This window comes from Arvicola amphibius, chromosome 2 (genome assembly GCF_903992535.2).
Source record: "Arvicola amphibius chromosome 2, mArvAmp1.2, whole genome shotgun sequence".
NCBI classification, from domain to species: Eukaryota; Metazoa; Chordata; class Mammalia; order Rodentia; family Cricetidae; genus Arvicola; species Arvicola amphibius.
The window spans coordinates 191,295,965-191,368,053 of record NC_052048.2 but is presented as its reverse complement, the minus strand read 5'-3'; the positions used below and the strand labels follow the sequence as shown (position 1 = coordinate 191,368,053).

General features: G+C 36.7%; 1 pseudogene; it reads left to right on the top strand.

Moving 5' to 3' along the window:
• The first annotated feature begins 28,363 nt into the window (after positions 1-28,363).
• On the top strand, positions 28,364-35,636 carry LOC119807359 (annotated as a pseudogene).
• The last annotated feature ends 36,453 nt before the right edge of the window (positions 35,637-72,089 follow it).

Genomic DNA, 72,089 nt, shown 5'->3' with positions numbered 1-72,089 from the left:
CATAGATACACAAATCTAACACTTATGATACAGTTAATCAATTGTTTATTATACTTTGATAAACAAGGACTTCAGTATATTAAAATGAGTGTATTCTAAAATATAATGAAAAGCTTTATTTGCTTTAAAACTTGCCTTCTCATTATTTCTTTATTTAACTTTCAGTTGAAAATGAATGTTCACTAGCTGTGATCCCAGCACTTGCCAGAATGACACAGAATTACAAGTTTGAGATCAGTCTAGGTCATACATGAATTTCTATGCAGCTATTGCAAAACAATGAAGCCATGAATATAAACAAAAGTAAAATAATAAAATATAATTTTGTTGGGTTATTTATTCTGCCAAGTGATGGACTTCATATTGATACTTCATTAAAACATGTAAAGTTCTTTGATTATATTCCTTGACTGTCCCTCCTCTTGACCAGAATAGGAGATTTTTAGGAAGAGGAAAGGATCAGACTACAGTCGTCACCCAGACACAGAGGAAGCAAGATGAGAATGCCCCACTAACAAAAGGTATCAAGAGACATGGATGACACAGACAAAAATTATGGGTTAATTTAAGATGTAAGAGTTAGTTATAAATATGCCCAAGCTATTGGCCAAACAGTATTGTAGTTAATACAGTTTTTGTGTTATTATTCAGGTACAGGTGACCAGGATATGAACAGTCTCTACTTACATGGTTCCATTCTTTTGACAGATAGGTTATGTTCATGCCATATGTACAAATAATTTAAGCCACATATTTGCAATATATGACCCATAGATGAGGCACAATAGGCAATCCATCTTTTTAGTCCCAATTTATATAATATGATGATTTTACTTGTATCTGCTTCCTGAACATAAGAGTTCCAATTTTCTTTCTGTTTGATAAGCATGAACATGCAAATTTCTGTGCTTTGATAGCTGAAATTTCTTTGGGTATACCTAGTTTTATATTTTTATTTTAGATTTTAACTTTGTGAAGAAACTCTATACTGATAACCTGAGTGGCTTCACTAATTGATATTATCATTGTAAGCACATTCCCCCTACATGCACACAAACACATATACACACAAACACACACAATTACACACACACACATATACACACAAACACACACATTCACACATACACATTAACACAAACACACATACTACTAGTGTTTGTTATTAATTGCTTTTAGTTACTAACATCCCATTTCATATGAGAAAAAAAAATGTCATCATTGTTTTCATTGCTAAGAATGTTGAACATTATTTGATTATTAACCATTGGTATCTTATCTTTTGAGAGCTGACAGTTTCATTTGTTCATCTGTATACTGATAGAGTGATTTGACCTTAATGTTTTTGACAAATGTTCTCTGTGATTTGTAAGTATTAATTCTTTGTCATGTTTTCAAAGGCAGAGCTTTTCTCCCTTTCAGAACCCAGGCTCTTTACTTGGCCACTTCCTTTGCTGCATAGAAGTATATGAATTTTATAAAATCCCATTTGTCATTTGTCATTATCTTCTCAGCTACTTCTCCTTTCTAAAAATGCCTTTATTATGTCTACAACTTCAACTGATTCCCAGTGTATTTTCTTTATGAGTTTCAGTTGTTACATTAAAGTCTTTGATTCATTGTAAATTGGATTTGTCTGAAGATCAGAAGAATAAAATATTGTCTCACTTTTTGTTTGGTTTCACGTTTTCCCAGTTCCATTTGCTGAAGAGGCTGCCCTTTATCCAAATAATTTTCCTTTTATTCCTTTTCATTTTTGTTGTTTTGTGTTTGTCAGTTTGTGTATTTTTGTGTATACACATGTATGCATGCTTGTGTATGTGCATATTCACATGTGGGCATAGGATAGGGGTTAGGTAAAATGGCTGTGTTCATTTACCTCTGAATCTTCTATTCTATTCCAGTGGTCTTTGTTTGTTCTTTGTTTATGTTTTAGGTTTTCTTATGACAATAACATACTGTTTGTTTATATGATACAATAGCAAAATTTGAAATTAGTTAATGTGGTAACTCAAGTATCACACAGCATGCTTCTAGAACTCTGGTTTCTGCTTTCTTTTCACATAAATTTTTTGACTCTTTTTTTGTGATGTTCATGGTCGTGATATATTGAATCTATAGAATATTTTTTGACAATTTCAACATATCTAATAAAATTTTACTTCAATGTGTTAGTTGTTACTTTCCCCTTCCTTTGTTAGGTTTCTCACACATATTTCCTTGAAGTTACTATAAAATAGAGGATTTTCCTGTTTTTTCAACATGTCTACTATTGCTATATAAGAAAGTTAGTGTTTTATGTTTATGTTTATTTTGTATACTGTTACTCTGCCAAAAGTGTTTAACAGTCATTCCAATTTTCTTAAACTTTCAGGACATCTTCAGTATAATATTATATTGTTTGTAAATAGAGACAATTTCATTTCTTGCATTCATATCTGTACTCTTTTATTTATTTTAACTTTTATCTAATTGCTTTATCAATGTAAACTCCAAACTATGCTAGATATGAATTGAAAGTTTGACACTCTTGTCACTCATGGTTATTGAAGAAATGTTTAGTTTTCCCCATTTTGTACCATGTTGAAAAATGATGAATCTCTCCCATGCCCCTACCTACCTCCAGTAGCCTCTTATCTGCTTTTATGTTTCATCAGGACTTTTTCCCCTTTCTTTCTGCCTCTTTCTCTTGGTCTATCTTGCTTCATAATATATTCCCCACCCTCATAGCCCTTTATTTACATGCAGACAAATATTACAGTGGGATATGCACAAGTCATTTTTGCCTTAATCCAAGCCACTTGATTTATGAATATGTTTTCTAGATTTATTTGTTTTTCTAAGAATTTATTGTTTCAGTTATCCTAATAGCTGCATATAACTCCATTGTGTATAAATGTCATACTTGCCTTATCCATTCTTCTGTTGATGGGTATCTAGGGTGGTTCTATTTACTAGATATTGAGAATAATGTTTTGAGGGTCATTGGTGTTCATCATTCTTCATAGGTATAGTAAAACTTATTAGTAAATCCACTTGTGAATTGTTACCAATTTTCTGAACTGTGTTTTTGCTTCAAACTCATGGCTTTATTTATTATATTAGTTTAAGTTGCCTATATATTCTTGGCTTAATTTTTATGTTGTATGTATTCAGAAATGTCTCTATTTCTTTTCTAATTTTCTAGCTTTGAGACAAAATGAAATATTTTCCAAACTAGCCTTGACCTTATTGCATAGCCCAGAAGACCTTAGACATTTGATCTTACCCCACCCTATTTCTCATGTAATATTTCCATTCTAAACATAATTTTTGCTTTTCCACCTTAACTACTTCTTTCTTTCTTTTTTCCTTTTTCTTTTTTATCCCTTTAAAAATACCAACCCAAATTCCCACTCCCTCCCCTTCTCCCATTCCCTTCACACATCCTCCCACCACACCCCCTCCAATCCTGAGAGAGAGTAAGGCACCCTACCTTGTGGAAAGTCCAAAGCCCTCCCCAATACATCTAAGCTGAGCAAGGTATAAATCCAAAGATAATAGGATACCAAAAAGCCAGTACATGCAGTAGAGGCAAATCCCAGTGCCACTGTAAATGGCCCCTCACTCTGCCCCAACTGTCAACCGCATTCAGAGGGACTAGTTTGATCCTATGCTTGTCCATTCCTAGTCCAGTTGGAGTTGATGAGTCCCATTAGCTCAGGCAAACCATCTCAGTGAATTAACCCCTCATGGTCTTGACCTTTTCGTTCATATTCTCAGTCTTTCCACTCTTCAACTGGACCTTGGTAGCTCAGTCCAGTGCTCTGATGTGAGTCTCTGCCTCTGTTTCCATCTCCTGCTGGATGTAGGTTCTATGTTGATATCCAGGATAATCATCAGTCTGACTAGAGGGCAAGGCCAGCTCAGGCACCCTCCCCTCTATTACTCAAGGTCATATCTGGGGCCATCCCTGTGGATTCTTGGGAATACTTCTAGAGCCGGGTTTCTTTCTAACCCCACAATGGCTGCCTCAATCAAGACACCCCCTCCTTGCTCTTGATATCTATCCTTCTACCATCTCAACTATCACATTACCTCAAGTTCTCCTCAACTCATCCCCTCCTGTTCCCTTATCCACTCCTGTTCTTTTTCTCCCCTTCCATCTACCCCCAGCCCCCTGCTTTCAAATTTGTCAGGCAATCTTGCCTGTTTCCAATTTCCAGGTGGGTGTATATATGTTTTGTTTTGGTGTGGGGGGGTTCCCCTTATTACTTAGGGGAACATCTATTACTTAGGGGATCTCTAGGATCATGAACTATAGGCTCAATGTTCTTTGTTTATGGCTAGTATCTACTTATGAATAAGTACATACCATATTCATTTTGGGGGGTCTGGGTTACCTCACTCTGGATAGTGTTTTCTAATTCCATCCATTTGCATGGAAAATTCAAGATGTCATTGTTGTCTTAGTTCCATATGGAGTTAATTATTGTTCTTTCAAGATCTGTGAAGAATTGTGGTAGGATTTTGATGGGGATTGCATTGAATCTATACATTGCTGTTTATAGAATTGCCATTTTTACTATGTTGATCCTTCCTATCCAAGACCATGGAAGAGCTTTCTATTTTCTGGTATCTTCTTCAGTTTCTTTCTTCAAAGACTTAAAGTTCTTGTCAAATAGGTCTTTTACTTCTTTGGTTAGTGTTACCCCAAGATATTTTATGTTATTTGTGGCTATTGTGAAAGGTGATGTTTCCCTGATTTCCCTCTCAGCTGCTTTAGAGAATAATTAATATCAACAATTATATAAAGTCACAATACACTTCTTTTATAGGAGAGGGCTACAGTAATTAACATATTGCAGTTATTGACAGAGGGATAGATGAAATAGCTCAAAGTAATAGACTAGAAAACCCAGAGATGGACTTACAAATATACTGCCAATTTTAATCTTAAATAGTAACATCATAAACATGGCCAATTAATTTTAATTTTAACTAGGAAATGAACAAGATCAGTGGGGAATGAAAATTCTTCCCAATAAATGCTGTCAGAATTGGATTATATGAAGAAAAAAGTTAAATGCCTAACTGGTAGAAACAAACATACAAGAATCCTGGAGAAAAGACGTTGACCTAAGCAAATAAAATTTGTGTGCCATGAGTCTCTGATTTGCGTTTAATTCCAAGCTCTCTTTCAATTCCTCAGACCTTATGTTGGTACTAAAGGTCTAGTTTCCCAAGTGTGCACTTATTTCGAAACTGAGTATCTTAATGCACCCATAAAATACATACACACACACACACACACACATACACACACATACACACACAGAGAGAGTCAGGCAGAGACAGAGACAGACTGACTGACATAGAGAGACAGTTTGTGTGTGTGCATGTGTGTGTGTGTTTGTGTGAGAGAGAGAATACTATGCCAATTATTAGGAAGGATAGGTGTATGATAGACATCAAAATTACAAACCAACTTTAAAATACTAGAAAATATGTGAACATTATTTTCATGAAATTCATTGCAGGCATAATGCATTATACAGTGACTTTACTTCTAGGAATTTACAAAACACAGTCCAAAAGAAGAAATACTATGAAAATCATATCAATTTTAAAACATTAAAGCAGTGTATCCATCCATAGGAAGGTAGGCATACCACATAATTCTAAGTTTTTTTCTTTTGTTACTATGAAAAAACAGCAACAGCAACACAAGGAGGCTTACTTTATCTTATACTTTGTAGTTCATTATTGAAGGAAGTGAGGGTAAAAGCTTGAAGCAGAAACTATAAAGGAATGCTGCTATCCATCTCTGTCAGCTATATTTTTACACAGGCTGGGCCTGGCCTGCCTGGGAACGACCCTGACCACAGTGGACTAAGCCTATCCACATCAATTAATAATAAAGAAAATCCCTTGCAGAAGTAACCTCCAGCCAATTTGCTCCAGGTCTTTTCTCAGATGATGTTTACCCTCTCAGGTGATATTGACTTGGGTCAAGTGACAGCTGAAAACTGTGACACACCATGACACAGAAGAACTCTGTTACAACAAAATTATCACTAATATGGGCACAGTGATTTTCAAATTGTCACAGGCATATTGCTATAAGAAATTTCAAAAGCCAAAAGAAATAGAATTCATAGTATATAACTCTACCTATAGATGATGTACAATAATAAGACAATATACTAACAACAGAGAATTCAGTAGTTGGTAACACTCTAGTGATAGATCCAGTCATATAGCAGAAGCATACAGAGATGAAATATCTACTCATAATGATGGAGGATAACGTAAAATAAATAGCAGATAAAATGGAATAACTGAAATTAAAATTATGATAATTATAAAAATAATACCTTAGATCTATAAACGTGGAGTTTACCATTTCAAATATGGGACTTTGATTTTTAAGCCGTGTTGGTAGTGTAAAGAACTGTGGGTACTTTTAAAGTTGGATTAAACGCATTTTGCTTTATGATATGGCTGAGTCTTTGGGGACCAGGGAGTGAAATGTGCTGGTTTGAGTAAGAAATAGCCCTCAGAAATTTGGGCAAGAGAGTATTGTGTCTACAATGGCACAGTTTTGGGAAGCTTACAGGTGTGGCCTTGTAGGAAGAAGTACTTCAATAGAGGTGTGCTTTGAGAGTTAATTGCTCAGTGCCATTTACAGTTCACTTTCTCCACTTTGTGTATGTGTTGAAGACAGAAACTCTCAGCTTACTGCTCCAATCAAGATGCCTACTGCTGCCATAATACCTTGCTGTAATATGATGGACATTTATCCTCTACAATGATATGCTCAAATAAGCCCTTCTTTCTACAAGGTGCCTTGGTCATGGTACTTTATCACAGCAATAAATATGTAAGTAATATATAAGCACACATGTCTAGATACATAACTATATTTTTATCTATATGCATCCATCTATTTTTAATTTCCTGATGTATTTTGCCTTTGAGTTAAACACTACATGAAGTATTACAGTGATTATGTCTAATTTAATTAACTAATTTAAATACTTTGCACATGTGAAATTTTAATCATGTGATTTACTGAAAACTTCAGAGGCATTCCCTGCCAAGTATGCATCAGTACTTAAGAGTCAGAGACAGAGACAGTTGGATCTCAGAGTTTGTGGCCAGCCTGGTCTACAGAGTGAGTTACAGGAAAACCAACAGTACTCAGAGAAGCAATGCCTTAAAAAATTGTTTCCCAATACATTGTGGAAATGTTTGGCTTTGTTTATGAAACTATGCTAGTTTAGTGTAAATGACCTATGAGAGTATAATTGGTGCAGTTGCTAGAGTTGGATTTTAGTTTTCTTGTACATACATGGTGAGAATTTATAGACTTAGATGATCCAAAGCATACTGAATATAAATTTTAAATAAATTTTGGTACCAAACCAATGTTCCGGGATCACAGAGGGCTTCAGTAGGCAGGTGTTTGTAAAAGGTCATTTGCATTTGTCAAGGCCGAGACACCTGTTTCTACTTAAATGATTTAAAATAATATGAGAAGGTAAATTCAGCCATCTTCCATGAACTTTTTTAATGACTGCCAGGTGGTTAAAAGAAAATGACATTGAATTTTATCAAGAGGAAGCTTTGCTATACTAAATTTTTCCATTTATAAAGTTTTGTATGAATTTGGTATTTAACTTTTCCATGTCTCTGTTGTAAGACATTTTGATAACTCGAAAATCATCCATACTTTCTTGTAATATTTTATCAAACTTATATGCTTATGTATTTTCTGAATGAGATTCTGTCTTGAGTAGTTTCAATGATTCCACTTTGACTCAAATTCTTGCATCAATCCTTATTTCAAAGTCTGTTAGGTTTATAATGCAAACTAGAAACTCCACATAAAAATAGCTTTCTTGTTGTATTTTGTGTTGGATATAGCATTAATGGATACAAAATTTAATAAACAAAGTTTTGTAAAGGTACTTAAAACTACAAAGTTTAACTTGTTCATCTAAACACACAGAGATGAGAAAGAGAATAACTGTTGTGAAGAGCCCTTTTTTTCAGCATATTAGTTCATTCTGCATTGCTATATTGCCTTCAGTTCAAAGATGAACAGCATTTATGTACAAAAAATCAATGCTTTTAGTTTTACCTCATATTCCTATCTTGTATTAAAGATAAGATTCCAGTTTTGTAAGATAGAAATATTGCCTTACCTGAATTTTTTTTTTTGATTAAAGTTAGGATGAATGCCCATGGATAAAGTTTCAAAAACAACCAAAAGAGTTTAAAGACAGGCTCTTTCTATTTTGATTTTATATTTAAGTCTCAAGCGCCTACACTGGAATGAGTCTTATGAATCTTAAGCTAGGTCTTTAAGTATGCATGTAGGCTGGGGCATGATTTTCATTAGAGGTTGCAAGTTAAATGAAGAGAGAGAGTAAGTGAGACAGGATACATAGGAAAAGATTGTACTCATGTGTATGAGAGTCAAATGGTTCCTTAGAGTCATTCAAATTTTCCAAAAAGACACTAGCTGTCGGTCACAATGTATGTTTCTCTTTGTTTTTTCCCAAGGACTTAAATTAACACAGTTGGTGGTAATCCTTCATAAGTAATAGGTAGAAGAGCTGGAAGCATAGGCCCTGTTTCAGTAAAAACAGCAGGGCATGAAAGACCCTCGATTTCAAGGGTGGTGGGAGAGATCTCCCAGACTCAATAATCCAGGCCAATAGATGCAATCAGCAGGAGGTGTCTTTATTGATCACACAGGCGCCTGTGGGTGCATCAGCAGCTTTCGCCAACTGAGCACACTGGGCAGATTCAAACAGCCATATTTATAGGGAAAAAATGATTACATAAGAGGGTAGTATAGCACAAGCATTTCATTGGCTCTTAAATGGCAGGCTTAGCTCATCCTGGGTACACCCTGTGTCTGTTCTTGAATTTCCCTGAAAAATCACAAAGCTAGATAAAGAACCCTGTAGCAAGTTGACAGTTTCAATAGAATGTCTCTCCTCAGCCTTATCAGTGAGTCTGCAACCCATAGATATCCTGTTTAAGCATCAGCTGAGCCAGGGGGAACTTTCCTTCTATGACTCAGCTAAATTTCAGCAGAGTTTAACATAGTACATGGGCACGGGGGTCTTTCAGGCATGGGGGTCTTTCAGGGCATAATATCTTCAAATTTCTCACATGCTTTGTACTGATGACATCTTTAAAATCCATATTCTATAATAAGACAATTTATGAAAGAATATGTTATACATTATATATGAGAATATAGAATTTTTTGACAAAACAACAAATTTATTGCCTTAAAGGGAATGTTAAGACAGTTTGTTATTTAGCCAATTGTGAATGATTATAGTCCGGATATGTTGGTTTTGGTTTCTCCAAGTCCTTCTGCCAATATCAAGTCATCTTCATAAAGTTTATATAGCAGCATATCAGAGAAAATCATAAGTCAAGGCACTTTTGATACATCAATAGAATCATGAAGTGGTAGCTAGAGGACAGTAGAGGAATCTTAGTTATCAGCTACAGATGCTATCTGATAATTATTAGCCTTTTGGTAGTGGGAAATTGAGGTTTTAAAGTAAATGCATTTCTAAATGGTTTTTAATTACTTTTGGAATGTTAGGTCAAACACAGGGTTAAGAAAGGAATAACTATTTAGTGGGATAAAGATAGGCAAAGATAAATTGTAATTAGGCTGTGGACATACAATAGTCTTCACAGTCACTGAAATTTTATTGGTCTGTCAGTTTTCACAAACATATTTGCTTTCCAGGAGTTACTTTTATTCTCTTTCTTTCTTTTTTCTTCCTTTCTCTCTTTCTTTCTTTTCTAACACAGGGCTTTTCATTTCTTAGTCTATGTTGTCTAAGAGTGTCATTATTGTCTAGTTACAAAATATTTAATATATATGTAATATATATGCATATATACATATATGTATACATATATAAAATAACCATTGCTTTCTATCTAACATTTCCAAAAGTTCATATATGATGTCTTTCACATGCCATTTCAATTTTATATTGTATATTTGTTTCTTCATGTTTTATTTAATTTAATACTTTTTAATTTTGTGTACTAACCCCAGTTCTTCCTCCCTCCTTTTCTCCTGCCCTACCCCTATCTCCCCAAATCTCATCCCCCATCCTTACATCAGAGTATATAAGGCCTACCTTTTAGAGTCCACAAAAGCTGGTATACTAAGTTGAAGCAGGACCAAGCCCATCCTCCTTATAGCTAGGCTGAGCAAGGTATCCCACCACTGGGAATGGGTTCCAGCAAGGTAGTTCATGCACTCAGGATAACTGTCATCCACATTCAGAGGGCCTAGTTGGGTCCCATGAAAGCTGTGGGATAATGCTCTTGTACCCTGTATACTTTTGTCATTTGTACTTGTTTAATAACACACTGGGTGGCCAGTAGCAGATAGGAAGTATAAGGGAGACAACTAGACTAAGAGAATTCTTGGAAGAGGGAGGCAGGGTACTGTAGGATAATGCTCTTGTAGCCTATAAAGTTTTGTTATTCATATTGGTTTAATAAAACTCTGATTGGCTAGTAGCCAGACAGGAAGTATAGGTAGAGTGACCAGACTAGGAGAATTCTGGGAAAAAGAAAGGCTCAGTATACAGTCACCACCCAGATGCAGAGGAATCAATAGGAGAACAACTCACTGAGGAAAGTTACCAAACCACATGTCTAAACATAGACAAAAATTATGAGTTAATTTAAGTTGTAAGAGCTAGTTAATAAGAAGCCTGAGCTAATAGACCAAAGAGTTTGTAATTAATGGAAGCATCTATGTGTTTCTTTGGGACTGAATGACTGCAAAACTGGGCAGGACAGAAACTTCTGTCTACAAATACACCCAAATATTTGGCAAGAATTTGCAGATAAATCCTGAGAAAGTTTCAAAAAGCAAGCAAACAAACAAACAAAAACAAACAAACAAAAAACCCAAGGATTCTAAACAGACAAAAGGACAGAATCAACAAGACTTCTTGGAAGCAACATTGTCTCAGTTGTCCTCTGTTTGCTAGAGGCAACAGAGCATGATTCCTGACTCCTGACTCCGCATTAGAATAAAAACAATGCAGTTCTCTTAAGAGGCCCTGCCACCAAACACCTAAATGATGTTAATGAGCATCATGGCTGCATGTTTCTTGGTTGTAGCATGGACCTAGAAACTCCACAAATTTGTAGTAAAAGGTATGCCTCCGCCATGAAACTACTCTCAGGAAATGAAGGCATGAGGAAGATCCAGCTGTCAAGCTGAAGTTTTAATCCTATCCATATTGCTTAGCAATTTAAAGATTCTTGTGGTCAGAAAAAGGTGAAGATAAACAATAAAGACAGATTCAGACAGAAACAAAAACATGTAAATGGTTTACAGTATTTTTAAAAAATATAAGTATGCATGGGAGAGAAAAGAAAAAGGATAGAGAAAGTCCTTTAAAAAAGAAATTATAGTTGGATGTGGTAGTACATGCCTTTAAGCCCAGCACTTGAGAGGCAGAGGCAGGTGAATTTCTGTGAGTTTGAGGCCCAGGTGTGGTGATGCATGCCTTTAATCCCTGCACTTGGGAGACAGAGGTAGGCAGGTCTCTGTGAGTTCAAGGCCTGCCTGGTCTACAGACTGAGATCCAGGAAAAAGTTACACAGAGAAATTCTGTTCAGAAAACAATAAATAAATAAAGTGCAAAAAATAAAGTCACGTAAAGATGGAAAATACACAGAGAGTCTGGATATTATATGATATTGTGCTCTTTTTGAATTGCTTGACTACTAATCAGTAGGTGTTTAACAACATTTGATTATAAATGCTGCACTATAAATCCAACCTATATACTTTGAAAATGCCTTGACTTAAAATTTTAAGTTACTTGCATATCACCATAGAACCTTCACCTGGCATTGGATGGAGAAAATGACAGAGCCCCACATAGGAGCATCAGACTGAGCTCTCAAGGTCCTGATGAGGAGCAAAAGGAGGGAGATCATGAGCAAGGAAGCCAGGACCGCGAGGAGTGCTTTTACCCATTGAGACGGTGGAACAGATCTAACGGGAGACCACCAAGTCCAGTCGGAATGGGACTGATGGAACAGGGGACCAAACCGGACTCTCTGAGTGTGGCTGACGGTGGAGGAGGACTGAGAAATCAAGGACAATGGCAATGAACATGAACTCTACAGCATGGACTGGCTCACTGTGAGCCTTGTCAGTTTGGTTGCTCACCTTCCTGGACTTAGGGGGAGCTTGGAGGACCTTGGACTTAACATAGTGAAGGGAACCCTGATGGCTCTTTGTCTTTGGAGAGGGGTGGAGTGGGGGTATGGGTGGAAGGGAGAGGAGGGAAGGGGGAGGAGATGGAAATCTTGAATAAAAAAATGAGAAAAAAATAATTATAAATAAAGCCCTGCTGTTTAATTTAAAAAAAAAGAAAAAAAATTTAAGTTAAAATATATTACATTGGAGAAGAGTTTTTTGATTTTTTTCCACAGGAAATGAGAGGTTGTGGATTCATTCTGGGTTAAAAAAATATGGTTTGATCAAGGAAAGCCTCATGAAATATCTCTCCAATGGAAATAGAAGGCCCAGATGAGCCAACATTTCAGATCATCTCTGTTAGAATTTTCTCTGCGTTTTACATCCAAAATAGCCTCAAGACTGCTGGCTGAGATGATTTAGGCTCACAGAATACATTTGGGACTTGACCATCATCCTAAATTTTCTTTTAGTCCCCTAAGATTATCAGCATGCCCAATCATCAGGAAGCAGCCAAGAAAACTATGCCCACATTCTCAAAAAATAGATTACAGATGTTTGTCTTTGTTTAGTGTATTGAATACAAGTTGTTATTGATAGTGGTCAGGATGAAAAACTAAACAGGTGAGATTAGATTTAGTTTTTGTTTTGAAAAGAACAAAAGGGGAAATGCTGTGGGATATGTTCTTTACCCTGTAAAGTTTGGTCACTCATACCAGCTTAATAAAATGTTGATTTGCCAGTAGACAGGCAGGAAACATAGGTGGGGCAACCAGAGTCTGAGAATTCTGGGAAGAGTGAGGCAGAGGGATGCAGTTACCAGCCAAATGCAGAGGAAGCAAAATGAGAATGCTTCACTGAGAAAAAGTACCAAGGCATGTGACTAAACATAGACAAGATTATGGGTTAATTTAAATTACAAGTGATAGTCAATAATAGACTTGAGCAAATAGGCCAAATAGTTTACAATTATTATGAGCCTCTGTGTGCTTGTTTGGGACTGAATGACTGAGGGATGAGGAGAGACAGAAATTTCCATTTAAACATGCAATTCCCCAGCTGTCACTCCAGAGTCCATAAATTCCCACTAGCTCTGGTCCATTGTCTCTGTGTCTTTCCCAGTCTTGAACTAGAGACCCCCCCCCCCCTTGCTCATATGATCCCTGCTTCCTCTCTTCAACTAATATCCAGAGCTAAGCATAATATTGGCTGTAGATCACTGCATCTACTTCCATCAGTTACTGGATATAGGTCCTAAGATAACAATTAGCATAGTCTCTAATGAGATTATAGTGTAAAACCAGTTCAGGTATCCTCTCCACTATTGCTAAGAGTCTTAGCTGGAGTAATATTTGTGGATTACTGGGAATTTCCCTAGAGCCTGATTTCTCCTTAACCCAGAAATGGCTCTCTCTATCAGGATATCTCTTTCTTTGCTCCCCTCTTTGTCCCTGTCCCAATCTGTCCATTTTGAGTCCTCAAGTTTCCATTCCCCCATCTCTTCCCTTCTATTTCCCTTCCCAGTTTACCCAGGAGATTCTAACTATTTCTTTTTCATGGGGCCCTCCATGTGTATCCCGTGTAGGTTCTTCTATTTTACCTAGCTTTTCTGGGAATGGGGATTGTAGTTTAGTTATCCTTTGCCTTACATCTAATATCTTCTTATAAGAAAGTAAGGACATATTGTGTTTGTCTTTCTGGGTCTGTGTTATCTCACACAGGATGGGTTTTTCTAGTTTCATTCACTTGCCTGTTAGTTTGAAGATGTCATTTTTACTTTTCTTTTCAACCTCACAGCACATTTAGTCTCTAGAATATAAAAACTATTCACTACATATGCAACATTGCTGTCATGTATTATATTAATAAACAGATATAATTTATCCCTCAGTCACCACTTTTTCTAGGGTCTAGTTTCCTTAAAGCAAAACAAACAGATGAATAGACCAGCAACAAAGTACAGAATTCATAGTTATCCCCATTTTACCATGAGAAAACATTAAGTGCAAGCAGGAGTGCATGATCATTTTTGAAGATTTCAGGAGAGAGTCAGTCATTGTGGACTCTGACTGAAAAAGACAGCTGAGGTGGAGATTGGATTGTAGGGCAAAGGTCAATTGCTGTTTGAAGACAAGGCACAGTGGGTACAGAAAGCCAATTACTATGAGATATCATTGCGTTTTATAGCTGAGTAGTTCTCCTTTATGTAAATGTATCACATTTTCTTTATCCATTTCTCAGTTTAGGGGTATTTAGGTTGTATCCAGGTTCTGGCTATTACCGATAATGCTGTTATGAGTATAGCTGTGCAAATGTCTTTGTGATATGATTGTGCATCCTTTGGGTATATGCCCAGGTGTGGTATTGCTGATCTTGAGGTAGACTGATTTTCAGAGTGAAACCACCAAACCAATTTCTAAAGTGGTTGTACAAGTTTGTACTCCGACAAGCAGTGGGTAAGTGTTTTCCTGGCTCCACAACCACTCCAGCATAATGTGCCATTAGTATTTTGTTTTTGTTTTTTGGTCCTAGGCATTCTGACAGGTGTAAGATGATATCTCAGAATTGTTTTGATTTGCATTTCCCTAAAAACAAAGGACATTCAGCATTTCCTTAAGTGTCTTTTGGACATTTGAGATTCTTCTGCTGAGAATTCTCTGTTTAGATCTGTACACCATTGTTAATTGGATTATTTTGAATTGTGATATCTTGTTTCTTGAGTAGTTTATGTATTTTGGAAATGAACCTTCTGTTAAATGTGAGATTGATGAGGAATTTTTTCCTATATGTAGGCTGTGGTTTTGTCTTATTTACCATGTCCTTTGTCTTGCAGAACTTCTCAGTTTTAGGAGGTCCCATTTATTGTTACTCTCATTGTCTGTGATACTGGTGTTATGTTTAGGAATTTGTCTCCTGTGATCATGCATTCAAGGTTATTTTCTCTTTTATCAGGTTCAGTGTAACTGGATTTATGTTGAGGTCCTTGATTCATTTGGACCTGAGTGTTGTGTATGGGGATAGATGTGGATCTATTTTCATTCTTCTACATGTCAGCTTCTAGTTATGCCAGCATCATTTGGTGATATGCTTTCATTTTTCCTTTGTACAATTTTGGCTAATTGGTCAACAATCAGGAGTTCATAGTTGTGTAGAGTAATAAAAGGATCTTCAATTCAATTTCATTGGTTCACAAGTTTCTTTATATGCCAACACCAAACTGTTTATATTTCTATATTTCGATTCCAGAACTTTAAGTCAGTATTAATGATACTGCTGGAAATCCCTTTATTGTACAGGATTGTTTGGATATCCTAGGATTTTTTGTTTTTCCTTATGAAGTTGAGTATTTTTTCAACTTCTGTGAAGAACCTTATTGTGATTTTTCAGAGAAATATCACCCTTCACAATAGCCACAACTAACATAAAGTATCTTATAGTTACTCTAACCAAACAAATAAATGACATTTATGACAAGAACTTTAAAACTTTGAAGAAAGAAATTGAAAAAGACACCAGAAAATGGAAAGATCTACCATGCTCTTGAGTAGGTAGAATTAACATAGTAAAAATGTCAATCTTACAAAAAGCAATCTACAGATTCAATGCAATACCCATCAAAATCTCATGAAAATTCTTCACAGACCTCAACAGAATAATACTCAACTTTGTATAAAAAAGCAAAAACCCAGGATAGCCAAAACAATCCTGCACAATAAAGGAACTTCTGGAGGCATCACAATCCCTGATTTCAAACTCTATTACAGGGTTACAGTACTGAAAACAGTCTGGTATTGGCATAAAAATAGACAGGAAGACAAATGGAACCAAATCAAAGACCCAGATACAATCCGCACACCTACAAATACCTAATTTTGACAAAGAAGTTAAAGTATAAAATGGAAAAAAGAAAGTATATTCAACAAATGGTACTTGTTATAACTGGTTATAAACATGTAGAAGAATGAAAACATATCCATATCTATCACCATGCACAATTCTCAAGTCAAACTGGATCAAAGACCTCAACATAAAACCAACCACACTGAACCTCATAGAAGAGAAGTGGGAAATACACTTGAATGCATTGATACTAAATATAACCCCAGTAACACAGACACCGAGAGTAACAATTAATAAATAGGACCTTCTGAAATTGAGAAGCTTCTGTAAAGCAAAGGACATAGTTAACAAGACAAAATAGCAGTCTATAGAATATGAAAATAACTTTATCAGCCCCACATTGCACAGAGGGTTGATCTCCAAAATGCACAATGAACTGAAGAAATTGGTCATCAAATGAACAAATAATCCAATTTTAAAAAATGGAATACAGACCTTAACAGATAATGCTGAGCAGATAAATCTTAAATGTCTGAAAGGCACTTAAAGAAATGCTCAACATCCTTAACCATCAGAGAAATACAAATCAAAACAATTCTGAGATTCCTTCTTACACCTGTAAGAATGGCCGAGTTCAAAAACACTGATGACAACTTATGCTGGAGAGGATGTGGGGTAAAGGGAACACTCCTCCATTGTTGGTGGGAGTGCAAACTTGTACAACTGCCTTGGAAATCCGTATGGCAATTTCTCAGAAAATTAGGAAACGACTTATATAAGAGGTCTACTGATTTTTTTGAGTTTATCTTGTATCTTGACATATCACTGAAGATGTTTATAAGCTATAGGTGCTTTTGTGTTCACTTGTGTATACTATCATATCATCTGCAAATAGCCAGAGTTTTATTTCTTCATTTCCAATTTGTATTCCCTTGTTTTCCTTCTGTTTTCTTATTGCTCTAGCTATAATTTCCAGTACTATATTAAATAGATATAAAGAGAGTGGGCAACCTTGTCTTATTTCTGATTTTAGAGGAATCACTTTAAGTTTTTCTCCATTTAGTTTGATGTTGACTCTTGGCTTGTTGTATATTGCTTTTATTATGCTTAGTTTATGTTTCTTAGTTTATTGCTTTTATTATGCTTAGTTTATTAGTATTAGTTTAGCTGATCTCTCCAAGACCTTTATCATAAAGTGGAATTGGATTCTGTCAAAGGAATATTTAGCATCTAAGGAAATGGTCATTTTTTTCTTTAAGTTTATTTATATGATGGATTACATTGGCAGATTTTCATTTCTTGATCCATCCCTGCATCTCTGGGATGAAGCTAGCTTGATCACAGTGGATGATTTTTTTTTATATGTTCTTGGATTCAATATTCCAGCATTTTATAGAGAGTTTTTGTGTCAATGTTCATGAGGGATATTGATCTGTAATTCTCTTTCTTATTTGTGTTTTTGTGTTGTTTGGGTATCAGTGTAACTTTAGCCTTTTAAAAGTTGTTGGCTAGCAATGTTTCTTCAGTTTCTATTGTGTGGAACAATTTGAGGAGTATTGGTATTAGATCCTCTTTGAAATTCTGGTAGAATACTGCACTGAAACTACCTGATTCTGGACTTTTTTTGGTTGGGTGACTTTTGATTACTGCTTCTATATTTTTTAGTGGTTAGAGGTCTATTTAAATTGTTTATATAGTCTTGATTTTAATTTTAGTATTTGGTACCTATCCAGAAAATTGTACATTTCTTTTATATTTTCCAATTATGTGGCGTACAGGTGTTCCAAGTATGACATAATCATCCTCTGGATCTCCTCACTATCTGTTGTTATATTCCCTTTTTCATCTCTTATCTTATTAATATTAATTAATTTATTATTAATAAAATTATTAATTTATTATTAATATTTAGATATTTTATCTCTGCTTTTTGGCTAGTTTGGATAAGGCTTTGTCTATGTTGTTAATATTCTCAGAGTACCAATTTCTTTTTTCATTTATTCTTTGTATTGTTCTTTTCATTTATATTTTATTGATCTCAGCCCTCAATTTGATTATTTCCTGGCATCTCATCCTGGGAGAGTTATTTCTTTTTGTTCTAGAGCCTTCAGGTGTGCTGCTAAGTCACTGTTGTGAGCTTTCTCCATGTTCTCTATACAGACAGTTAGTGCTATGGATTTTCCTCTTAGCAGTACTTTCAGAGTGTCTCATATTTAGGTATGTTGCACACTCATTTTTATTGAATTTCTGGAATTCTTTCTTCATTTCTTCATTGAACCAGTGATGATTCAGTTGAGTGTTGTTCATTTTTCCATGAGTTTCGAGGTTTCCTGAAATTTATGATGTTGGATTTGAATGAATAAGCCAGGGTTATCTGATTAGATTTTTTGTGTAGCTATTGAAGTTGCTTTGTTACTGAGTATGTGGTCAATTTTAGAGAAGATTCCATGTGGTGCTGAGAAGAAGCTATATTCTTTTGTTTTGGGGTGTAATGTTCTATAGATATCTGTAAAGATCATTTGAGTCATAACATCTGTTAGTTCCCTTATTTCTCTGTAAATCTCTTTTATCTACCTATCCTGTTCATTAGTTAAAGTGGAATGTTGAAGTTTCCCATTATTAGTGTGTGGGGTCTGATGTATAATTTAAGCTTTAGTAATGTTTCTTTTACATATTTGTGAGGCATAGATGTTCAAATTCAGACATCATCTTGATGGATGAATATGCATTGTCCTTCTCTATCTCTTTTGATTAATTTTAGTTTGAAGTCTATTTTGTTATATATTAGGATAACTACACCAGCTTGTTTCTTAGGTTCATTTGATTGGAAAATTTTTCCCAATGCTTTACTCTGAGGCAATGTCGATCTTTGTAGTTATGGTGTGTTTCTTGTTTGCAGCAGAAGGATAGGTCTTGGTTTTGTACCCATTCTATTAGCCTGTGTCTTTATAGAGGCAAATAGAGTCCACTGATATTGGAAAACATTAATGAGCAATGACTGTTAATTCCTCTTATTTTTGGTTTTGTTTGTGCTAGAAGTGCTTGTTTGTTTTCCTTATGGGTATTTGCTTGTGAGAGAATATCTGTTGCCTGTGTTTTCATAGGGGCAGCTAACTTCCTTAGGTTGGAGTTTTCCTTCTAGCATTTTCTGTAGGCCTGGATTTGTGGTTAGGTATTATTTAAATCTGGTTTTGTCTTGGAATATCTTGTTTTCTCCATTGATAGTGATTGAAATCTTTTGGGTATAGTAATCTGTGTTGGCATCCATGGTCTCTTAGTAGAATATCTTTTCAGGACTTTCTGCCTTTCAGAGTTTTCATTGAGAATTCAGGTATAATTCTGATATGTCTGCCCTTGTATATTACTTGGCCTTTTCTCTTTATAGCTTTTACTATTCTTTCTTTATTCTGCATGTTTTGCTTCTTAATTATTATCTTCTTCTAGCCCTTTATTCTTAAGTTTAGTCATTTTATGGTGATGTGGATTTCCTGGATGTTTTGTGTTAATAATTTGTTGGATTTAACATTTTGTTTGGCTGATGAATCTATTTCACGTATCATATCAATACCTGATATTCTCTCTTCCATCTCTTGAATTGTGTTGGTTATGTGCATCTGAATTTCATGTTCATTTACTCAAAGTTTCTATTTCTAGAATTCCCTTAGTTTGTGTTCTCTTTATTACATTTATGTCAATTTTCAAGTCTTGAACTTTTTCCTTCATTTGCTTGATTGTTTCTTCTTGGTTTCCTTGGCTTTCTTTAAGGCATTTACTGATTTCTTACAATATTCTGCTTGTCTTTTCCTCCATGTCTTTAAGGGAATTTTTCACTTCCTTTTTAAGGGCCTCTGTCATATTCATGAAGTTATTTTTTTTTTTTTTTCTCATGGTTTATTTTTTTTATATTTAAAAATTTCCATCTCCTTCCCTCCTCCTCCCCCCTCCCTCCCCTCCTTCTCCCCTTTCTCTCCCCTCCTTCTCCCCCTTCCCTCCCCTCCCCTCCACCCATACCTCCCCTCCCTCCCTCTCAAGGCCAAGGAGCCATCAGGGTTCCCCACTCTATGCTAAGACCAAGGTCCTCCCAACTCCCCCCAGGTCCAGGAAGGTGATCGACCAAGCTGAGAAGGCTCCCACAGAGCCCGTCCATGAAGAACAATCAGAGCCCAGAGCCATTGTCCTTTGCTTCTCAGTCAGCCCCCGCTGTTGGCCACACTCAGAGAGACGGGTTTGGTCGCATGATCCATCAGTCCCATTCCAACTGGAGTTGGTGATCTCCCATTAGTTCTGTCCCACCGTCTCCATGAGTGAACGCACCCCTCTCGTTCCTGACTTTCTCCCTCATGTTCTCGCTCCTTCTGCTCCTCATCGGGACCTTGGGAGCTCAGTCCAGTGCTCCAATGTGGGGCTCAGTCACCTTCCCCATCTGTTGCCAGCTGGAGGTTCCCTCACGGTCCTGACTTTCTTTCTCATGTTCTCTCTCCTTCTGCTCCTCATCAGGACCTTGGGAGCTCAGTCCGGTGCTCCAAGGTGGGGCTCTGTCATTTTCTTCATCTATCGTCAGGTGGAGGTTCTATGGTGATATGCAAGAAATTCATCAGTATGGCTATAGGAACTGGCCTTTTCAGGCTCCCTCTCCTCAGCTGCCCAAGGAACTAACTGGGGGCGTCTCCCTGGAAACCTGGGAACCCCTCTAGGGTCAAGTCTCTTGACAACCCTCAGGTAGCTCCTTAAATTCAGATATATGCTTCCCTGCTCTCATATCCACCCTTCCTATATCCCAAGCACCCCATTCCTCCGAGCTCCCCCCGCTCTCCCCTTCACACTTTTCTCTCCCCATCTTCCCTTGGCCCAGTCTTGCCCAACCCTCAAGTTCCCAATTTTGCCTGACGATCGTGTCTACTTCCAATATCCAGGAGGATTACTATATCTTTTTTGGGAGTTCACCTTCTTATTATCTTCTCAAGGATCCCAAACTTATAGGCTCGATGTCCTATAATCATGGCTAGAAACCGAATATGAGTGAGTACATCCCATGTTCATCTTTATGGGTCTGGGTTACCTCACTCAGAATAGTGTTTTCTATTTCCATCCATTTGCCTGCAAAATTCAAGATGTCATTGTTTTTTACCGCTGAGTAGTATTCTAGCATGTATATATTCCACAGTTTCTTCATCCATTCTTCCACTGAAGGGCATCTAGGCTGTCTCCAGGATCTGGCTATTACAAATAATGCTGCTATGAACATAGATGAGCATATGCTTTTGTTGTATGATTGGGCATCTCTTGGGTAGATTCCCAATAGTGGAATTGCTGGGTCCTGGGGTAGGTTGATCCCGAATTTCCTGAGAAACCGCCACACTGCTTTCCAAAGTGGTTGCACAAGTTTGCATTCCCACCAGCAATGGATGAGTGTGCCCCTTACCCCACAACCTCTCCAGCAAAGGTTATTATTGGTGTTTTGGATTTTAGCCAATCTGACAGGTGTGAGATGATATCTCAAAGTTGTTTTGATTTGCATTTCCCTGATAGCTAGGGAGGTTGAGCATGACCTTAAGTGTCTTTTGGCCATTCGAACTTCTTCTGTTGAGAATTCTCTGTTCAGTTCATCGCCCCATTTTTTAATTGGGTTAATTGGCATTTTACCGTCTAGTCTCTTGAGTTCCTTATATATTTTAGAGATCAGACCTTTGTCAGTTGCAGGGTTGGTGAAGATCTTTTCCCAGTCAGTAGGCTGCCTTTGTGTCTTAGTGACAATGTCCTTTGCTTTACAGAAGCTGCTCAACTTCAGGAGGTCCCATTTATTCAATGTTGCCCTTAAAGTCTGTGCAGCTGGGGTTATGCATAGGAAACGGTTCCCTGTGCCCATTTGTTGTAGAGTACTTCCCACTTTCTCCTCTATCAATCTCAATGTGTTCAAATTAATATTGAGGTCTTTAATCCATTTGGACTTGAGTTTTGTGCATGGTGATAGATATGGATCTACTTTCATTCTTCTACAGGTTGACATCCAGTTATGCCAGCACCATTTGTTGAAGATGCCCTCTTTTTTCCATTGTGTACTTTTGGCTCCTTTATCAAAAATCAGGTGTTCATAGGTTTGTGGTTTAAGATCCGGGTCTTCTATACGATTCCATTGGTCAACTTCTCTGTTCTTATGCCAATACCAAGCCGTTTTCAATACTGTAGCTCTGTAATAGAGTTTGAAGTCAGGGATGGTAATGCCTCCAGAAGTACCTTTATTGTATAAGATTTTTTTGGCTATCCTGGGTTTCTTGTTTTTCCATATAAAGTTGATTATTGTCTTCTCAATCTCTGTGAAGAATTTTAATGGGACCTTGATTGGGATTGCATTGAATCTATAGATTGCTTTTGGTAGAATTGCCATTTTTACTATGTTGATCCTCCCAATCCACGAGCAGGGGAGATCCTTCCATTTTCTGGTATCCTCTTCAATTTCTTTCTTCAAAGACTTAAAGTTCTTGTCATATAAATCCTTCACTTCCTTGGTTAGCGATACTCCCAGATATCTTATGCTATTTGTGGCTATTGTGAAAGGTGATACTTCTCTGATTTCCCTCTCTGCTTCCTTATCCTTTGTGTATAGGAGGGCGACTGATTTTTTGGAGTTGATCTTGTATCCTGCCACGTTACTGAAGGAGTTTATCAGCTGTAGGAGTTCTTTGGTGGAGTTTTTGGGGTCGCTTATGTATACTATCATATCATCTGCAAATAATGAAAGTTTAACTTCTTCCTTTCCAAATTGGATCCCCTTGATTCCCTTATGTTGTCTTATTGCTATTGCTAGAACTTCAAGCACTATATTGAAGAGATAAGGAGAGAGTGGACAGCCTTGCGTGTTCCTGAATTTAGTGGGATAGCCTTGAGTTTCTCTCCGTTTAATTTGATGTTAGCTGTCAGTTTGCTGTAAATAGCTTTTATTATATTTAGGAATGACCCTTGTATCCCTAATCTCTCCAAGACCTTTATCATAAAAGGGTGCTGAATTTTGTCAAATGCTTTTTCAGCATCTAATGAGATGACCATATGGTTTTTTTCCTTCAGTTTGTTTATATGATGGATTACATTAATAGATTTCCGTATGTTGAACCAGCCCTGCATCTCTGGGATGAAGCCTACTTGATCGTAATGGATAATTTTTCTAATGTGTTCTTGGATTCGGTTTGCCAGTATTTTATTGAGAATTTTTGCGTCCATGTTCATGAGTGAGATTGGCCTGTAATTCTCTTTCTTGGTTGAGTCTTTGTGTGGTTTAGGTATCAGGGTAACTGTAGCTTCATAGAAGGAATTTGGCAGTGACTCTTGTGTTTCTATATTATGAAATACCTTAAGGAGTATAGGTATTAGGTCTTCTTGGAAGTTCTGGTAGAATTCCGCATTGAAACCATCTGGTCCTGGGCTCTTTTTGGTAGGGAGGTTTCTGATAACAGTTTCTAATTCTTCGCGACTAACAGGACGATTTAGAGCATTTACCTGGTCCTGGTTTAACTTTGGTATATGGTATTTATCTAAAAAACTGTCCATTTCTTTTACATTTTCCAATTTTGTGGCATACAGGCTTTTGTAGTAAGATCTAATGATTTTCTGAATTTCCTCTGTGTCTGTGGTTATGTCCCCCTTTTCATTTCTGATCTTGTTAATTTGCGTGTTCTCCCTCTGCCGTTTGATTAGATTGGCTAAGGGTTTGTCAATCTTGTTGATTTTCTCCAAGAACCAGCTTCTTGTTTCATTGATTCTTTGGATTGTTTTCTGTGTTTCTATTTTGTTGATTTCTGCCCTCAGTTTGATTATTTCCAGTCTTCTACTTCTCCTAGGTGAGTCTGCTTCTTTTTTTCCAGAGCTTTCAGGTGTGCTGTTAAGTCACCAATGAGTGCTTTCTCCGTTTTCTTTAAGTGGGCACTTAGTGCTATGAACTTTCCTCTTAGCACTGCTTTCATTGTGTCCCATAGGTTTGAGTATGTTGTGTCTTTGTTTTCATTAAATTCAAGAAAGACTTTAATTTCTTTCTTTATTTCTTCCTTGACCCAGGTGTGGGTCAGTAGTTGACTGTTCAGTTTCCATGAGTTTGTGGGCCTTCTGGGGGTAGCATTGTTGTTGAATTCTAATTTTAATCCATGGTGATCCGATAAGACACAGGTGGTTACTAATATTTTTTTGTAACTGTGGAAGTTTGCTTTGTTACCAAGTATATGGTCAATTTTCGAAAAGGTTCCATGAGCCGCAGAGAAGAAGGTATATTCTTTCCTATTTGGGTGGAATGTTCTATAGATGTCTGTTAAGTCCATTTGGTTCATTACCTCCATTAAGTCTTTCAATTCTCTGTTAGGTTTCTGTCTGATTGACCTGTCCATTGGTGAGAGAGGAGTGTTGAAGTCTCCAACTATTAGTGTGTGTGGTTTGATGGCTGCCTTGAGTTCTAGAAGTGTTTCTTTTACATAAGTGGGAGCTTTTATATTAGGGGCATAGATATTCAGGATTGAGACTTCATTCTGAAGGATTTTTCCTGTTATGAGTATAAAGTGTCCCTTTCCATCTCTTCTGATTGATTTTAGTTTGAAGTCAACTTTGTTGGAAATTAGTATGGCCACACCCGCTTGTTTCTTAGGGCCATTTGCTTGATAAACCTTTTCCCAACCCTTTACTCTGAGTAGGTGCCTGTCTTTGTGGTTGAGGTGTGTTTCTTGTAAACAGCAAAATGTTGGATTCTGTTTTCGTATCCAGTCTCTTAGCCTGTGCCTTTTTATAGGTGAATTGAGTCCATTGATATTAAGTGATATTAATGACCAGTGGTTGTTAACTTCAGTCATTTTTAGTAGTAGAGTTTGTGTGTTTCCCTTCTTCTAGTTGTGCTGGTGAAGGGTCGCTAGATGCCTGAGTTATTGTCGGCGTTGTTGGACTCCTTGGTTTGTGATTTTCCTTCTATTACTTTCTGCAAGGCTGGATTTGTGGCTGCGTATTGTTTAAATCTGTTTTTGTCCTGGAATATCTTGTTTTCTCCATCAATGGTGAATGCAAGCTTTGCTGGGTATAATAGTCTAGGCTTGCATCCATGTTCCCTAAGTGTCTGTAGCACATCTATCCAAGCTCTTCTGGCTTTCATGGTTTCCATTGAGAAATCAGGTGTAATTCTGATAGGTTTCCCTTTATATGTTACTTGACCTTTTTCCTTTGCAGCTCTTAATATCTGTTCTTTATTCTGTATGTTTTGTGTTTTGATTATTATATGGCGTGGGGATGCTTTCTTTTGATCCAGTCTATTTGGTGTTCTGTAGGCTTCTTGTACCTTCATAGGAACATCCTTCTTTAGGTTGGGGAAGTTTTCTTCTATAATTTTGTTGAATATGTTTTCTGGGCCTTTGAGTTGTAATTCTTCTCCTTCTTCTACCCCAATTATTCTTAGGTTTGGTCTTTTCATGGTGTCCCAGATTTCCTGAATGTTTTGTGTTAAGAATTTGTTAGATTTGTTTAGTTCTTTAATCTGTGAGTTTATTTCTTCTATAGTATCTTCAGAGTCCGAGATTCTTTCTTCCATCTCTTGTATTCGGTTGGAAATACTTGTCTCTGAAGTTTCTGTTCGTTTACTCAGAGTTTCCATTTCCAGTCGTCCCTCAGATTGTGTTTTCTTCAATACCTCCATTTCATTTATCAGGTCTTGTACTGTTTCCCTTACCTGTTTGATTGCTTTTTCTTGTTTTTCTTGTTTTTCTTGGGTATCTTTGAGAGATTTATTTATTTCGTCTACCTTTTTGTTTGTCATCTCCATTTCTTTATGGCAGTTTTTTACCTCCTGTTTAAGGTCCTCTATTATTTTTATAAAGTACTGTTTAATGTCGGTTTCTTCTATATCTTCTGGGGTAGGGTGTTCAATTCTTGTTGTTTCGGGATGTCTGGCTTGTGGTGATGTCATGTTGCCTTTCATGTTGTTGGAGGAGCTCCTGCATTGGCGCCTGCCCATCTCTTCCTTCAAAAGGAGCGCGGAGGTGTTTGGTGTCCCCAAAGAATGATGGATCCTCCCCAAAGAATGATGGATCCTCCTTGCTCCGGGCAGTCAAATGAAGGAGGGGACCTCCCACCGGCCTGGGAGCACTCAATTCCAGGTCCCCAGAGCCCAAACAGGCTGAGCTGTGGGATTTTGTGGCCCCAAAGACGGGAGGATGAGGAAGGGGGAGGGGGGGGAGGATTCTGGGTGCAAGCTGGGAAGGGACAGGGAGAGAGAGGCGGTATCCGGGGAGAATAACCCCTGCAGGAAGAGCAGGAAGTGTGCTGGTGGCAGGGGGAGTTGTGGAGAGTCGGTGGTCCCTCACCGGGCAGCTGTCGAGGTTCGGGCACTCACTCCTCACTCACCCCAAAGAACGATGGATCCTCCTGCAGACTTTCAGGTCCCCTTGCAGGCCAAGCAGCTCTCAGACAAAGGCCTACCTTGCTCCGGGCAGTCAAATGAAGGAGGGGACCTCCCACCGGCCTGGGTGCACTCAATTCCAGGTCCCCAGAGCCCAAACAGGCTGAGCTGTGGGATTTTGTGGCCCCAAAGACGGGAGGATGAGGAAGGGGGAGGGGGGGAGGATTCTGGGTGCAAGCTGGGAAGGGACAGGGAGAGAGAGGCAGTATCCGGGGAGAATAACCCCTGCAGGAAGAGCAGGAAGTGTGCTGGTGGCAGGGGGGGTTGTGGAGAGTCGGTGGTCCCTCTCCGGGCAGCTGCCGCGGTTCGGGCACTCACTCCTCACTCACCCCAAAGAACGATGGATCCTCCTGCAGATTTTCAGGTCCCCTTGCAGGCCAAGCAGCTCTCAGACAAAGGCCTACCTTGCTCCAGGCAGTCAAATGAAGGAGGGGACCTCCCACCGGCCTGGGTGCACTCAATTCCAGGTCCCCAGAGCCCAAACAGGCTGAGCTGTGGGATTTTGTGGCCCCAAAGACGGGAGGATGAGGCAGGGGGAGGGGGGGAGGATTCTGGGTACAAGCTGGGAAGGGACAGGGAGAGAGAGGCAGTATCCGGGGAGAATAACCCCTGCAGGAAGAGCAGGAAGTGTGCTGGTGGCAGGGGGGGTTGTGGAGAGTCGGTGGTCCCTCTCTGGGCAGCTGCCGCGGTTCGGGCACTCACTCCTCACTCACCCCAAAGAACGATGGATCCTCCTGCAGATTTTCAGGTCCCCTTGCAGGCCAAGCAGCTCTCAGACAAAGGCCTACCTTGCTCCGGGCAGTCAAATGAAGGAGGGGACCTCCCACCGGCCTGGGTGCACTCAATTCCAGGTCCCCAGAGCCCAAACAGGCTGAGCTGTGGGATTTTGTGGCCCCAAAGACGGGAGGATGAGGAAGGGGGAGGGGGGGAGGATTCTGGGTGCAAGCTGGGAAGGGACAGGGAGAGAGAGGCAGTATCCGGGGAGAATAACCCCTGCAGGAAGAGCAGGAAGTGTGCTGGTGGCAGGGGGGGGGTTGTGGAGAGTCGGTGGTCCCTCTCCGGGCAGCTGCCGCGGTTCGGGCACTCACTCCTCACTCACCCCAAAGAACGATGGATCCTCCTGCAGATTTTCAGGTCCCCTTGCAGGCCAAGCAGCTCTCAGACAAAGGCCTACCTTGCTCCAGGCAGTCAAATGAAGGAGGGGACCTCCCACCGGCCTGGGTGCACTCAATTCCAGGTCCCCAGAGCCCAAACAGGCTGAGCTGTGGGATTTTGTGGCCCCAAAGACGGGAGGATGAGGAAGGGGGAGGGTCATGAAGTTATTTTTAAGGTAGTTTTCTTCTTCGTCATCTGTGTGGATGTTTAGGTCTTGCTGTTGTAGGTTCTGGTGCTGCCATATTGTTCTTTATGTTGTTGATTGTATTCATACACTGTAGTCTACCCAGCTCTTTCTCCAATTGCAGATGGTGGGGCCTATGGCTCAGATGATTGTTCTTACTCCAGGTGCACATGTGCCCTGGTGGTTGCTGAACAAGTAGGGAATAGTGGGTGAGGGCTGGAAGGCTCCTGCTGCCAGGTCACTGGGTATTTGTCAGGTGGGGGTGGGGCACAGGATGTGCCACCAGTATTCTAGGACCAAGAGAGCAGGCTGTCTAGCTAGTAGCTAAGACACTCACCTCTTCCTCCAGGTCTTCCAGGAGTTCCTATTCACACATATAGAATATCAATTATTTTTAGAACATTCATTTGACATAATGTTCCACAAACTTGATCTTGTTTGGTGAAGCAAACAACCTGATACTGTACAAACTGCACACACTGTTCCCATGCGATTTTTCAGCAATATGGTCCAAGCCACTGTCTTAGGATGCTCAGAAGTGCATGTCAAATCTGATCCAGAACAGTTAACATGTATTGGAGATGCAGCTTACATGGTTGGATGAATCAGTTCGTGATCTTGATCAGTTTCTTGTAAGCAGTATAGAAAATTAGTATGTAGATGGGAATTCAAGATAATATGTGAGAGACAATCTTTTGTCGATTACATTTAATTCTTCACAGGAAAACTCCTTAGCCACAGATACAGCGTTGCCATTTATTTGATCTGAGTGCTAAAAGTTTTAGTGGTAGAACAAGCCTATAAGTCCTGGCTTTGATGTTATTTTATCTTTTGTAAATGTAAGCTCTGATCACACCCTTCTACATTGATAAGAAAAGACAAGCAAAATGATCACACCATTCAGAATGACTGTGTGAGGGAACTGAGACAAGCCACTGAAACACCAGTGAACTTCTTTTAATTCTCATTTTTATCATGATAAAATGCTGAGATAGTTGGATCTGCAATTATGCCCGTCCACACACAAAGTCATGTTTACAAATTCAAAGCAAATTCAAAGATGCACACACACACACACGGGGAGAGAGAGAGAGAGAGAGAGAGAGAGAGAGAGAGAGAGAGAGAGAGAGAGAGAGAGAGAGAGAGAGAGAGAGAGAGAGAGAATCAGAAACAGAGAGATAGATGGTCACCAAACATATACTACCCAAAGCATGATCATTTGAAGTCCATGCTCTTCAAAAGCTTAAAGCCATGTAATCATGCACTTCTTGAATGATATTCCAATAGACAATCAAAGAAAGCATATTTGTCAGTCTCTGTTAGAAGTACACCAGCAGCTACCCTGGCATAACTGCATTTTCATTTGGTTTCGACACTTAAGGAGCACTGTAGAAATTGTTCACCTTTGATATTTAGAAGCTTCCCCTTGTCTTCCAGGTTATTAAAATACTATTTCTGTTTTCTGCCTAGGTCTCCCCTGACTGCAAGGCACACCCTCTTTGTGTACTTTTGTTGCTTTTCATTTGCATTGAAATGGGCCTGCTTCATGTCCCAAATCCCTTATGGTCCCTCTGTGTGCAGTCAATTACGTTGAAAAAGCTAATTTGTGCTATGTTTTTAATGGTCCGTTTTACTGCCCTTCTGAGAAATCATATTTATCTACAATTCTAATCCCAAGTAAAATGGTCAGCCTAAAAAGAACCTCAGTACCAATTGAGGATAAGACTAATGAAGGCTTTTCACAGAATGAGCCACAGTATTTACCCTGATACCCTTTCTCCAAGTGGCAAAGAGAAGAGGAATTGCATAGAAAAAGATGCAGAAGGAAGGAAGAGGTTGATACTGCTGGCTGCTAGATCATCAACCATAGCAATGATTTAGAGGATTAGCATTATATGCCCTAATGCTACTATTAAACTGTTTTTTCTTCTCTTCATTTCTCCTGTCCTCATTTCCATTTTTTCCCTTTTAAAATTTTATTACAAATTCTTTTATAATACAATATATTTGATCATATTTCTTACTCACAGATCCTGAAATACCAACTCTTCTTCTCTCTCTCTCTCTCTCTCTCTCTCTCTCTCTCTCTCTCTCTCTATCTTTCTTCCCTCTATCTCAAAAACTAAAATAAAAACGAACCAAAAATTAAATTAAAATAAAATTAAAACAAAAATATAACAAAACAAAACAGAAAGCCCAAAATATGCCTAACAAAAATATGGTATCAGTTTCATGTTGGCCAGCTACACCTGGTCAAAGGACCTGCTCTGAAGTGTGGTTGATATACCCAGTAACACTACATTACCAAAAATTTATTTTTACTTTCCAAGCAGGTATCAGGTACAAATAGTTTTTTGGTTGGGGTAGAATTTTATATGCAATTCTCCTTCATAGTGCTGGGATTTTATTTGATTTGAACTGGTGCTGGTCTTTTGCATTCTGTGCCCGTCTTTCAGTTTATATGTGTATCAGTCCTGTTCTGTCTGGAAGACACTGCTACCTAGGAGTCAGCCCTCATCTGGGGCTCTTGTAACCTTTCTAACTCCTCTTTAGCATAGATCCCTGGGCTTTGAGGGGTTGAGTTTGATGTGAAAATATCGCCTTTAGGGATGAGGGCTCAGATGCCTCTCACTCCCCATGCTGTCATTGTCCTTTTGTGCCTCATCTATCCTGAGAATAAACTTCTCTGATGAGGCTTGAACAAAGCTCTGATTTAAGTCACCGTCCAGGGTGGCAGCTGTGGATGCCTTAGAGAAATATGATTCTGTGGTCTGGTAGAGTCACAAAGGCATGGAAATGGGATAGAAGGAAAGGGTGTAAGGGCTTAAGGGATGAACTAGGGTGATTTTGTGGCCAAATCAGGACTCCAAGATGCTATGGGGTTAGGTGGGCTCGTTCTCCAATTTTAGTATACACAGTGAATTGGTTCTTCTCTTTAATCTCTCCTTTTTCTTTCCTCTGAAATTGTATCCATTCCTCAAAAATCACTTTAAAGGTTACTGCTGTTCTGGTTACTTAACAATTTGAGAAAAGCCAGAGCCATCTAGCAAAAGGGAAATTCTGTTGTGAATATGACTCCATTAGACTGGTCATTAGGCAACTCTGTGGAGACCATTGACTTGATAAATAACTGATATAGAATAGTTTAGTCTACTGTATGCTATAGCACCCTGAGCATGTGGTATCAGGTTGTTTAAGAAAGCAACTGAGTAAGGAGTATTCCTCCATATCCTCTGCGTCAATTCCTGCTTCCAGGTTCCAGCAAACTGAGTGACTCTTCTTTGAAACATTTCCCCGATATTTTGGGGAAATATATTTTGCCCTTTTCATTTCTTCCATATTGTAAACATAAGTTATTTCATTTTTAGTAAGAGTATTATCTTTTTTCACTTGTAAGTGTGTGTGTGTGTGTGTGTGTGTGTGTGTGTGTTTGTATGTGTGCATGCACAAACATGTATGTATGAATGTTGGAGCATACACTACTTGGAATTCATTGCATGGCAGAGGTGTGGTGGTCAGAGGAAAAATTCCTGTGTTGGTCCTTGTTTGCTTCCATATTGGATATAGGGCCTTTTACTGTTTCTTAACTCTACATACCAGGATCACTGGGGTGTGAGCTTCGGGGATCTCTCTGTCTCTACCACTCACTCCTCTGTGTGAAAACTGTGATTACAGACATTTACATCCATATAACTTTTTACATGAGATTTGTGTGTTTGAAATCTGATCTCGACACTTGCACTGCAAGCACCTTACCTGTCCTGATTATTGTCCTGATTTTATAAGAATAAAGATATTTAACAACTATGCAATGGTCAATGTCATGATCTTTTTCAAGGGTTGGCAGGATGTTTAAAACATAAGATGTTGGAGTAAATATATGCATGAACAAATGCAAGAGAAACTGGGAGGAATCTCTGGCAGTATAACACACTGGAGTTCTTCCATCACCTCTGTTTATCTTCCACTTCTGTAGATAGACCCCAGGACATTGTGCTTCTTTGGTAAGTGCCCTGACCAGTTGATATAGGAATATTATAATAAAATCATTAATCTACTTATGAATTATGAAACTATATTAAAATTTATAGAACTTGATTCTATAAATTGATGATGGCACTACCTTTGTACTGTGCCTGTTTCTTACACAGATCTCTCTCTGTATTATCAGCAAGAGAGAACAGAACTGCCATTACATAAACTATGCTGAATGTAAAAAGGTCAAAGTAATGAAAAGTTTAAAGTCTAGTTGCCATCAAGTTATACATTGATTTCATGCATTAACAAATGTGCGCAGTTTTAGCTTCAGAAACACTTGGGCCTAAAAATGTATGCCAGATACTTGCCCAATACCTGTCAGTGTCATATGGCTTCATGATGTATTTTATCTCACGCTGATGATATTAATCTATCTTTTTCACAGTTTTCTTCAGTTTTGATTACGGAAACCTGTCAGTCTTCCTGCAGTCTGTGAACATCTGTTGCTTAATTATCCCTGCTTTCATGATCATGAGGCTTACTGTAAGAGACAACAAGCTGTTTAAATAGAATGAGGGCACAGTCCTCATCTACATGCAGATATAACTGGTTTGTATTAAATAAATTATTAGTTTTGGTAGGAGTAAAATAATATGAGTTTTAAAGTATTTCTATTATATATCACATTAGTTTCAGAGTGTCTTTGATTAAGTAGTTATGGCCTAATGAAGACAAGTTCAGACAATAAAAGAAGACATTTATTATTACTATTCAAAAGTTTACACTCAGCCATGTGGATTTTGGTTGAATTGAATGAAAATGAAAAGATAAATGCAATCTGTTTTTGTAAATTTTAGTAGTTAGCTTTAAAAATTATTTTTCTCTATTAGTCTCCTTAGTAGAGTAAAAAGGAACACCAACTTTTAAATATACATTAAATACTTTATCATGAACTTTAGTAAATAAGACAGCTGCATATTAGCTAAAATATATAAATAAATGTGTACATGAAAATAATGTAGCACCAAACTCATGCAGATCTTTGGTTGTCTCTAAATATAATTTCCCCACCTTGGGAGTTAGACATCCTGTTAATTGTGCAGTTTATTTGCAGACTTTGAATGGATGGCTGTGGGTCTGTGGTCACCCTCAGGAATGGTGTTTTTGATGACCACACAAATGCTAGCGATTTCTGCTTTTCTGCCTTTTTTCTGCCCGTGAGTAAGCACAGCTGTGGTTATTAAAATGTTGAGGGTAAATCTCTGATATTAGCCCTGCCGATCCTAGGAATTAAGCAATGCTTGCTTTGCACAAAAAAGCAGCTGCTCTGAAATCATAACATAAAACTTTTCCTTTCAGATTTTATATCAGAGACAAGGGGACTAGAAAAAATTAATAATCCTTTTGCCATTGCCATTTAGAAAGTAAGTTAATGATTTCTATTTTATTTAGATTTACTAGAAATCATATATTGTCCCCATATTAAATTAATAATATAATTTAACTATTATCTGGATTAAAACCTTAGTTTCTATTACTTTCTTAGGATATGATCACATGGACGTTTTGGATATGAAATGCTTAGAAAACTATATGACCAGCACATCTGCAAGTAGAGATTGCATTGTCTCCTTAATGGGTTACTAAAGGATATCATTGGATTTTTTTTTTACAGTAAGTTATTAATCAGGAATAACTCTTATTGACAAGCAGCATACTATTTTATATGAAAATAGCTTGTCATGACCTCGCAAATAAAAGTCAGACAAGCCGGGCGGTGGTGGCGCACGCCTTTAATCCCAGCACTCGGGAGGCAGAGGCAGGCGGATCTCTGAGTTCGAGGCCAGCCTGATCTACAAGAGCTAGTTCCAGGCCAGGCTCTAGAAACTACAGGGAAACCCTGTCTCGAAAAACCAAAAAAAAAAAAAAAAAAAAAAAAAAAAAAGTCAGACAAAATAAAATGTGTTTAATGAGAGGTAGTTTTTGTTTGTTTGTTTTTGTTTGTTTGTTTTTGTTTGTTTGTTTTGTTTTGTTTTTGTTTTTGCTTAGGATAAAGAAGATAGCAGAGGCAGGACAGATTTAAACTCTCAGATTCCCACAACGATATCATGGAAATTAAACATGACACCGCCATTAGAGTTCTCTAAACGTTGGAACAAGCATAGCCCAGTTAAGGAATGGAGGGAATTAAAAGTCACAGGGTAGTTAATAATTGTGGTTGTTTATGTTATCAACCCAAAACAGAAATACACACCAAAATAAGAAATAAAATATTCCACAGAGAGGTTTTAGAAACAAAATATGTATTAAATAACAAAGTGATATCTAAAATAAAGTATAAAACATAAGACAAATTAGAAATAGCTAAACAAAAAAATTAGTAGATGTGAATTATAGTGACTAACTATAGAAACATATATATTTGTATCTTGCTTTTGGAGATCAAAAACTAGATGTAAGATCTACAATTATGGGTGTAACACTTGAGCATAATTGTTCCTAGCACTGTACAGTGGTGAGGGAGAGTAGTTGTGTGAATTATGATAGACAAATAAAGAAAAGAAAAACGGAAAGTTTGAAAAACAAAATTTCTCAATCTAAAATAAAGCAGGGTGAATGAATACCCCCAATTCAGGATTAGATCTAGAATTAAAAATCAAAAGAAACACAACTTTTGCTTTTCAACATGAGTCAAAATGAAGTCAGAAGAAAATGTGAAACTGAAGGAAGAGTGTGGGAGATTGAGATATTTACAAATACCAAAATACATTTGGTGTATTATAAACATCCAGCATATAGTCTACAGTGTCAGGGAAGAGCTATGCTGTGCAGCGTGAGGGTGATTCCATCATTGAGAGGCAGATTAAGAGGAAGTTGACACAATTTTAAATGACATAACTACATCGTGCAACTTAAAAGTATACAAAATAAAGGCTGACAAAACTTTTTTAAAAAAAAAAAAAATTAAAGCAATCCAAACACCAAACGATCCAGGGGCTTTGGGTTTGTTACCTACGCCACTGTGGAGGAAGCGGTTGCCGCTATGAATGCGAGACCCCATAAGGTGGATGGAAGAGTTGTGGAACCCAAGAGAGCTGTGTCGAGAGAGGATTCTCAGAGACCGGGTGCCCACTTAACCGTGAAAAAGATCTTCGTTGGTGGTAATAAAGAAGACACGGAAGAACATCACCTGAGAGATTATTTTGATCAGTATGGGAAGATTGACGTGATTGAAATCATGACTGACAGAGGCAGTGGAAAAAAGAGAGGGTTTGCTTTTGTCACCTTTGATGACCATGACTCTGTGGACAAGATTGTCATTCAGAAATACCATCCTGTGAACGGGCACAACTGTGAAGTAAGAAAAGCCCTATCCAAGCAGGAGACGGCTAGTGCTTCGTCCAGCCAAAGAGGTCGAAGTGGTTCTGGAAACTTCGGTGGTGGTCGTGGAGGCGGTTTTGGCGGCAATGACAATTTTGGTCGAGGGGGAAACTTCAGTGGTCGTGGTGGCTTCGGTGGCAGCCGTGGTGGTGGTGGATACAGTGGCAGTGGGGATGGCGATAATGGATTCGGGAATGATGGAAGCAATTTTGGAGGTGGTGGAAGCTACAATGATTTTGGTTGGCAATTACAACAATCAGTCTTCAAATTTTGGACCAATGAAAAGAGGAAACTTTGGAGGCAGAAGCTCTGGCCCTTATGGGGGTGGAGGCCAGTACTTTGCTAAACCACGAAATCAAGGTGGCTATGGCGGTTCCAGCAGCAGCAGCAGCAGCTATGGCAGGGGCGGGAGGTTCTAATTACAGCCAGGAAACAAAGCTTAGCAGGAGAGGAGAGCCAGAGAAGTGACAGGGAGGGAAGCTCCAGGTGACAACAGATTTGTGAACTCAGCCAAGCACTGTGGTGGCAGGGCCCAGCTGCTACAAAGAAGACATGTTTCAGACAATACTCATGTGTACGGGCAAAAAGACTCGAGGACTGTATAATTGTATAACAGGTTATTTTAGTTTCTGTTCTGTGGAAAGTGTAAAGCATTCCAACAAAGGGTTTTACTGTAGACCTCTTCTCACCCATGATGTTGATTGCTAAATGTAATAGTCTGATCATGACACTGAATAAATGTCTTTTTTTTTATTTTATTTTTCTTTTTTAAATGGGCTGTGTAAAGTTAGTCTACTCTGAAGCCATCTTGGTAAACTTCTCCAACAGTGTGAAGTTAGCATCCTTTCAGGGTGGTGCCAAGTTCCATTTGCGATTCATTTATGATTGCTTGGGTGTGGAAGCCATTGTCTTCGAAAACCTTGGTGTGGTTAAACTGTCAGTTGTGACTTTGAGTTTCACCATTAAAAGGGTCATCATCCAAGCAAGGTTACAATTTTGGTTATAAAATGGTTGTTGGCACACCCTATGCAATATCAAAATTGAATAATGGTATCAGATAAAATAATACAGATGGGAATGAAGCTTGTGTATCATCCATTATCATGTGTAATCAATAAACGAATTTAATTCTCTTGAAAAAAAATTAAAGCAATAATTTAATGCTTTATTTCAAAAATGCATCAAAAGCAATTAAATAAGTACATATGTTTGAAAAAACACTTATCAATGTTTATAAAGTTAATACACACTTATGACTCTATAAATTAAGGTAAATATATCTAAGAGTTACTGATTTGTAAGATATTTACAATTTATTAAGAAATGGATGATACAATTGACTGTAAAGTAAGAGTTTAAAAGTTCATATATTGCTAACACTGATTATTAGTACAAAATTTTACATTTTCTGGAAAAATGAAATTAGAAAAATCAATGAGAAGTATGTAATAAAACAGACTCTGGAAGTATACACTATATTTTCATGTTGTTTCTCTTACCTCTAATTAACTTGTATTAGAGAACACAATACAGAATCTTAAGAAATAAGTACTCAAATGAAGACAAAGATTATAAAATACTGCAGAGCAAAGCTGTGATACAAAGTTGTGGCAGGGAAGTTATAGCATTCAACATCCATAGTAGAAAAGAAGAAAAACTGAAAAATAATGTTACTAAGATAGATATGTCAAACTACCAAACAAGGGGAGAAAATGGCATGAATAAAACAGAAAGAGGCAAAGGAATGATCTACCCACCCAAATTAGTTATTGGTTATTTACTAATAAAATTAGAACTAAAAAAAGAACGTACTCTGGTAAATTTGCTTTATGAAATGTATTGCAAATAATTATCCTTACCATAGGTCAGGGTAGCTCTCATCCTTCAGCCAAGAAGACTCCTTTTGCAGTAAATGACGATTATAACAGAGATCTACAACTGGTTAACATTAGAAAACAAGGGTCCAGAGAATTCCCAGATCTAGTTGATGATATGGCTACAGTGATAATCTTATATCTGAATCTCAGGAACATCACAGAAAAATGTTTTTTTCCAAAAAGTGGTCCAAAAATTGTAAATAACTTAGGTGATGAGCTATTTACCACATTATTTTCATTATCTTAATAGTATATTTACAGTTAAGCAGATCAGTTCTATTCCACTATTTGTTTTTAATTCTGTATTTTTCCTTGTTTCTTATTACACACAAGTATAGAACCAGTTTAACACACACTGTTAACTCTTCAGATCAATAAGCCTGCATTACATTTTTTAAGCACCTAGAAAAAAAAAAGAACTGAATGAAAACTGATTTCCTTTTAAAATGGTGCAGAATTAGTACCATTAGAAAATGTTTGTGAAGTAGATCTTGAAATTACAGGGAAAAAAAACAGGATTTTTATATTTTTGGGCATTCAAATTATCATTGTAACCCTATACTTCTCTGTAAGTCTGAATCCATATTATATCATTTTGATATACATTTTATTTTGCCATTTAAATCTGGAGTAAAAATTACTAGTAAACCCGAAATTTCAAAACAAAAGATATGTTTCTTGATGTTTCTATGGTGCAGGCTCTTAAGTATTGACCAACTGATTGTTTCTAGTTTTAACTCTTGCAGAAGGGAGTCATTGAACCATCCACTGTGTGACAGTTGAAGGCTCTGTGATGTGGGGGGAAAGACCCACATATCACTACTACATTTATTTTTGTTTCTGTATCCTAGCTGAACACACAAATTGTGGTTCTATAGGTGCATGCAGGTTTCTTCTACTTCATAAGAAAATGAAGGAAAACAGGAAGAAGAGTTGAGAAAAATGGAGGGGAAGTGGGAAAGAGGAAATATAAATTCTTCTATCATTTCATAAATATGTTTTATAAGTACTATCTTGCCATTTCTGTCAAGTGTTGGTCACTAAAGGTTAGTGACAATTTCCCATAATAAAGTGAAGGAAATCACACAAGGACATGAAGACCTAATAATCTGTAACACCGTGATTAAAGCTTCTAAAACTATTAACTATACCTACTAAATGAAAATTCAGGAGAAAATAACATTTGGCTCAGTTAGTCATCTTTTTTTATATGTTACAACAAGTAATTTCTAGGTTAATCATTGTGTTTTTCACAAGTCCAAATTTCAGGGTTCTTGTCAAGTATATTGAGTAGCACACTTATTCTGAAATATATTGTAAGCTCTTTGTGATTTTCCTTGATGTTTGTTGACTTTTTATTTTCATTTACTTTATTTTTATTTTTATTTATTTATAAGATGCTATTTCTTCTTTTTCTCCAATGTTTGTCTTCATTATTTGAAAAATTTTTGATGGTTTTGTTCTGATTTTTTTCCTGGACTTAAAACATTTATTTTGTTTCAGGATATTAATAAATACATTCATCTATACTTTTAAAACTAAAATCAACTAAAATATTAAGATAAATGCAAATAGTCTAGGTTCCCAGCATTGTAAACTTGCTCCAGTGAACAGCTGAAGGATTGAACAAAGGGAGTTTGAGCTACAGAAATGAGAGGAAGCATATCCATTGATTTCAATGCTATGAGATGATTAATAGATGGCCCAGGTGAGTCATTGCCAGATTCAGACTCCTAAAAACTACTGTATATAAGGGTCTCTGTCCACTGTTAAAATTTCAGTAAAAGAAATGATGTAAATATTAACAATTTATATGGACCTACAAGTAAACTCAAAATATTTAAAGAATTTGCAGATTTCCAGGGAATAGGGACAAATCAAATGGTTGAGCAGGGAAATTTTGATATGCTTTTCTTGGTAATTGGTAAATTAGGCAGAGAAAATCACTAAGAATACAAAAGACTTTAATCATGCAATTAAGCAATTTGATCTAGTGGGTAAGTGCACATTAAAATCAAGAACAGAAGAATTCAATCTAAGCATAAACATTTCCAAAAATGACCACATACTGTGATATGAAGTAAAACATCATTTCAAAAAATTATTGTCACTTGGAAAGTACTTTCTTTGTTCACAATAAGTCAAATTAGTGATCAATTGTTGTGAGAATAAAGATAATTAGAGTATGACAATTCCTTAGAAGAGAGGCTAGAATGTAATATCTGTAGGTTTATATCTCAAGAATTTCAGGGATGCAGCAATTAAGCAAATATTTGAATATAATGGAGTTAATAAAAAGAGATTTTGCAGAACTCTCTTCCCCTATACTTGGAAATAGGAGCAATAAGAGACATATATCTTGTGTGACAGTTACAGATGCAAATATGTACTAACATGTACAGCACATAACTGGAGAGTGAATGAATGAGAGGCCTTATCACAGCATATCATGTAAGCTGCTCTAAGGGTCTTGAACTGTGTGCTAAATGTACAGAAACTATGGAAACAAGAAGGGAAGCAAGAATGTTGATAAATTTTAATAATGTTTAACTCATGCATTGATAGATTCAATTCACTTTGGCTTTCCTCAAAGCAGATATCACATGGTAACAAAAGCATTGTTATAAGACTGTGTTCAGAGCCTGAGAAGATGGCTTGGTGCATAAACATGAGGACCAGTTTAGAACCCTAGAAGTAACAGAATCTAGGTGGGTGTGGCAGGAAATGCTAGCTAGACAGAGGAATTATGGGTTCAAATAGAAAACCTGCCATAGTGTATAAGGTAGAAAGCTACCCACAAAGGATATTTGCCTTCAATTTCTTATTTCCATATGTGTATACATACACACCCATACATTCACATACCCATATGAACATGCAAAACACAAGAATGCACATCAAATATATGAATATGGGAAAGAGAAAGAAAGATAAAATGAAAGGAAAAAGAAAGAAAAAAATATTAAAAGTGTATAGTGCAATTAGGATTGAAATCACACCTGAAAGTCAAACTAGAAATAGTGAACCTTATTTTTCTGAAGGATGATTAATACAATGCTAATACACTTACACAATAGCACAAAGTAAAGACTGGTTCATAACTATTAGCTTGAGAATCATCTATGAGACATCCCATCAAATAAGAGTAAGACAACTATAGTAGAATTCTGGAGAGAAAACTCAGTGATTAAGAGAATTACTGTTCCAGAGAACTTGGGTTAGATTCCAAGCACATACATGATAGCTCACAACTTCCTGTAGCTCCAGTCCCTGGGGAATCTCACACCTTCTGTCTTCAATACAGATACACACACACACACACACACACACACACACACACATATATATATGTATATGTATATATATACATATATATATGCATACATACATAGCTTTCATAGCTTTCTCCCCTATAGTCTAGTGGTTTGGTATAAGAATGTCCACTGCATGCCACCAAAAGAGAAACATAAACACCAAAACAATGGCAAAATCTTTGATCCGCAATGTTGTACTGCCTGAAATATATGCAATGGTGGCACAAGGCTTGTGTGAGTTACCAATCAATAAATGATTTGACTTAAGGCTCACTCAGTGAGATGGAAACAATACCTAACACTGTTTGGATGATGAAGAACAAGAACCTGAGATTAGATAGCCAAGGATCTAGCCCAAAATCAAATACTATGGTTCTAAAACAAGAAAAAGGAATTTTAGTGATAAAGTGACTTACTGATATTCCGCCATACTCAGAGAGATCAGTGGCTTTCTCAGCCATTATCAGAGAAGCTTCCTCCTGCAGCAGATGGGAACAAATACAGGCATCCACACTCAAACATTATACAGAGCATAAAAATCCTTGGAACATTCTGCTATAAATGGGATGCTTCCTTTAAATTCCCATCAGAATCCAGGAAACCCCAAAGAAACGGAGACAAAGTGTAAGAGTCAGAGGCGATGAAGGGCACCAAGAAATTCAGGTCCTCTAAACCACCATGGGCAAAACTCAACTGAAATTACACAAACTGAAGCAGCATACACAGGGCCTATTGGATCCATTCCAGTTCCTCCACATAAACATGATGGCTTCCATTTAAGTGTTTACCTTAGGGTATAGCCATTAGGTATCTGATTCTTGTGGCTGCTCTTGGGATATTTCCCTTCTGTTAATTTACCTAGTCAAATTTTGATGTGATACTTTTTGTTTTATATTTTATTTTGTTATATATTTTAAAATTAACTAATTAATTAATGACAATCTAACCTCTAGGATAAAGCTTAACAACTGAACTGTCACTTGTACCTGCTGGGAGTTGAATCAGTTTTGTCCAATGCAGTGACTCAGGATATTGTAAACACTCTAGGGCAGGCACATATTCAGTTGATCAACATACAATAGACTCCAAGGGTTTTTTTCCTGGGATTGCTTTTATTTGGTTACAGTTTTTTTCTTTGTGAATGTTGTTGTTTGTTTCTTTTGTTTGTAGGAGATGTTATTATATTGGCTCTTTGTGATATTTTTGTTTTGTTTTTTTTTTCTTGGAAAGTACTTAAAATTGGATGAAAATATGGAAGGACATAGGGTAAGGGGAGAGTTTGTTCTAAATGTATGTAAGTTTAAAAATTGTTTAAAATAATAAAATATGATAAAAATAAAATAATAACTATCATTGAAAAATATTCATTTAAAATTGGATCTTGTAATGAATATTAGAAACTTTACCTGGGACACATTTTTGATATATGTTTGATATTCAAATTAATATACTGATTATGTAGTTGGATGTAGGGAATAGAATTAAAAAGGAAAGTTTTAGATAGACATAATTTTGGGGAGAGGATAAAAGTAAAACAAAGGTATTTAAACTTGCTGAGATAAATGATAAAAATCAAGAATGATATATGTAGGCAGGAAAAGACATCCAAGCGTTAACTTCTAAAGAAAGCCATTACTAAAAGTCCAGCAAAGAAGAAGACATAAAACTATGAAATTATAACTACAAGTGAATAAAACAAATTCAAGAATATAATCAAAAGCCCATGATAAGTTCTAATACTTGTCCATTTTTTTCCAGTTTATTTATTTTTTATTAAAAATTGCCATCTCCTTCCCTCCTCCTCCCCCTTCCCTCCCCTCCCCTCCACCCATACCCCCACTCCCTCCCTCTCCAGGCCAAAGAGCCATCAGGGTTCTCTACACTATGTTGAGTCCAAGGTCCTCCCAACTCCCTCCAGGTCCAGGAAGGTGAGCAACCAAACTGACAAGGCTCGAAGCCAAGGACAATGGAGATACTTGTCCATTTTTAAAACTGAAACAATCAAATGTATTTATTGTAATGGTCGATTTAGTCAAAATTTTAAAAAAAATAAATCAAAGAAAATAACACTACAGATCAAGATACTTTGTCCTAAAAAACATTAAGGGAAGAACAGAAGATCTAAGGAAAATAAAAATAAACTATATATAAGAGAGACTAAACAGCTCAGGTCAGGACTCTGCCTGTGATCAACTTTGAGTAGGTTTCTGGCAGATACTTTTTAAAGTGGTTACTTTAATGTTGGGCTTTACTAGCAGACTCTGGATGGTGAGTGCATTGGCCTTGGCATCGTATGGGGCAGACCACTTAGCCCTGTTAATGTACTGTCAGATAGTACCCTGACAATACCATGGTGGCAGATCTGAGGAACTTCATTATGGTTGTTTTAAATGTTTATCACTGAGGAACTCTAGAGAGTTTAATCCCTCCAGCCTTCATATCCCATGACAGCTGCTCCATGAATGCCCTTTATCTATTTGAAAAAGTTGACTGATTCAGGAAGATAGAAATTCTTTCACCCAGACATGAAAACCATCAGTTCCTGCTGTAGCCTCTTGAATGTCTTCCTAGTGTGCTCAACTACTCTGTGAACAGTGGTGACAGACAGGTTTCAGTTTGGGAATGTCATCTTGGTGGCCTTGTTGTGTAGGCTGGTTTTTGAGGAAGATCTCTGCAACACCATTTAATTCTTCTTTAGAACGCTTTACAAGTATTTGAAGAAGGCAAGTAGATCCATATCTGTCATCCTGCATAAAACTCAAGTACAAGTGGATCAAAGACTTCAATATAAATCCAGAGACTTTAACCTGATAGAAGAGAAAGTGGAAAATAATATTGAGTGCACTGATGCAAGGGTCAACATCCTGAACAGGACACCCAGAGCACAGACACTAAGATCAACACTTAACAAATGGGACCTCATGAAACTGAAAAGTTTCTGTAAGGCAATGAACACTGTCAATAGAACAAAATAGCAGCCCACAGAATGGAAAATGATCTTCACCATCCCCACATCTGTCATAGGACTGATTTCCAAAATATACAAAGAACTAGACATAAAGAAAGCAAATAATCCAATGAAAAATGTGTACAAATCTAAACAGGGAATTCTCAACAGAAAATCTAAGAGGCCAAGAAATACTTAAGGAGATGTTTAATACCCTTAGCCATCAGAAAAATGCAAATCAAAATGACTCAGACTTCATCTCACACCTGTCAGAATGAGTAAGACCAAAAACAGCTCATTAAGGAGAGGATGTGGAGTAAGAGGGACATTCCTCTATTGCTGGTGGGAGTGCAAACTTTTACAACAAGTTTGGAAATCAGTATGGCAGTTTCTCAAGAAACTGGAAATCAATCAGTCAAGTGTTGATATTAAAGATATGTGCTACCACCACTAGGTTTATAAGAGAAATTTTACAGTTATTCCTCTCTTACCAAAATATTCTTTTGTCAATATCTTTCAAGTCCCCATGCCCAAGCCTCTGACAAACACCATTTAACTATTTCTAAAAGTCAATTCTTCCCACAATAAGAACATTCAGTCTTTGTCTTTTCTATGTGTGGCTTTCTTCAATTAGAATATTGAGGTAGGAAGACCTCTGTGAATTCCAGGCCAGCCTGAACTGCGGAGTGAATTCCAGGTCAGTCAAGGCAACACAGAGAAACCCTATATCAAAAAAACAAACAAACAAAAAAAAACAAACCAAACTAAATCAACAACAACAAAAGAAACAAAAACAAATCAAGATCCGTTTTACAATAGGTTTGTTATAGTTAGTCATACTGTATTATGAATTTACTAAAAGATTTAAATATTTTCTTCATGGAGTTTTACTATATTGGTAAATGCACCTTTAAATTTCTAATTTTTTTCATAGTAACAAATATATTAAAATACCAATACAATAAATAAAAAATTTAAAATTACTGCAGTCAAGACTGGATTGTATAGTCAATATCAGGGATTTTATTTTGGACACCTTATACTCTTATGAATACTAGTCAAGTTAAAATATTGAATAGGCAGTTGAAAGTAGGGGATGGAATTAAGGTGAGAGGCATAGTCTAGACATACAGTTTTAGATGAAGTGAGAAAAAATGTACTTAAACATGGTGAGACCAATGATAAAACCAAGTGTTTATGTATGCAAACAGGAAAAGACACCCACCCAAAACTTTAACCCTAAGGAAAGTCAGTCAGTACTGACAGTCCAGTATAGAAAGATGGTATAAAACTAGGAAATTAATACAAGTGCATAAATCAATTTAAAGAGCTCAGACAAAAACATGGTAAGTTCTAATAATTTGTCCAGTAATATTAAATTGAAGAGTGGATGCTGTATTCACTAAATTGAAGATGGTTGAAAATTTTATAATGCTTGGATTCACAATCATATTTTATGTGAAAGCTGGATTGAAATATTTTTCACTGAAATTATAAAACTATACTAGAAATGGGAGTTGAAGACTTATTTTAATGACTCCAAGGAAACAGGAAGTGGGTCAATAACTTCACAAATATATTTTATGGCACATGTTTTTTTGTGCCTGGTTGTATACATACATACATATATATATTCATACATACACACAAACATATATATATATATATGTATGTATATATATATATATATGTACAGACATGTGTGTGTGTGTGTTTGTGTTTGTGAGAGAGACAGACAGTCAGACAGACCGATGACAGAGAGATCATCTTTTAGGAGTAAGTCCTCTCCTTCCATCAGGTGCATTCTGGCTGTGTAACTAAGGTCATCAGACTTGGACACAGGTGGCTCCACCTGCCATGTCATCTTGTTGACTATGTGTATACTTTTTAACGTGCTATCGGATTAATGTGCTCATGATTTGCTGAGGGTATCTTCTGAAACACTCATCAGTGATCCAAGTCTAGTGTTTAAGTTACATCTTTGCCTGCTTGAAAACTAGAGCAACAACAGCAAGAAAAAAAAAATCCTTGCAAGTATTCCCTCTTTTAATTCCTTGAATCACATACATTGATACAATTTTTCATGTGTTGGATATAATTAATTTTTGAAAGTATATTGTCTGTAGCCTTCAATTTGGGGGAAGTTTTTGATTACTTATCCCCTCTCTTTATGCTTCAGTTGGAGACCCCTGTACCTCCTTTATGGGGTCCTTACAGGCTGTGTAGGTGTTAATGCAGAGTAATTTTGGACTGTGAATCTGGCAGTAAGATTTTCATAATTTTCCTGTTGTCCTATTTCTGAGGAAACTATTGTGATATCTTCTAATCTTTTTTCTGATTTTATTTATTTGATATTTTTAGCCTTTGGTAGTCTCACACACATACAAATTGATTTATTCATTTCCACTCCTCACACATTACACTCTCATCTTTCTTATTTTGTAGATATTTTACTTGATGAATTTCCTTTTTTTAAAGACCCCTACCTTATGACAGTTTCTGTGTGTATGTGTGGATGTGTGGATGTTTTTTTGTGTTTCTACTCTAACATATATGAATTCTTATTATGAGCTACCTTTGAGATTTATTTGTTTGTTTTCTAGTCCTTGAGTATAATAATAGGTATTTAGAAACATTTTTGTGACTATAGATGCTGCTCACCTCAAAATTCCCTATCAGTACGCTTTGCAGCATCTTTTGTGTTCCTGGGTGCTGTGTCCTCATTTATTTTTTTCGTAAGGCATTTTCAAATTTTAATCAACACTTGACTTAATAGTTATTTCAATATTATGTTAGTTAATTTTTATAAATGTTAATTGAATGTTTTTATACAATTCTTCACTTATCTCTTATTAGTTAAATCATGTTTCCTGGCCCTGTATTGAAAAACAAGTTGGAATGCTTTAATCCTGCTTTTAATTGTATGACAATAGTTCATCTCAGTCTGAACACACTGTAAAAGCCAAGGAAAACCTGGAACCCTAACTTTCCTGCCTACATGTCACAAATGCTGAACTCTCATACATATACTGGCAAGTCCAGCTCCCATTTATCACCTTTTAAACTACTTTTGAATATTAAACACTTAAATTTTATTTATATTGAAATTTTTGCTAATTAAATTATAACCTTCATGGTTTAATGTCTGCTTAGATCGTGGGACACGTGTTTCAGTGGTACGTCCTCATGGCCAAAGTTCATCTAGTCTCTAGTCTCTTTTTGTCTAGAAATAGAATAGGAGGATTAGTTGGTCCTATACACACATTAAATACATTTATCTGTCTCCTTTCAAGAAAGATATGCTTATAGATTTAACAAATAAATATAATAGCTGAAAAAATATAATAGGATAATGGGAGAAATTTTTCTTCAGTCACTGACTGTTTTATTTAGAGTTAAATGTAACTATCAGCATTGTTTTAAATCTATCTTCCCATTGTTCAAGTAGGACCTAGGCAGTCATCTTGGTCTTTCACTAGAAAGCTGAAGATGAGATTGGAAGAGGAATTTGAGTAAAACACGCAGTATCTAATGATTAATCTAGCATAGCCAGGGTCCTTATATGAACTAAAATGATTTTTTTAAAGAAGAGAGAAATAAATATAGCATATTTCACCCAGTAGTACTTTGTTTTTCTTGTGTATAAATCTTACCTGCAAACCTTAATAACACAAGATTTGCCAAACCCTCAATATAAATGCTTACAGGATTTTAGAAATGTAGACATAGAGCTAGAAGCTGTCCTAAACACAAACACAAACATCCCCAAGTATGCTATGAGGGCTTCAAAATGAGGAATTGCATATTTCCTGAGTATAAGAAAGGGAAACCATACTTATATCTCAACAATTTTGCTGCCTAAATAAGACCAGCATAATGGTAGCAAAGATGGGAGAGGGATTACTATCTCACCAATTGGCTGTATTTTTTAAAATAACTGTTTAGATCCTATAGAGCAATATTAGGAATATTGCTGATTTACCACATTGTGAATGAAATGATGTGAGTCTGTGCATAATCAGATATGCAATTCTTCCTTAGCTGTTTCAGATGAGTAACACTGGTATTGGCTCAACATTCCACTCATGGCCTGTGTATTTGTCTACCAGGATGAGAGAGCACTAATAGATTCCTATTACTAACCAGGGGGCAAAATGGATTTCTCTTTGGCATTTCTGTGACTGTCCTAGCATTTTGCAGTGAATGCCCAGAGCAAAGTGAAAGATTTGGAATTTAATAGAGATGAAGTGAAACGTAAAAGACATAGCATGGTCTGCAAATGGATATTTTTATAAAAATTATTCAATATAACTCTTTTCCCCTGATCTATTGAGAGGATATATTAAATTACAGTTTCATAGAATTACAGGTCTTAAAGCTAAAAGGCAAGTTGAATAATAATCTCTTGCAAACCACAGCTTCCAGGCAGGAGATGTATCATACTCCCAGTCCACACACTTGTTAATAACATCTTCCAAGATTACAAAGCAGAAAATTAATGTCAAATCCAATTTTTTTGACTTCTGATATGAAAATGCTTTATAATATCCTTATATATGTCATAATGTAATGTAAAGTTTAAACCACTATATCAACTTTAAATACTTAATGGCTGAAACGTCAGATAAATGTTGGTATCATGTGACCAGTGACAGAATAGGGACACATCAGAGGGGTAAGGAAACATGAAAGAATATGTATCTATTACAAATAAAATCAGTTAAACCGGTTAATGAAGAGAAACCTGTGATTGATGATTTTAATGATTTTGAAGCTAGCAAATGCTACTCTGGCCAGCAGATAAAACCTATGTTTTACCTGGGGATCATGTAAAACAGTATCACAATGTTGCTCAAAGTTCATATGACATATTAAAAGGCATCATGTGTGTGTGTTAGCTGAGATGCAAAATTTCTTTGTAAGTAAGTCTTGTAAAATTTGTAAAAAAAAAAAAGTCCCACACCCAATAAAGAGGAAAAAAAGAATTTACATCTTTAAATAAGAAAATTGAAGAGTCTTCATTACATTTTTTTGTGGCTATTATAAAATATTCTGACAAATACAACTCAAGGAGCAAAAGGTTTAATTATACTTCACATTTCCAGGTTACAATTCATCATGATATAGTAAAAAGTCCCAGCAGGAAGTAGCTGATCACACCGCATCCACAACCAAGAAGCAGAGAGTGGCAAACCCTGTGCTGAGCTCACAGAATAAGGAATGGTGTTTCTTATATTAGGCAGGACCTTTCCCTCGGTTTACCTGTTAATCTACTGAAAACACAGAGAGTCACTTCCTCCATTGGACTTTAAAACTCATCATACTGACAATTTAAATAAACTATCATAAAGAGTGCCTTTTCCTTCTTCTTGGTATTATTCAGACAATCCTTGTAGCCTTCAAAGGGGAAGCAAAATACCATTGGAAAAAAATCTGAGTTTGAGTTACATGAGTTACAACCAAGTACAGTTGTCATAGTTTTTCCTGGGGAAGCTAGCCCCTGTAGAAAAGGGAAGACTTGAAGGGAATATCTAGTCCTAACAATCTAATTAAACACTGTAGCTAGGAGACCTTACAGAAGTCATGGCTCTGGTGGAGATCAGGAATATGAGACATGGAAACTTGTTGAGAGAGAAGGCATTTATAAAGGTAGATTCTCATAAGTAATTTTTCTGACCACCTTTAAAATACTGAAATAGAAATAAGTATCTATTTCAAAACAATTTATTCATATTGAATAAAATTTAGAAAATTCATTCAATGATCATTTATATCACAAGAGATTAAGTTTTTAATAAAATGGAAGCTACTATCACATTTGGTGTTTATTTCTATTGTTTCTATTACAATAATAACTTAAACACTAGTGTCTTACATGAAATTGAGAATAAATAACTAAATCCTGGAGGTGAACAGAAATGTAATCTTTAACTGGCAATTATTATTGTAAATGTATGGCTGAAAGCACAAGATTAGACAAAATATTCGCAAAATTTAATTGTCTAGCTGTTTGCGTAAAAAACAGAATTTCATAAAATTTCAATATTGTACATTAAACAAATAAAAACTAGAACGGGTGTGGATCAAAGAGTGAGTTCAGGAACAGACGAAGTGGCACATCCTTGTGCACGCCTGAATAAATAAATCATAGGCTTCAAAGCTTTCTTTGAGTAGCAAAGTATGCTGGCTTTAGGCCAAAATGAAAAATATGCAAAGTTTTCATTCAGCGCCTGTCTGTTCAAATGCGCTGCAGGAGTGGAGAAGGGATTCTAGAATGTGCCCTGAAAAATCGTTCAGGGTTGGCAAACCTGAGGCACATTGTGCCATGTTGTATTCTCTCTGTCATATATTTTCATAAAAGTGAACTGCAGTTAAATGAATATTTGAAATTGGCTTATAGGAACCTGGAAGTCATAAAAGAGCAGCAGCGCATTAGAGGTGTACAATAAAGAGTTTTATAAGAGGCTCACCTTTGCCGGGGAGTTGACACTATTTCTTGCTAGAAGAGACTCAAGTTTGTGTAGGAGGTCTTGACACAGGTACATTCTCTGCTGGTAACAAGCTTACACATCATTACTCAACCCTGAGATGGGGATGGATTCCAAACATGGTCTCCAAAGATAATATTCCTATAATAACTAACATACAAAGTTCCGTTTCTGGGGTACGTAAATAGCACCCTTCTTTTGGACTTAAAACATTACCCCACCAAAATGGAAACCAAAACTACTTACTCATTGTCCTAAGGGTTCAGGTCTCCTTTACTTGCTTTCCCATTATTAACCCACATGAGTCACTATTATCTTTCTAGTTTCACAGCTGTATAATTTAAGTAGAAGCAGGCACAGATATCCATATTCATACAAGAAATTCTTGTCTGAACTCCAAAATATATAAAGAACTCAAGAAACTAGACTTTAAAATGCCAATTAAACCAATTAAAAATGGAGTACTGATCTGAATTCTCAACTGAAGAAGTTCAAATGGCCAAAAGACACTTAAGGTCATACTCAACCTCCTTAGCAAGCAGGGTAATGCAAATGAAAACAACTTTGAGATACCATCTTACACCTGTCAGAATGGCTAAAATCAAAAACACTTTTTTTTTTTTTTTAGCTTTTGCTGGAGAGGATATGGACTAAGGGGAACACTCATCCATTGCTGGTGGGAATGCAAACTTGTGCAACCACTTTTGAAATCAGTGTGGTGATTTCTCAGGAAATTCAGGATCAACCTATCCCAGGATCCAGCAATACCACTCCTGGGAATATACCCAAGAGATACGCTATCTTACTACAAAAGCATTTGTTCAACTATGTTCATAGCAGCATTATTTGTAATAGCCAGAACTTGGAAACAACCTAGATGCCCCTCAATGGAAGAATGGATAAAGAAAGTGTGGAATATATATATATATATATATATATATATATATATATATATATATATATATATAGTGCTACTCAGCAGTAAAAAACAATGACATCTTGAATTTTGCATGCAAATGGATGGAAATAGAAAACACCATCCTGAGTGAGGTAACCCAGACCCAAAAAAGATGAATATGGTATGTACTCACTCATTAGTGGATTCTAGCCATAAATAAAGGATATTGAGCCTATAATTCATGATCCTAGAGAAGCTAAATAGGAAGGTGAACCCAAAGAAAAACATGTAGTTATCCTTCTGGATATTGGAAGTAGACAAGATTGCCAGGCAAAATTAAGAGCTTGGGGGTTGGGGTAGGATAGGGTTAAGGGGAGAGGGAGAGAGATAAGTGAGAAGTGGAGGATGGGGAGAGCTTGGGGGAATAGGACAGTTGGGATGGAGGAAGAGTGGATGTGGGAGCAGGAAAGTATATATCTTAATTAAGGGAGCCATTTGACGGTTGGCAAGAGACTGGACTCTAGAGGGGTTCCCAGGTATCCAAGAAGATGTCCCTAGCTTGCTCCTTGAGCAGCTGAGGAGAGGGCACCTGAACTTGCCCTATATGATAGCCACACTGATGATATCTTGCGTATCACCATAGAACTTTCATCTGGCGATGGATGGAGATAGAGACAGAGACCTACATTGGAGCACTGGACTGAGCTCCCAAGGTCCAAATGAGGAGCAGAAGGGGGAGAACATGACCATGAAAGTCAGGACCGCAAGGGGTGTGTCCACTCACTGAGACAATGAGACTGATCTAATGGGAGCTCACCAAAGCCACCTGGACTGGAACTGATGGAGTATGTGATCAAACTGGTCTCTCTGAACGTGGCTGACAAGGAGGGCTGACTGAGAAGCCAAGGACAATGGTACTGGATTTTGTTTCTACTGCATGTACTGGCTTTGTGGGAGCCTAGTCTGTTTGGATCCTTACCTTCTTAGACCTGGATGGAGGGGGAGGACTCTCGGCTTCCCACAGGGCAGTGAACTCTGACTGCTCCTAGGGCTAGAGAGGGAGGGGGAAAGGAAATGGGGAAAGGGAAAGGAAAATGTGAGGTGGGAAGGAGGCAAAAATTTGTAAAAATTATATAATTTAATAAAAAAACGAAAAAAAAGTAATTCTTGACTATAGATAGCTATGCATCAATCCTGTGAGCCTAGCATGTTTTACACTATTCTAGTTAATCAGAGCAGGCAATGAATCATGTGACATATGTCTCTGAGTTTTAAAACTGCTTTTCTTTATTGTTGTTGTTTTGGTTTATTTGCTTTAAGACAGTTGTATAACCCACACTAGCCTCAACTCTTTTTAACTAAGGATAACTTTGAATGGTAATCCTCCTGGCTCTGTCTCCAGTTACTAGAACTCTAGGCAAGTGATTACTCATGTAGTTTTAGCACAATGGATTTCTGAATGCCAGTCTTGGCCATGTCTGGGAAAAACTATAATGTATCATAAATGAGACCACAGATGTACAATTATTGGAACTAGTGATACCTCATGTTGTCCCATCAAGATCCTCCAAACCATACATATTCCTCTGTTTAGCTATGCAGAATCTGAGTAAATTCAATGCTGACCAAAGTTATTTGATATCTAGTTTCATCTTCTTTATTTGAATGTTTATTAAGAATCTCAGGCTAAAAATGTGTTAAATGAAAACTAACAGATCATAATGTACTACCTTAAGTTGAAAATGACTTGTATATTCCTGCTTAGTTCACTAGAGCAAGTATTCATGAGGACTGTATGTCCAAGTATAGAAAAATTCTAGTCATCCATGGGGATGTTCAAAGACCTGCCTTAAGTCACAAATAGCACAAAACCCTGTATATGCTATTGTTGGAGGGAGGCTGTTTGTTCTTCTCAGCTGCCTGGCTAGCTTAGACCCGAAATAATCACATTGAAGCCATATAATTTAAATCACTGCTTGCCCCATTATCTCTTGCTTCTTAACGGCTAACTCTTACTTCTTAATTTAACTCATTTCTATTAATCTGTGTATCACCACAAGGCTGTGGCTTACTGGGTAATGTCCCCAGCTTCTGTCTCCAGTGGCAGCTCAATGGCTTCTCTCTGACTTCACCGTTCTTCCTCCAAGCATTCATCTTCATTTTTCACACCTAGTTTTTTCCTGCACTTGCCGTAGGCTCAAAGCAGTTCTTTATTCATTAACCAATGAAAGCAACACATAGACAGAAAGACCTCCCACACCATTTTCCCTTTTTTATTTAAACTAAAAGGAAGGCTTTAATTTTAGCATAGTAAAATTACTTATATCAAAACAGGTATCAAACAAAAATTACAGTTACAATATTTATATATACTTTATCCTTTATCATAACTAAGAAAAACTATAACTATAAATTCTTCAACTCCATCAAAGACTTCAAAAGGATATAATATTACCTAAGTAAACAGGAAGTACAAATGTAGGCAAATTCCAAAACTCTAGAAATGACAGAGACATCTTGCTGCCTGGACAGTTACCCCAAAGTTTTTCCTTACTCTTGGGGAACCCAACTTTAGCCTATAGGCCCATGGTATCCAGAAGACTTTTCCATGAAAGAGCAAATTTCAAAGACAGTTCCGCCTATATTGGCAGTTGGTCAGTCATTTTCTTCTGTGTCCAAAAAAAAAAAAAAAAAAAAAAAAAAATGTCTGGTAGACTCTTTCATGAAGTAAGAACCCTGAAGGATCGTCTCACCTTTAAGCAAGTTCAGCAGTCATTTCTCTGTGGGTCCTGCATGTCCAGTTCAGCAGTCCAGGAAGGAACAGTTTCTTGCCCAAATTTCTAGCAAACTCCACAAGGAGCATTTTCGATGCCCATTTTTCTTTTTAAGTAATTGGTGCTGCCAGGAGCAGATGTGTCTCACTGTCATGAAAAGACATAAGTTTTTAAAACATTTAAATGCCTTATTCTCTAGTCTTTGAAATGTTAGAAGAATGCCTATCCATCTGAAATATATCTCTGTACATCTAGAAAATCTAACTAACATGACTACAAGCTTGACTATTATAGATGACTATTTACCTATATTTCTTAATTATACATTACATTTTTAAATGAGCTGCACAAACACATTACCTTAATCAAGAGCACAAATATACATATAACAATTGACCTAAAACTTTTATCAATAAACAAAGATTCATACTAATGCTAAGTATTCATATATATATATATATATATATATATATATATATATATATATATAGTATATCCCCCTTTAAATGTAAAGAAACATTTACGAATAATATTTTGTAATATGGGTGCAGTTCTGTTCAAACTTCTTCCTGCTGTTTATTGGGCAAAGTAATTTTTTGCCCAGTGACATCTCAGAGGGTTATGGTCTATCAAGTCATATTAACCTGGAGTAAATCCACAGGTTCTTATCCTTTGTGAAAACAAAAGAAGAACCCTTTTCCCAAAGTAACATATCCTTAGACCCAAATTCTGAAGTCAAGATACCTTTATAATATACATGCCAGTTACCTTAGCAGCCCATACAATGAAATGTCTCTCTGTACTTACGTCCTTCACAGTCAAAATATTCAAAGAAAATACAATGATATATATAATCCAGACTCTCTATGTATTTTTCATTTTTACATGGCTTCTTTTCTATGTCTCTTTAAAGACTTTGTTATATTTTTTTAAACTATTTACTTCTTTTTTTAACTCTCTGTACTCTTTTTCTTCTCTCTTTCAAGCCTACTTACAGGTTTCCAACACTGTGACTCATTTAGAGATATTTTATGTCTGAATCTGTCCTATTTTGTTTCTGTAATTCTTTACTGTCCAGGAGTGCTTCCTAAAATGATAAGTGGTTCTTAAAAAACATAAGCTGTACCATTGCTAGGGGAAATATGGTATTTCCTTCCTTCCCACACAGTCCAGCATGGTGAAGTTCCTGGCCACCTCTGAGAGATATGCACAGTTCTCCATCTCTAGGCATTCTGCCTTTCCATGTTGCCACCAAGCAAGTCATAACACATTGCTCATGAACCCCATTCAAATGCTTGGTCACCTGAGAGCCAGAGGTCATGCCAGCAGCAAGGCCAAGAAAGCTGGCATTTCAAAAGGGTACAACTTTTTTCCTGCTACTGCTGAATCAGAAAAGCCTCTCCTAAAGGAACTGTGGCAAGCCACCAGCTAAAAAAAATGCAGCTTAACTTTATTGTTTTTTGTCTTTAGAGTTCCTTTCCAAGCTCTGTCAGCTTTTACATGGATTCTGTCCATCACATTGGCACACCAATTTGTTGGAGGTGACCCCTTGTTCTTCATAGCTGCTTGGCTAGCTCTGACACAAAATAATAATCTGTATATTTCCATATGGCTGTGGCTTACCAGCTAAAGTTCCAGAGTCTATCTCTGGCAGGGCTTCTTCTTCACTTCACCCTTCTTTCTTCCATGTTATAGGCCAAACCAGTTTCTTTATTTATTAACCTATCAAAGCAACACATAGACAGAAGAACCTCCCACATCATGCTATATTTTAATCACACATGCAGATAGAAATCTAATGTTTTCCCACTTTACTCTGCCAAATACCATACTCTGTTTTATAGTTTCATCAAAAATAAAAATAGAGTAAACTAATGTACCTTCTGCAACATTTTATACAAGACTTTTTCTTAAAATAGACCTCAGAAACCATAGTATTTTTCTTTATTCTCTTTGTAAAAATCTTGACCTTTCACAGGCTGGCAACACTTTATTTTATATCTTTTGTTTCATGTAAAGATGGACAGCACTACTAATATTCTATCATGAAGCCATCAAGAACTATGTTTATTATTTCAGAATGAATTTGAACTGTTTGAACTTAAGTGGATACTAAGAGCCTGATAAGCAGTTAGTGTATATAGTATGGATACTCTAAAAACTGATGAATAATAGTTTCTATGCATTGCCCTGTTGCACAATGGGAGATGATTCATCATATGGAATTTTCTCATTGAATAATTTTAGCTTCTTGATGCTTAATTATTAATTAGAGGAAGTAATTTAGGCATATAAATGACTATTATCTTACTGAAGAAGGTCTTTTGAGAGAGCGTCCCTTGTTTATATGATTTCAACAAGAACTTCCTTATTATGTACTTAGAGCACTCTTGTTTAATGAGTTTCTATGCATAAGCAATAATATGTTTTATTATATAGTTTTAAACCAACCCTTTCTTGCTTTAAAACTTCACTTTAATATTTCAGGGTCCCTTCACTCTTACAGGTATCTCCCTCCTTGCCTTATACACTGATGGACAACTAGAAATTTCTCTTTTTGAATCAGAGAACCCAATTAAGCAGGTCTCTTCCATCTTGCAAAATAACATGTTTTTATATATTTTTCTTGGTTTCTGGAATTGTGTTAGTTGAGACAGATGGTGTTATAGTTATTTATAGTCTATCTGTAAAGCAAGACAGTAAACCCATCATAATTTTTTATAAAAAATTATATTTATCTTCTCTTCTTGCATTTACCTCCACAGCTACCAAAATCAGTAAATCTTTAAGCTTGAATTAAGAAACAAACTAAATTATTTGCAAAGTTCAAAGACTATACTATGTCAATCAAGCAAAGTAAAACTAAGTAATTATAAAATTATCTAAATACTTTTTCCTAAAATTCATTTGTTCCTGATTCTGAAAGTGAAACAAATCTATTAATGCATTTATTATATGTGACTTATTTTAGATTACTAAATTGGTAGACCACATTAGTCATAACTATAAACCTGATATTCTTATCCATGAGTTATACTTATCATCTCAGTTGAATGGTAGAAATGTAGCCAGGTCTTATGTATACTGTCAAAGTTTTTTGACTCTTTATGTGTAACAGTCCCTTGGTTTCTGGAAAATACTATTCATTTAGAGTTGTTCACCATCTCTTGTTTTTATAATCTATATACGGTGTTTTGTGCATAGATCATTCAGCTTTGGTGGGAGAGGTTTGATAAAGACATACTGTTTAGGGCAGAGTATGCCATGCTCCAAGCTCTCTCACTTCTCTACATATTGCCCAGCTGTGAGTTTTGTGTCAATTACCAGCTACTGCAAAAAGAAACTTCTCTGTTGAGAGTTGAGTGATGCCTAATCAATGGGTACAGGCTACATAAGATCAGCTATACCACTCTTACCATTCTGTGAATATATCCAAAAGATTTTCTATTCTATTACAAAGATATTTGCTCATCTTTCCAGATCCTTTGCACCTTTCTACTCATCCACCTTCATGTTCTTTCTCAAACAGTACCAGCAACTGAAACCACAAAAAAAAAAACCCCACAAAATGAGGGGTAAAATACAAAAGCATATGCAACTTGAGGCAAGTTTTGCTGTCATGCTTAACCTTCCTTTCAAAGTACAAAGAAGGAAAAGTTTTACTTCATCTTCATAGTAACTACTGCATAACCCAGAGGCAATGAATAAACATTTCAATGTTTGATTAAGCCCAGAAAGCACATATAGAAGTTAGTTTACATACTACATGCAATGAGTTACCTCTGTCTTTGATGCAATTTTGTAGTGTATTTGGTTTTTAAATAGAGTTTGTATATATAACAAAATTATTCACAGTGATCACTGTGCTGTGTAGGTTTTGTCAACTTGATACCAAACCAGATACATTGGTAAAGGGAGTCTCACTTAAAAAATTTCTAACATAATATTGGTCTGTGGCCATGTTTGTGGGGCATTTTATTAGTCAAAGTTTGATGTGGAGGACCTAATTCACCATGGACAATCCTTTCCTGGGGCAGTTCATCCTGAGAGATATAAGAAATGTATCTAATGACAAGCCAGGAAGCAGCTTTCCTTAGTGATTTCTTGCTATGTCACTTATTATTATGTTGCTGGTTTGAATTCCTTCAATGATGGACTGTGAGTGGGACATGTAAAATAAGTCCATCCATCCCCAACTTGCTTTTAGTTATGATATTTATCACAACTCCAAAAATGAGGATATTTATCATATTAAAATTATTTATGTATGGTTTTCCATGGTTGAAATCACCTATATATTGAAAGCTCCTGGTACCCAGAACTTCCATACTCAAGATCAACATGTATATAAAAAACAGTACAGGGAATGTAGCACAGCCATATCAATAACAACAAAACAGTACACTACATTTAGAAAACTGTTAAATTTAATCAAGGTGAAAAGACTGAAAATAGAATTCATATATTATATATGACATTTATCAGAATATCTTAAGAAAACTGGTACTTAACATTTCCAAATGTAAACCCAAGAACTATGAACTCAGAAATGTACTTTTAGTACATAATATCTTAAAGGACTTCATATGTTAACACTATCGATGTAACTTACCCACATTTTTTCTTTTTTTTACTATTTTTTTAATTAAAAATTTCTGCCTCCTCCTCGGCCTCTTCCCCGCCTCCTCCAAGCCTCCCATTTCCCTCCCTCTCCACCACTCTCCTTCCCCTCCCTCTTCAGTCCGAAGAGCAGTAAGGGTTCCCTGCCCTGTGGGAAGTCCACAGTCCTCCCTCCTCCATCCAAGTCTAGGAAGGTGAGCATCCAAACAGACTAGGTTCCCACAAAGCCAGTAAATGCAGTAGGATCAAAACCCAATGCAGTATCCTTGGCTTCTCAGCAGCCCTCATTGTCCGCCATGTTCAGGGCGTCCGGTTTTATCCCATGCTTTTTCAATCACAGTCCAGCAGGCTTTTGTTACAAGTGTTAATTTCCAAGTAACTATTACTTCTTGAGGCACAAAATTTGTACATATTCATGAGGTCCGTTATCACAGTTTGATGATTACATACACAATGTATGATCATATCTAACTAACAGACACTCTGTTCATCCATGAAACCATAGTGATAATATCAGATCCTGAATTATATGACCACAGATATGTCAATGATATGGAGATATTATGCCTTACTTTGTCTTTGTATACTGAGATATTATGCCTTACTTTGTCTTTGTTATCATTTTTTTCTTCCTGTGAGAGAACCTAAGTGATCTGAAGTTAATCTGGTATACAGATCATTTTTAAAATAGCTACTTTTTGAGTAATCATTTATGAAGGACTAACATTTAAAGAACCTTGCTGTATCATTTTTTTTTTTGAGATTACAGTTTCTATACTGGGAGTAAATATATTTAGATGGAGCCTAAAATGTTCTCTCCACAATTTTTAATTTGAACAGTTAGTATTCATTTTATTTATGATGAAATGCCCAATAAAATGTTGAAGAGTATTAGTAATTGTCAATAAATGACTGAAATAGAAATTCTCTTGGAAGGAGAGAAGGAAGATCTTGTGTCAGTGAATAAATTTGTGTAAAGGATTTATGGTATGTTTCTCAGCAAATATTGTAAACACATTTAGTTTTTACTTTTAGGATGACAAAAACAGATGAGACATTACTAATATTTCATCAATAGTCATTCTGCATCTAATTTCCCTAAATATTGAATATAAGAAGGAAAGGTAATATATTAATTATTCCTAGAATTGTTGATAATTTCTTATAGACTAGCCTCCATTGATTCAGTGAGTTTATGTTAAAAGATTATTGCAAAGCTCTTTTTCTACTAGAATATAACAGATAAAGTTATATGATATGCAAGAAATCATCATCAGAGAAAAATAGGAGAAGATGTATTGTTCTTTTGGTTATAAAATTATTCTCTCATTGGTTTTTAAAAATAAATAACATTTGAAATTAGTATAAATAAATTGAAGAGTTTTTATTTCATTTTTGTACAGAAGAGTGACATTTGTTAAAAATTCGATATCAACTTAACTACACATACTGATGATAGCCTTCTGAAGATCACAAAAACATGTCTAAGACTGAAGTAGTCAGATGAGCAATGGTAAATACACATTTTCCAACATTAACTTAGAAATCAGCTAGCAACTAATTGTGTATGTCAAGATGCTGAACCCAAGGAAGGAATAACAACTTACAAGGCCAAACTTCTACAAGAACTAAAGAGTAGAAAACAAGACTGCTATTTATAAAAACTATAAGCTATAATGCAAACAATATATCCATTTATTTTAAATGTTATGGTGGATTAAGACTTGAAATTAATGAAGCCCTAAGCAATAATGGAGAGTGTACCCAAACTGGGCTTGACCTGTAGTTAGATTGATCACTATTTTAAATGTCACTATAGAAGCTTCATCCAGCAACTCATGGAAGCAGAGGCAGAGACCAGCATCCGAGCACTGGACTGAGCTCCCAAAGTACAGTTGAAAGGTGGGAGGAGTAAGAATATAAACAAAGAGGTCAAGGCCATGATGGGGTGCCCACTGAAAAATGTTACCCTAGCTAATGGGAGCTCACCAACTCAAGCAGGACAGGGAAGTAACCAATATATGATAAAACTAGGTCATTGGAATGTGGTTGACAGTTGTATGTCTGGGTCAAACAGTGGAGCCCTGGCATTGGGACCAGGATTTTTTCCTACTGCTTGTACTGACTTTTTGGAACCCAGTCTCTAAAGAGAGAAACTTTACTCAGCCTAGATAAGGTAGGGAAGGTCCTTCCTCAAAGCAATGTGCCTTAACCTCTCTGAAAAGTGGATGGGGATGGAGTGGGAGGAATATGCAGGGAATGGGAGGAGAAGAGGAGTGGCAACTGGGACTGGAATGTGAAATAAAAAAAGTTAGTTTTAAATAAAAAAAATAAAAATAGACTTTAAATCACACAGTTGTTTTTACTTTGATTTGTAGAAGAGGAAAGGTATGGTGAAATTTGAAGAGTTGAGAGATGGGGGATCTGGAGTCTGGATGTATTGTTTAAGGTAAGAATAAATTTAAAAAGGAAAAAAAATTAAAAATAAGTTGTTAATAAAACATAAAATCCACTTTCAAATATAATCCCTTTCATTTAAAGTAAATGAAATACAAAATTCTTGCATCCTCACAAACATCACCCAAAGCCCTAAGCCAGGCTTCTAGTTTGAACATTTAAAAGAACAGTCTGAGGTGTTATGCTGTTAGGAAGCTATAATATCAGTCTTGCATATCACAGCAATGATTCTAGAGACTAGAGATTCCTGAGAGTTGAAGAGATTTCCTCATCTTAGCACATCAACACCATCAAAGGGTAATTTACACCTGCAAGTTCTATATGGAGCCTCCAGGGACATAGCACTCCCAGTGGATGTGAATTCCAGTTGATGAACACTGAGCCAAGGGAAATGAAACTTTGTAGAAGCTCTGTACATAAACGTGTATTTTTACCTGTAAAGTGACATCACCTTTATTGTACTGAAGAATAAAGAATATTTCACATTGTGTAGGAAAGTTTTTAACCTTGAACAAACCTGTTTACTTGAGAAGACAGGTTGGGAAAAAAAGGAAATTATTTTTCAGCCACAAGGCTTCCAACAAGACAATGGAGTCTTATAAACTCTAACTCTACAATATTATTTACTTACGAACAGTAATTAAATTTTGCATCCCTCTATTTATTCTTGTGTAGCAGCAGGGCACTTGTTTGTCCCAGCCACCCAGCTAGCTTAACCCACAAAAAAACCACACAGAAATTGTATTCATTAAAACACTGCTTGGCCTATTAGCTCTAACTTCTTAATGGACAACTCATATTAATTTAACTCATTTCTATTAATTTGATATTGACACATGGCAGTGGCTTACAAGCAAAGATTCTAACAAGAGTCCATCTCAAGCAGAGGATCCATGGTGTCTCTCTGACTTCACCCTTCTTTCTCCCAGCTTTCAGTTCCATTTTCCCCACCTAAGTTATGCCCTATCAGCAGGCCAAATCACTTTTTTCTTCATTAATGAAAGCAACACATAGACAGAAAGACCTTCTACACCATTTCCCTTTTTCTGTTTAAACAAAAAGTAAGGCTTTAACTTTAACATAGCAAAACTACATATAACAAAACATGCATCAAGCAAGAATTACAGTTATATTTATATTTACTTTATCTTTTATCATAACTAAGGAGCACTATAACTATAAATTCTTTAACCCCATTAAAGACTCCAGAAGAATATAATATTTCCTCAGTAAACAGGAAGTACATTGTAAGCAACTTCCAAAGCTCTAGAAACGACAGAGACATCTTCCTGCCTGGACAGTTACTCAAAGTTCTTTTCTATCATTGGGACATCCATCTTTAACCAACAGGCCCATAGTATCTAGCAAAATTTTCCACAAAGCAACAGTTCAGTCACTTTCTTCTGTATTTCGCAGAATGTCTTGTAGACTCTTTCATGAAACAGGAATCCTGAAGGATCATCTCATTTTTAGGCAGGTTGAGCAGTCATTTTTTTTCTGGGTCCTACATGTCTAGTGAAGCAGTCCAGGCAAGAGCAGTTTGTTACCCAAATGGCTAGCGAACTCCATAAGGAGCCTCTTCAATTCCCATCTTCCTCTTGAAGTAACTTGTGCTGCTAGGAGCAGATGTGTATCACTGTCATGACAAGTCTTAAGTTCTTAAACATTTTAAATGGCATATTCTGAATGTCTCTGAAAGATCTGAAGAATACCTATCTAACTAAAATATATATCTATACATCTAGAAAACCTAACTAGCTTGACTATTATAGATGATTATCTACTAACCTATATTTTTTAATTGTACATTACATATTTAAATGAGCTACACAAACACAATACCTTAATCAAGAACAGAAATATACACACACATATATATAAATATATATTTATATATATATAACAAAATTGACCTTAAATTTGTATCAATAAACCAAGATCCATACAAGTGCCAATTATTCATCTCTATATCATATACCCCATTAAATGTAAAGAAATATTTACAAACAGTATTTGAGAATATAGGCATAGCTTTTTTTCCATACTGCTTCCTTCTGATTGGGGGCATTATTTATCAGGTTTTTCATGGTGTATCCTGTATTCTAGGCCCATCTCAGTCAGCAGCTGGGTGAAGTATTTTCTTTATGGGGATGTTCATAGTAACCTTTCAGGGGATTTCATTCAATGAAACCATATTGGTGTAGAAGCAAATCCACAGGTTCTCATCTTCTGTGTATACAAAAGAAGAACCTCTTTTCCAAAGCAACATATCCTCAGACTCAAATTTTGAAATCAAGATACCTTTAGAACATATATGCTGGTTTAGCTTAGCAGCCCATACAATGAAATGTTTTCCATACTTAGCTTCTTCACAGTCAAAAAATTAAAAGAAAACACAATAATACACGTGATCCAGAATCTCTGTGAATTTTCCATTTTTATGTGCCATATTTTTCTTTACTCCTTTTAATCTATGACTATCTGTACTGTCTCTTTACCCCCTTTTAAAAAAAAACATTATTTTATGACTCTCTATACTCTTTTTTTATTTTCTCTCCCAAGCCTACATACATTTATCCAACTCTATGACCCATATATAGGTCTTTTTTATCTGAATTTGTCTTTATTGTGTATCTGTAATTATTTTCAGATCAGAAGCATTTCTTAAAGTCTAAGCAGCTTGGTCACCATGGCCCTGGTTGCTGACTCCATCTCTCTCAATCTTTAAACATGGTGCAGGTAGTTTACCTCAGCTCAAGGGCTGCTGGGTGGGAACCATCTTGACCACCTAAACTCTGGGTAGCACCATGCAGCATATAAACTCTTTTTGTTCTGAGTAAAAGATAAATATGCCATGAAGCACACTGAGTGGCCTGGAAATATCTTTGTGTATGGTGGCAGAAGTCTGCCATGCTCTCCTGCTTGTGCATTCCTAGTAGACTTGATCCTGAAGCCTGCACAGGTGAGGAGTACTGAGTAGGTCTCAGCTACTTTCCTGTCTCAGCTACTTTCCTTAAGCAAGCTGCAGCAGTCTGTTCACAAACCCCATCCAAATGTTCTGTCTCCTGAAAAAGCTAGAGGTTGCATTGGCAACACTTCCCAAAAACTGATGCTGCTGTTGAGTCAGGAAAAATTCTCTTAAAGGAGCTGCAACATACCACCAGCAAACAGCAACAAGCTGTGTTAAACCCTGTATTTCTTTTTTCTAGAATTTCTTTTCAAGCCCTCTAAGGTTTTACATGGATTTAGCTAGCACACGTTGGGTGCCAATTTGTAGCAATAGGCCACTTGTTTATCCTGGCTGCCTGGCTACCTTAGCCCCAAAATAGCCACATAGAAATTGTATTCATTAAAACACGGCTTGTCCCATTAGCTCTAACTTCTTATTGGCTAACTCTTATATTAATTTAATCCATTTCTATTAATTTGTATATCGCCACATGGCAGTGGCTAACCAGAAAAGATTCTAATGGGCATCCATATCAGGCAGAGGATCCATGACATCATCTCTCTGACTCCACTCTTCTTTCTCCCAGCATTCAGTTCCATCTTCCCTGCCTACCTAAGTTCCGCCCCATCAACAGGCCAAGACAGTTTCTTTATTCATTAATGAAAGCAACACATAGACAGAAGGACCACCTATACCACTCTTCATTATTTATTCAGTGAGTATTACATCTCTAAAGAAGGACTATCCTTTTCTTCCACAATTGTTCCAACTGAACAGAATTGTTCATTCAACTTAAAATTAATCAATAATTTAACACTAGAGTTCTATGACTGGGGTAGTCTGTGGGGGCCATTGGCAATGGGATCAGGATTTATCCTTAGTGATTAAGCTGGCCTTTTGGAGCCCATTCTTTTTGGAGGCATACCTTCCTCAGCTTAGATATAGTAGGGAGGATGTTGATCCTGCCTCAAAGTGATGTGCCAGACTTTGTTGATTCCACATTTTAAGACTTACCCTCTTTGAGGATTGAATGGGAGATGGGGTGGGTGGAAGATGGGGGGATCCAGAAGAGGGAAGGCAGAGGTAACTAAGACTGGTATATAACATGAGAAAAGATTTCTTTAAAAAATAAAAAAGACAAAAAAAGATAATGCTAGCATTTGTTGTTTTTTATTCAACTCTGAAAAAATAGTAACATTTATTTCTACTACCTCAATATTTTTCATAGTGAAGCCAAATGAAATATCACATTCATCAGTTTCTCCCCTTTGGTTATTACAATTAAAACAGAAAGAACATCTTTTTTCGTGGAGACAACATGACACTTGCAATTTTAATTCTACAGCACTTCCAAAGTTTTGCTTTTTTAACATCTGCCAGAGTAGTTGTTCTAATTCAGAATGCTAATAAAAAAATTGAAAATACTCAGTCACAATATTCTATACATCACGATGCCTTTAAAGATTCCTGCTCAGTGGTGGAAGCCACATAATAATTAAAATTTATATCTTTGGCATTGGATGTGTATGTTGCAGATGGTTTTTGATTTGGTATGCAAATAATAGTAATTACCAAATAGTTACATCAGTTATCCTGATTTTTTCATTGTGATTCTGTTTTAAGGAAGGAGTGTGTGTGTGTGTGTGTGTGTGTGTGTGTCTGTATGTGTGTATGAGTCTGTTTTGAGAGAGAGAGAGACAGAGAGAGAGAGACAGAGAGAGAGAGGGACAGAGAGAGAGAAAGGTTTAATAGACAGAGCTGGAGGGAGACTATCTTGATGTTTTGTATTCTCTACATTTAACCACATAACTATGCACACTGAGATATAATTCAGTAATTCAGTTTCCAAATTCTAATGGCTATTACTAAGTCAAAGTTCAAGGTAAAGAATATTTCCTTAACATATTACTAATGGAGGTAAGTAAAACAAGAGGAGGAAACAAAAGGGATACAAATTGTAGATGCAGTTTTTTTTTTCCTTTCTGCCTGTTCCACTGGCTCCATTTTTCTCTGCCCATCAGGTCCCCTCAGCTGCTTATGAAATAACCACTCTGAGGTTTAGTATCATTTACAGTGGTTTGGCCAATGGCTTAAGCTTTTTATTTGTTAGCTTTCTATTTTAAATTAACCCATTTCTATTAATATATGCATCACCATGTGCTTGTAGTTTACAGGTGGTGCCCTGGCATCCCACTTCCCCTGCGGCTACATGGTGTCTGCTCTCCTCTGCCATCTGTCTCTCCCTCTTTTCTTTATATGTCTTGCCTGGTACATTCTGCCTGGCCACTGGCTGAAACAGCTTTATTCACCAACCAATAAGGGAAACACTATGTTTATAGCAGCATTGTTTGTCATAGCCACAAACTGGAAACAATCTAAGTGCCCCTCGACCAAAGATTAGGTAAGGAAAATGTGGTACATTTACACAATGGAATACTACACAGCAGAAAAAAATTACATCTTAAATTTTGCAGGAAAATGGAGCTAGAAAACACTATTTTGAGTGAGGTAACCCAAACACATAAAGACAATTATTACATGTACTCATTTCAAAGGTGCTTTTTAAACATAAAGCAAAGAAAACTAGCCTACAAACCACAATCCTGGAGAACTTAGACAACAATGAGAACACTAAGAGAGACTTACATAGATCCAATCTACATGGGAAGTAGAAAAAGACGAATTCCCCTTAGTAAATTGGGAGCATGGGGACCCTAGCGGAGGATTGAAGGGGGAGAGAGATGCAGGCAGGGGAGCAGAGAAAAATGTAGTGCTCCGTAAAATCAATAAAAAAAGAAAAAAGAGAGAAACTTATAATCACAAGACACAGAAGGACATCCTACATCAACAAATAGGAAAAGACATGGAGATAAGTAAGACAAGAGGAAGAAAGAAAAGGGATGCAAATAAGGAAAAAAGACAAGGTATAAATAAGGGAACCTAATGATACCACATAGAAAATTAACAAAGTAAAAATCAGTAGAATTTCTATATGCCAAAGACACACATAATGAGGAGGTAATCAGGGAAATAATCTCATTCAAAATAGCCAAGGAAACAATAGCAACAACAAACAACAATAATAATAATTCAAAAACACTTGAGAATAAACTTTAGCAAGAAAATGAAAGATCTACAATGAAATGTTTAAGAAACTAAAGAAAGAAATTGAGGAAGAAGGAAAGATATCTCTTGCTAATGGTTTGGAAGAAATAATAATATTAAAATAGCCATTCGGTTAAAATCAAAGTAGAGATTCAGTGCAGTCCCATTCAAAATATCAATGACCTTCTTTATAAGCACAAATTAAACAAACTGAAAGATAATTATGAATACACAAAGGACAACAAATAACCAAAGTAATCACAAATAAGAGTATGGCAGGATATATCACCATCACTTATTTCAAACTATACTCCAGAGACATAGCTAAAAAACAACCTGGTACTGGCACAAAAGCAAACATCTACACCAATGGTAAGAATTGAAAAGCTAGGTGGAATTCCACATAATGACAGGTACATTAGTTTAACAAAGGTACCAACAATATAGATTGGAGTAAAGATAACCATTGATCTATAAATTTGTTTTTATATACGTCCATGTATTCTGTAAATTTCCAATATATAAATATATTTTTTTAATTTTATTATAAGCTATTGTAAATGTATATTTTTTCTTTTATTTAACAATATAATATAATTAAATAATTACATCATTTTTCTCATCCATTTTCTCTCTTTAAGCTCTCCCTTGCTCTTTTTCAAATAATGCCCTCTTTATTTTACTAGATGATGATATATGCATATGTGTATATATATGTAAATATATCTTAAAATGAGCAATATGCATAGAAATGAACATTCACAAATGCCCATTTGCAACAAATAGTGTAACTTCAATTTAAGGCACAGAAGAATATTATTTTTATAACATATTGCAAACTAATAACAATAAATTTTGTAAGAATATGATTTCAGGCTTTTCCACTCAGTTCAATGCTGTTTATTGACTTGTCCACTGTTGACTTCATCATGTTGAGTTATTATCCTCCTCTTACTACCTCAAGGTCTTTATCCTGAAAATGAACTTTATTTTGCAGAAGGTTTTTCTAAAGTTAGTTTGTTTTGTTGTTGTGTTTTGTTTTCTCTTGATTTTACATTTATTGAGTTGGTAATGAGGATCTGTCACTTAATTATGTTTACTTAGTGTATTGCATTATCAATTTGTATATGTTTAACAATGCTTAAACTCAAAGTATGTTTTTAACTTGGTCATGAAATACGGTCTTCTTAATGTGCTGTTGAATGTGGTTTGTGATATTTTTTGAACATTCTTTTTTCAGTTCTGTCACCTTAGACATTGATTCTGGGGAAATTGCACATTCAAATCTAAAAGCCTGGAACTTTATCTTTATTTGACATCTGTACACACACATCATCCCTTCATCCAAAAGGCTGAAGTTATTGTTCAGCAGTAAAGAGTTGCTCTTTCAGAAAGCCTGACTTTCCCACAGCCAATGTGGCAGCTCAAAACTTCCTGTAACTGCAGGTCTGGCCATCAAATGCCCTCTTCAGGACTCCATAGGTACCGGATCTACCTGTGGTATACTAAAATCACAATGACAGACAGTCTTCACATAGAATAAAAATAAATAATTTTTAAAGTATCACTCAAAAACAATCTTAATTTAAGGAGCTACCTGAGGGTTGTCAAGAGACTTGACCCTAGAGGGGTTCCCAGGTTTCCAGGTAGATGCCCCCAGTTAGTTCCTTGGGCAGCTGAGGAGAGGGAGCCTGAAAAGGCCAGTTCCTATAGCCATACTGATGAATTTCTTGCATATCACCATAGAACCTCCACCTGACGATAGATGAAGAAAATGACAGAGCCCCACATTGGAGCACCGGCCTGAGCTCCCAAGGTCCTGATGAGGAGCAGAAGGAGAGAGAACATGAGAAAGAAAGTCAGGACCGTGAGGGAACCTCCAGCTGGCGACTGATGGGGAAGGTGACTGAGCCCCACATTGGAGCACTGGACTGAGCTCCCAAGGTCCTGATGAGGAGCAGAAGGAGCGAGAACATGAGGGAGAAAGTCAGGAACGTGAGGGGTGCGTTCACTCATGGAGACGGTGGGACAGAACTAATGGGAGATCACCAACTCCAGTTGGAATGGGACTGATGGATCATGCGACCAAACCCGTCTCTCTGAATGTGGCCAACAGCGGGGGCTGACTGAGAAGCAAAGGACATTGGCGCTGGGCTCTGATTCTTCTGCATGGATGGGCTCTGTGGGAGACTTCTCAGCTTGGTTGATCACCTTCCTGGACCTGGGGGGATTTGGGAGGACCTTGGTCTTAGCATAGAGTGGGGAACCCTGATGGCTCCTTGGCCTTGAGAGGGAGGGAGGGAAGGTAGGGGTGGAGGGGAGGGGAGGGAAGGGGGAGGAGGAGGGGATGGAAATTTTTAAATATAAAAAAAAATAAACCACGAGAGAAAAAAAAAAAAAAAACCAAAAACAAATTAACAGCTTTTGTATAAGGCTTAGAAATTGGAATCTAGTCAAAACAAAACAAAACAGAAAACAAAAAAGATTGAGACAGAAGTAGTAACTTTAAGGAAGTTACTCTAATACCTCTGGAAATCAGCAAAAAAAATCACACTTATTTGTATTATAAATATATATTTTTAACTCAATGAAAACTCTGATACCAACAAAAAATCCAAAGCAGAGACAAACTGAATAGTGGGAAAAATGCATTGCCAGATATCTGTTATACAGACGGTGATTGTGTATTTGAAGAGCCCAGAAAGCAAACAGAATTACCAATAAACTAAATCACAAATGAGCAATTGAAATGAGCACTTATCTAGTAAATAGTGGCCAATAAATGCATGACAATGTGATCAGCACCTTTAGCCCTCAGGGAAATTCAAATTAAAATGACTTTAAGTTTCCTGGTTACCTCATTCAAGATGCCTAATGTCAAGAAAACAACAGCAAATTCTGGGGGGAAAATTCCAGATAAGAGAACATCTATCTACACATCAATAATGATAATGAAATAATAATGGTAAATTAATCCATTTACCATGGACATTTGTGAGGAAGTTGGTTTTTTTTTTTTTTTTTTTTTTTTTTTTCAAAATTAAACCCAAGACTCCCTTCTGAGGCAGCTACAGCACTTTTGGATACATACCCAGAAGAGTCTAACTCAGCCAGTACACAGTGTACTTCTTACTTTCTACTGATGTGATGAAGCACCACAAGGAAAGCAACTTACAGAAGAAAGGGTGTATTTGGGCATATGGCTCCAGATTTTATAAGAATCCATCATGGCAAGGAGAAACAAGGAAGGGACAAGTATTGCAGGTGGGGTAGTCAGTTGAGAGCTCACATCTTTACCAGAAAGCACAAGGTAAAGAGAGTAAACTGTAAATCATACAAATCTTTAAACTCCCAATTCCCAACTCCCACCTCCAGGGGCCACCTTCCTTAAACAAGGCCACACTTCCTAAATCTCGCCAAACAGCATCCATCAACTGGGGACCAAGAATTAAAATGCAGAATGCTATAGTGGTTGTCTTATTCAAATCACCACACAGATCTGTCTGCTCACTCACATTAATCACTACACTGTTCACAAATGGCTAATTGCAGAATCAGTTTCCATGCCTATCAAGAGATGAATAGAAAGAAGACATAGTGTGTTATGGTAGTTTGAATGGATAATGTAGCTCATGGCTTCATGTGTTTCATTATGTAATTTACAACTGGTGGTATGATTGTCTTTGATACAGAGCCTTCGCGTTCAGGTTCTAAAAGAATGAGTGCTCATTGATAGACATATTCTCTCTCATAGAAAGGTTTCTTAGAATCTTATCAATCTTTTTTTTTGGACATTGTGACTGTGTCCTTCTAAATGGTATAATAAAAAGCTGTCTAGCCTATATCTAGGCAGAATTTTCAGGCATGGAGGACACTGGAAAGAAGAAGGTAGGGATGCTGGGAGAGGCAGAGGAAGTAGGATGATCAATACATAGGAAAAGTAAGTGTGCTACCTAAAAGAACATAGGTTAAAATATATAAGTTCATTTCAGTTATGAGTTGATTAGAAACAAGTCTAACCTATAGCCGAATTTCATAATTAAGTCTTCCTGTCATTGAGGAGCCAAAGGTCCTGAAGAAAATTTCCACTATGCTTTTCTTCTCTAATTCACAGACATGGGATTCGATAACCATGGATTCCAACCAGCTGGTAATCTCTTCTCTTTGGAAACTCATAAACAGCAGCGTGATGAGCAGAGATGAGCAGTCCATACCAGAGGAATACCGCCATGCAGGATTCCTGCTTCAGGTCTTCTGGCATTTGCTATGAAACAAACCACATCCTCTCTGATATTTTTAATCCCTCGTTTATATTTACAAAAACATATTATGAATAGGTATCTGTAAAGCAAAGCAGCCATAGCAGCAGAGAGCTGAGCTCACACTGCATGCAGGTAAATCACCCTCTTCTTACTTGCCTCTTGCTGAAGTACTCAGCCGGAGCCATCAACAACTCTTACAAGAGAACTGAAGTCCTGCTGTTCCCATAACTTCTGTAGTTCATCATTTTGCTTCAGTTGGGGTTATTAATCTATTTCCATTGATTGACAGTTGCACAGCAGTCATTTGATTTATAATTTGCACCCAAGTTATTGAATTTATAATTTGGACAGAGCTCTAAATGCATTTTTGATTTATGTGTGTCCCCCATGCAGTTATAACAAATCATTGGTGCTTGAGCAACATTTACTGTAAGACGTGTACATTTAGCAGCTGACTTTTTAAAGGGCAAAGGAATCTGAATTTCTTCATATAAAATAAAGAATCATTCCTTCAAACAGCAGTAGAAGGAATAGTGTGTACATGTGAGCAAGTGACAATGACAGTGTTTAATAACAAGAGGAAATCGAATCTCCATTGTCATTCTGCCTCTCCACAGGTTGTACAACAAATCTGCAGTTTGCAAGAACACAGGAACTTTTTCAGTTAGCTTTTTATGCCCCCCCCCTCTTAAATGGTTATGGACACAGAAGAATTAGGGACAAAATTCAGAGTGTAAACAAACTTACTATAACTCTAGTCTGTCCAAGATTTTGCATTTAATTTAACTCTTTGAAAAATGTAAAGAAAATATATATATATATATATATATATATATATATATATATATATATATATATATATATTGCATCCTTATCTCTGGGGGGGGGTGGTTAACAGCATGGTTCAGTGATAGTTAAAGCAATTTAGAATACAAAAGCAATAAACAAGTCCTGCCTTGATATTTTTGAGTTTAAGGGCCAGAGGAGAATAGATTTGTCCTAGATGATCCCAACTACTTCTACCCCTAATATCCAGTATGTGGTACTTGCTATTTTACACATAACTTTTATAAGGCTAACAATCCTCTGCTCCCGTATAAGGACAAGGCTTTGCAGTGATTATTATTCGGCACACAGCTTAAATTAAAACTCCTCTAACACATCCATGACTCCACAAATG